Raw genomic sequence first — 72,089 nt, 5'->3', positions numbered from 1 at the left:
GACTTTGGGAATAAGAAAAATATGAGTTTTGTTTATTTCTAAATGCATTGATTTGGGTTGGAATAATTTTTGAATTGTTAAGATAACTTGAGAGCATGTGTTTTCCCAATTATGTTTAAAGATGTTAACTCGGAAGCCATCTTGACCCGGGAATTTACTTGGGTTTTTTTCTTCAGATTTCCTAAAATTTCTTCCTTGGTTGAAATTACATTAATACTATAATTCTTATCTTCTGTTGCACCAGGGGTTGCGTTAGAAAACAAGGCCTCTTGTTGTGGCTGATCTACCGAGTTAGTTGCAAATAATCTAATAAGATATTATGGCTAATTATATTTTGATTATTTATAAAGCATTAAATATTATTCCATTCCTTCTCCTAAGCGTCACTGTGTGAAAATATTTTGTATTTTTCTTTTTTAGTTCTACAATGTTATCTCTAGATTATTGCTTAGGTATTCCTTCTTGTGTATCATACAACAGTTCTGGTTGTTGCAGTTTGTTCTGTAAGTCATTATGGATAGACTCAGGGTTTCTATGTGTTTTAATTTTTTATACTTCTTTTGTAAGTTTGGAAATTTTCTTTGAGGGTAGCCCAAACATATTTTTTCAATCTTAAGAAGTTAACATCCATTTAAGCTAAGAACAAGAGAATTAGACGGGTCTTCATAAATAAAAGGATCCTATGAATATTTTATTGCTTGTACATATGAGTCTCTCTTCTCCCAAGTATCATAAAACTTAAAAGTACATTCAATTCTATAGGGTCAGTGGTTTGAGGATAAAATAATAATACAATGGTCAGAACCGATTGTCATTAGATGAGTTAAAAAAACATTGGGAAATTGCAGGTTCCATTCAGCATTATGAAAATTTCAATCTAATCTTTCCTGGATTTCTTACCTATCCTATGGGTATTTCTAAGTAAATTCATATCTTGAGAAACCTAGTTATATGTACCTCATCTCTCTAATATTCTATGATAGCATTTGCTATTAGTTTTACTATAAGGAAGACACCTAATTTTCTAGTTTGATCAAATATCATATTGAAGTCAGCTAATACTACCCAAGTATTCCTTAAATCACCTAATTGGAAATATATTCCAAGAAATTCCAAGCAACATTCATATTCCTAGGGTATGGACGCTAAAAAAAAGCAAGTTAAAAGCCATTGTTTAGAATAAAAATATTCTTTACTAAGATATTTATCATATTTCATTCTCCATTGAATAATGCCGAAATGAAAGTCATATACTCATGCTGCTACTAATCCACCTTCTAATCCAATTGGATCAACTATGTGGAAATTAGGAAAAGAATAAACTAGAGGTTCAGTAACTGTCTCTGAGATTTAGTTTCTGAAAGAAAATGATCTCAGGTTTTTTTCTTTTTGTTTGAGTTGTTTTAGATGATTTTGGGTAAAATGGTTTCCACAACCTTGTACGTTCCAAGCTATGATTTTTATGTTGAAAGATAACTAAATTAAGAAGAATTACTAACATGAAAATTCATGATGGCATGTATGACAATATTAATCAAAGCTGAAATTTAGACATCAGTTTACTCCTAAAACGTAAACTAAACTTTTCCGTAAAAATATTAGGGATTTAAGAGAAGGGGGTTCATAATAAAAACTTGTAACTCATCGTGTTGTTGTCATGGGTAGGTCAATGAGAAGCATAACGGAAGATACGAACCTATTTTTTCTGTTGTTATGTTGTCGGAAAAACCTTTGTTTGGTGTAATGGAGACTAAATTACCGGGGAAAAAAAGTTTCAGAAATCAGGGACGAAGATTCGAAAATCAGAATCTAAATCTTGCATATGAGAGTCAGAAACTGATAATTCGAAACTAGGTCTTGGAGTTATAACAGGGGAATTTTCAGTTGATAAGGAGAATAAGATGACCTTCTACCTATAATAGGGAAGAGATTCTGGTTCTTGGGGCGTTCTGGTTTTGGAATGTCTTGAAGCAAACTGGGGAAGGAAAATAATATAACTCTTTGATACGGTTTAACTCATTGAGTGGGCTTGAATCAGTGGCTTGAATCAATAAAGGTTGGAAGTTATCATGGATATTGAAAGGAAAGGTTCTCTTACCAAGAATCGACTCAGAAGGTCATCTCTGAATCCGATTCAGATGAGTGGATCTGGATAGGATTGGATACTTGATCTTTACATGATCCCTGCTCTCAAAATTTTATTGGGCTCCAAAGAAGGTCTGATAAGCTTCTTGCACACCAGGTATGCTATGTAAGAGTCTAGAGATTTTGAGTTTTCATGATTGGATACTTGATTAGTTAAAAAAAAGTAACAACTTTATTTGATTGAGATTCATATTTAAGGCAAGAATAAACTCGTATATGAAAATGTTTTTGAAATGACACAAGTTTCATTGAAGGTTTCGTTACTGATATAACGTATTTTATTTATGAAGCAACTTCGTATTTGAGCATTTGTTTTGTCGCAGTTGATAGAAATGACATGGGTTCATTTCCGTGTTGTGACTGAAGCTAATGGATTTCTGTTGGTTATTCAGTTAGTCAATAGAAATAACATGAAGGATTATGTTACTATGATCGTATATAAGAGGTGACAGTCAAAAAAATTTGAAGCTTTTATCTGACACCACAAGGAAATAAGACTCCTTGTAGAATTTTCAAAAACTGTCCAAATTTATTAAAAAGATTGTCTTCTTTGGAACTATCATGTTTGGCAAATGTAGCTCACGAAGTGACAATCAAAAAATGTTAAAATTTTTATCTAGCACTGCAAGGAAATAAGACTCCATTGAAGATTTTCAAAACTTTCTAAATGAATTTGAGATTGTCTTCTTCTTTGATAGGTGTATCTATATTATTATATTATGCAAATGTAGCTCACGAATTCATTACATTCACATGTCAACGATAAGTCTTCGACAAACATCTTCTCAAACCCCATTATGATCTTTTAAAAGTTTTTGTTTGTTTCCATACGAATACACTAAGACCTATCGGAATTTAAAAGTTACATAAGCTATGTAAATACATGAATGTTATATAATTGCTCGATCAAACTCATACGTTTTGATATGTCAAGTTTGTTGTCAATTTTAGTATTTATTTATAGTTTACTAAAGTCAGTATTGGTCTAAGATTAAAGCATCGTAGTTGGGTATCAGAGTTCACCAATCGACCTTGAAGACTAGTTATTTTATTTAATCGAACTTGAAGACTAGTTATTTTATTTAATCGACCTTGAAGACTAGTTAATTAAAGCATGTGAACATACCTTAAGACTAGCAATCCTATTCAATCATATTATCTATCATTCGATCTCCTGAGATAACTCATATGACTCTAGTATAATGATGAACATTTTCAAAGAAGAATGCAAACTAAGGAGTAAGTCAAGTTAGTTCTCAAGTTCACGAATTGTTTTACCAGTTTATAAATTTGAACTTTTAAATATAAAATGAAAAAGACGAGGGTACCCAAATACACCACAATCTTTTAAATATCCACCTACAAGTCCTCTTACTGAAAGTGATCATCTATGGACAAATTCGAGACAATGCAACAGATCGGTATTCACACTTTGTGTGATTGTCTATGGATACGAGATCGAGACAATACGACTACCAAAGGGTGATTACTTTATAATAGGTTCAGACTTAGCCAAACTCTATAGGATCACTATCAAGTAATGCGGAGATAAGTTCGTGTATTTTACTTCTAATTATAATAAACAATTATAATTGGAAATAGAAAAGTAAAAGACACAACAAGATTTTGTTAACGAGGAAACCGCAAATGCAGAAAAACTCCGGGACCAAGTCCAGAATTGAATACTCTCAGAATTAAGCCGCTATATAAAATCTAAACTAGCTTCGTATAGTTGAGACCAAGCAAATACCCGTAGTTCACTTAGTTTCCTCAGTATACCTGTCCTTCTGACTTTGATGAGTGCACGCACTAAAGCAATTCCTTTGGATCGTATTCCAACCAGTAAAGGAACAACAAATCTGTTTGGTAACAACTCAAGTGATTCTTTGCTTCAAAAAAGTCTTAATTCATATGCAAAGGCTCTTCTGTTTAATCTAATAAACTCCTTTGCCTGGTTAGATCAGTCCAATATCTATTACCAAAGTAATAAGATTTGGATTTATAACAATCAAAATAGATCTCAAGAGAACTATTAGGTGTTATCGATCTCATGCAACTATCAAACGAATAAATCTGATTCTAGTTGGATCTCAGCCGATCAAGGTTTGTGCACCAAAGATATGAGAACCAAATAAGAAATCTTATTTGTCTTCAAATCTTCTTTAATCTTCAATAAACACATGCACAACACAACTTGAATCTCTTGTGATCAATCACCCGCAGAATGGAGTCTGTTAACAATGGATTATCACAAGATGTTTTTGGACCTACAAACATTCTAAAGATCCCGTCGATACTTCGATCTAGTTTGAGTGAATCTTACATAAGAATAGAAGATTCTCAAGAATAAACAAACTAGGTGCAATCAAAATTTCAACAACCGTTAGTCAATCAAATCAATCGAAAACTAATAACACTGTAATTATCTAGTTTCCCACCAACAGTCCTCGTGGAGCTTCTTGATCCCATAGACGTCTTTAAACGAGTGGTCGTAAGAGATTTCTCCTAATTAAGGTACTTTACTCTCTGATTAGACGGATCCACCAGAAACAACAAAAAGATGATGTTTGTCTGGCTCTTTGGATGGTTTGCTAGAAAGGCAAACTTAGGTAGTTATAGACCAAGGTTGTTTGGACACCAAAGAATTTCCAAAACCGAAAATATTCTCAAGATATGCAATGAATATCAAAATTCGGTTTTCCTAATTCCCATAAATACTTGTCCACATTTTCCGAAATCCCTCAATAGAAAATCTCCAATTAGTAAGTGCACATTACTAATTTTTATTCTCTAGAGATGCATTTAATTGCTGGTAATCAAAGCATATAAAACCGAAAACCTTAATAAAAAGATTCTCAATTTATTTCGCCACAAGATCTCCTTGAGTACTAAGGAATATCTTTGAACAATAAAAGATAAGAGTTAATGTACATGTTCAAAGTATGTTAACATCTCTTCTTTGTAAATCCTCTTTCATATTTACAATCTTGGAATCGATTATACCACACTTCCAAACAAGTTTACAATTGGTTCATTTTTATTCCAAGATAACTATGTGATTGATCAAATATCAAATCACAAACATGGGTTCAATCAGTTTTACCAATCACTGGGATTGGTTATACCCTATTATGGAAATACTTGTGATCGTTCACACAAGTTATCAGGACCGATCACATAAATTACCAGGATCCGTTAAATCAATTACCAGGACCAGTTACCATATTATTATGGTATTGCTTGTGATCGGTCACACCAGTTACTAGGATCGGTTACACCAATTACCAAGATCGGTTACACTAATTAGTAGGACCGGTTACCCAAATTACAAGGATCGATTACGCAACTCTTTTGTGATCGGTCACACCAATTACTAGGATCGGTCACACCAATTACAAATATCGATCATACCATCTCATGGTGATTACTTAGCATCGGTTACACTAATTGACAAAAACTAGTCATACCAAATCATAATACAAGCACTGTAATTAGTTATACCAAGATACATAACAAAGTTACGATCGGTTCTACCATCTCACGCATATTGGTAATCTAAAGATTTGCAATGAATAGCCGTACCAATAAGCCTAATAATCTCCCTTTAGATTCATAAAACAAGTTCATGAATGTACTTCCTTTAAAAAATTGTAAACTATTATTTCCTATGATGAAATCTTCACCATAACCGATTCACATAATTGTTAGAGCATTGCTCGGTCGAACTCGCATGCGTTGCTATCTCAAGCATGTTTATCAATGTTAGTGATCAGAACTATAAGCCTTGATTTCTAGTCTTTTATAGCTAAGTCTCGGACTAGGATAAAAAGTGTAGTTGAGCTCAAGGACTTCATGGCGATTCATCATACAAGTAGAAGAACTACTCAATGAACCGGCGAAACTTATCGACAAAAAGGTATGTGAAGACTTGAACTTATCTATCACTCAAAGGTCTATCTACTCTATCTCATACTCTTTGAGACAAGAAGTCGTATGCTATATATATAGACTTGGATTATACGCATTTGGTATTTCGAGCCGAGTATACCACCTCGCCTATCTATATCTCGAAATATGTGTTGGTAAGCTTTTCTCTTCGATCAAGTTTATCTTTACCATGTGACGAAAGTCATGATATGTTTCAATCATCTTGAAAATTGCTTTGACGAGAAATGGTGTAATAACTATATAACGTCCTCTAAGAATGTTTCAATAATTGAAATGAGATTTAGATTACATAACCAATGGTGGACATAAGCATTGTTGTGGAAACACATTTATGTATAAGTCCTATTCTTTGAACCAAAGTTTGCGAACTTTGTTGATCAAGAGAACCGGAAGAATGGCGTGAACCAAGTCCGCGAACTGTCGAAGTTCTCAAACCCGAGAATTTCTGCTGGAGTTGACAAACTACTTGCATGAAGCTAAGTCCGCGAACCCAGTCTGCGAAACGGCGAAGTTCTCATACTCGAGAATTTCTGTTGGAGTTTGTAAACTCTGCCCGGTAACTGATGAGTGCCAAATATTACATATTTCTACACCTTTTTATTGGCATTTATCTCATCTTTTGTTCTTTAAATCCTCATATTATCCCGAATTCTTTGTTTTCATTGTTTTCAAGAATAAATATTTTTATTAATTAATTTTGTGTTTTTAGGTACTAAATACAGCTTGGATGAATTGAGAATCCAAAAGAGTAGGAAGTTGGTGTCCAGGGGCGTAAAGGCAATGAGAAATTCCAAAGAAATGTTGCGCAAAGAGCAGCTGCAATCCGCTTGCACTCATTCTGCAAGCCGCTTGCAAGAGATACACTAACAGTGGGCTTGATATATTAGCTTTGAAGAAGATATGGGCTTGGTAGAGAACCGAAAACCCAAACCCGTTTTCCAAACCCATGATATCAAATCTGATACACTCGTTCAACACCCCAAAGCTGCTCAACATCCAACGGCATCTCCACACGTACATCAACATCTGAAGCATCCGCCCAACACTGTAACATCCTCTCTTTCTCCCCAAAATCGACAGAAGCAAATATCTTCTCCATTTCTTCCCTTCTTCTACAGTACCATCACCAGAACCATCAATTTCTCCTCCAAATCCATGTCACCCCGACCATCTCTGCTCACAGCCGCCTCCCTAAACACAATCAATACTTCTAACCTCTATCTCTCTCCATCTTATCTTCTCTCTTATCAATAACAGTAACCCTAGAATCTAGGATTGAGAGAGATAAGATTAGGTTTATCTTCACAGCTGGAAAATTAGGTTTGCAGAGATGGATTGAAGAAGGGAACTGTCAGAATACGCGTTTGGGTGAGTGGTTATTCTGTAATTATCGAATTAAATTGATTGAGGAGAAATTTGTGTATAAATAGAGAAGAATCTGTGATGTAAAAGGCATGCCCGGATTAGTCGGTGCACCAAGCTGTAGTTTATATTTGTTTGCAGTGTTGTTATCATCATGTTCTAATTCAATAACTAGGGTTTAGATGAAACCCATAATCTACTGCTAAGTTTGGTTCATGTTCATGTTGTGTTCTTGTTGTGCTTAAATTGATTTAGGATTGATAGTCAACTAATGGATCAGATTATCCTGTGATCAATTGTAATGTAAGAAGACAGTTGATACTAGGGGTGAGTTAGTGATGTTAGTTTATAAATCATCCATTTGAAACCTAGCTGGAAGAAGATATATGCTAAATTGATTAGGAAGGATAGTTAGCTGATTGACCAAATGAGCATGTGATAGGTTGTACCTTAAGAAGACAGCTTATACTAGGGGTGAGTTAGAGAGATTAACTAATAAATCATCCATTGTAGTTATCTCTGGAAAGGAACAAGAACATAATTTGAATAAATATTGCCTTAGCATAGGATTAGGAGGTGGATTCGACTGCCATAGTGCCCTTTAATCTACATTATTTCTTTCTATTTGGTGTTACTTAACCAAAATCTGGCCGTATCGGCAAACAAAACCCCCATTGTGTCACTCTTGTTTCGAATCAGTTTTAGTTAGACCGTAGCTTCAACCTTACACCCACTTTGTCCCTGAGGATCGACCTGTGCTTGCCCTGTGTTACATTAGGACATTGTGCACTTGCAGTAGTAATTCTAGGTCCTGTTTATTAGCCTACCAGTAACTTAAGTCTGCGAACCTAGTCTGTGAACTTGAGAACATTATATATCTGAAGATGATTTCTAAACTTAAACTTAAAAAGACTAAGGAATGCAGTTTGCAAACCGTGGCTATAAAATTTCATGAACCGATTCAAGTGAATCAAATCATTTTTGCTTCAATTGTGTCTTGTGTAGTACATAAGATTTCCTTGCAATTGAACAACTCTCTAACTAGTTCATTTGAAGTCATTTGAACTAGTTATGGTGAAGAAGAACATGGTTGATATGAAATTCTCATATGGCTAACCTTTTGGTTAACTATTGTTGAACCAACAAGTGCATGTGTTTGGGTACAGTAAACAAACCTAGAATCATGCATTGTCAAGTGTGTGTAACAAGCTAAGTTTTCGATCTAAGAGTTGAGAAATATTAGCTTGAATCTAATTCAGTTTTTCATCTAACGGTGAATATTGAATGCTTTGTTACTAAGCTAACATTGATTGCAAACCCAGATTTGAAAGACTATATAAAGGAGACATCTAGTATTGTGCAAAACTAATCCCCACACCTTACGTGTGATACTAGTTTTCATTCTAGAGTCGATTCTCCTTTAACCTTTGGTTTTCTTCTTTTAAAACCAGGTTAACGACTTAAAGACTTCATTGGGATTGTGAAGCCAGAACGATACTACTTTTATCGTAGTTGTGTGATCTGATCTTGCATCTTATATCGTACGAGTACAATCAGATTGATTGGCTTCAGATTGATATCTCTGATAGGCAAGATATAAAAAGTAATCACAAACATCTTCGTCTCATTGTTTGTGATTCCGCAACATTTTGTTTCTCTACCATATGATTAAGATTGTTGTGAGGTGATTGATAACTCTGGGCTGTTCTTCGGGAATATAAGACCGGATTATCAATTGCTTCCTGTTCACCTTGATTATTATCAAAAGACGGAACAAAACCTTTAGGGTTTATCTGTAGGATACAGATTGATCCTTTGATAGACTTGTCTGTATGAGACAGATTTGTTTATTGTCAAAGCCTGCGATTTTGGGTCGTAGCAACTCTTAGTTGTGGGTGAGATCATCTAAGGGAATCAAGTGTGCAATATCCTGCTGGGATCATAGGCAATGAGCATAACTGTACCTTGGATCAGTGGGAGATTGATTGGGGTTCAACTACAGTCCAGTCCGAAGTTATCTTGGAGTAGGATAGTGTCTGTAGCGGCTTAATACAGTGTGTGTTCAATCTGGACTAGGTCCCTGGGTTTTTCTGCATTTGCGGTTTCCTCGTTAACAAAATTTCTGGTGTCTGTGTTATTTCAATTTCCGCATTATGTTGTTTTATCTTTATAATTGAAATAATACAGGTTGTGCATTAGATCATCAATTAGAGTAATCCAACCTTTGGTTGTTGGTTGTCATTGATTGATCCTTGCATATTGGTCTTTCGTACCATCCAAGGTATTCCTTGCATTTGATTAGAACTCGCAGTTCCTGCTTGAGTAAATCAAATCAAGAGAGAGATATAAACTCGTTGATATACTTTTAATTGATTGAGTCTTGTTGATTCTCTTAAAAGTATATTCGAGTTTGTCCATACAGATTCCTAAGCGAAATATTGGGTGGTGTTGTTAGACCCCCGCCTTTTCAATTGGTATCAGAGATGGCAAACACGTTCAAGACCTTACAAGTCTGTGTTTGTAGCGATCCGACTCTATGCACAGAGGTTCTATCTCTATTAACGTACCACCAGTCTTCGATGACTCTAATTACTTATGGTGGAAAATTGTTATGCGAGCTTTTCTTCGAGCACGTGATTTTCAATCACGGTATATGTTGTTAATGGCTATGATGCTCCCATTGTGGCAGTTGGAGATGCAAACGTTCCCAAGAATATTGGTGAACACAGTCCTTCCGAGATACTTGCTGCAAAGCAAAATTCTGATGGTTTGAATGCAATCATACATGAAATTATCCCAAATCTTCAGCACCATGTGTCAAATTGCACTAGGTCTAAAGATGCTTGGGATATCTTAGAAATCGTATTTGAAGGTAAATCAAGTGAAAAGGAAGATGGACTTAAAAATCTTAATTCCGATTGAGAGAACCTTCGTATGGAAGATGAAGATACATTTAATGATTTCAATCACAGAGTGTCTGGAATTGTTAATGCATCTTTTCCATTAGGTAAGACTATTCCTGAAAAGGACATTGTGATGAAAATTCTCAGATCGCTGCCATCTAGATACGAGTCTAAGAAGCATGCCATCATTGAGGGAAATAACCTTGATAATCTTTTCAGAAAAACATTGGTTGGAAAGCTAAAGATCTTTGATCATGAGCAAACATCCAAAATCGGAAAGGATGTTGCCTTTAAAGCACAAAAGAACACTAAATTACTTGATAAAGGTAAAAGTGTTTATGTCTCTGAGGATGATCGGCCTGAGGATAATTTTCGGATGAAGATCTTGACAAATCAGTCTCCTTGATCACAAGACAGTTTTGGGATCTTCTATTGAAGAGAAGTAAACGGTTTCCAAGAGACAAACCTAAGTCATCAGATAAACCTCACAATCGCGTTCTTCCTAAAAACAGGGATGCTGACGAGGCTGATGACGAGGATCTTCCACAGTTCTTTAAGTGTAAAGGCTTTGTTCATTTTGCAAACAAGTGCCAAAATCGTATAAAATACACTGGGAACAAAGGTCTTGATGTAACACTTGATGAGATGTCTGAGATCTATGATTCTAATGAAGACATGATAAATGTAGCAATACATATATCAACCTTGATAGTTTCGATGAAGAGGAGAATCCAATCAAGCTGGAAGAATCAATTGACCCATCCTTTGGAAACTCTGGTTGTAATGTTTCAGGATCTACTATGTGTCTAGCTGCGTTCACACCACAGATGCCTGAATACTATCCAAGTTTGACGTGCTCGTTTTGTTCTCAGAAGGGTCATGAACTATCAAGATGTTACAAGTACAAACATCAAGTGAGGCACGCCAACAAACTTCAACGAAGAGCAAATCGATCGACAAGGAAGCTTAAACTTTCTCAGAAGACTGCTGAGGTGTGTAGGATTTTATCTTCGTCTAAGAAGTTGGTTTCGAAAGACAAAATAAGACCATTAGAGAAGAAGGTATGGTCAAATCTCTTTGATAGACAGAAGTCTGAGGATTCCTCTCTAGAGGAAAATGGTGGACAAATTGTTGTTCACCACAACGCAAATTCATTGTGTTGTTTGGCAATCATGTGCCTGATCAAAAGAGATAAGATTGTGTACCGCTCAGGCTTTAGGAAAAGTTTTTTTTTCTATGAAATAAACTAAAGGGTTATTATCGACAATTCTACTCTTTATAGGGTTTAGAGTTGGACGTCCACGAACATGTTCATAGGTTGCGAACCCTACATTTCTTTTTTCTCTCTGATATTCTTTATATCTTAAGACTGCTTGATTAGATTATGAATTCCACTCACAAAAACCAGTTGTTTATGATTGTTCTCTAAGAATCATGTCTTTGGATGTAAAAGATGTTAATATGATTGTTAAGCCATCAATCAAGGAAAAAGAGAAATCTCCAGTAACTCCTTCCTTGAAAAGAAAGAGGAGGAATATAAGAAAGCCAAGGGCTGTCCCTTCTAACTCTCAGAAGTTTTCCGATGTTCTTGATGAGTTGAAGGAAGTAATAAAGAAGATTAGTGAAACAAAGACTTGCGTTTTAAGATCTTTGGAAATTAAGAAGGCCCTGGTTCGACATCATCAGCCAAGACGGTTCGGTTGTATTGACTCCTTCCTCCATGAACCTTATATTCCAATGGCTGTTGACGACAAGGAGTTCGGGAATGATAAGGAATTTCTCAAAGACATTGTTGCCTAGTGTGTCTTCTTTTTGGTTTAGTTGGAAGAATAACTAGTGCTTTGAATAGCAATGATTGTGATTACACATAGCTATTATTTTTCATCTTCTTTTTTTAGGTTTATTGGTTTAAATTCTAAAAATATTTGGAGGATGATGTATTGCAATATTTAATCTTTATGATTTGTTATATTGCAATTTTTTATGGGATATTGGTGTTTACGTCCGTGAACTATGTTTGTCCCATACTTTGTCAAAAGTAAAGTCGTTCGTGTTCGGTATTCACGTACTGGTAAAAAAATGAATGGACTTTTGACAAATACAAAAGTTAAGCCTATATTATCAAATCTTTGATGGAAGATAGGTTTAAATCTTTTGTTTTCAAGGATTATGTCTATTAATTGTCATTATGAAAATAATTATTGAAGATATAATGAATCCTTGTGTATTCCGCAGTATTGATCATCCCTGATCCATATTTTATGTATTACTGTGAGGCTCCGTAATGCATCTTATGTTGATCACTATACAACCAAGTTGATTTATTAGCTTAGTTGGTGTTCTGTGAGATATTTTATGTCGAGCATATTGAACTAAATTAATCATCTTGTTTGGTTATTTAGTAATTGCTTCGAAAGTTTTCTTATGTCGAGCAAAACAAATGAAAATTAAATTGACTACTTTGTGATTAGTTTGGTTGTGTATTCCAATTAAATTAATTATGGGTTCTCTTGTAATTAATCTAGTTGAATTTTTTCGTGTCTCCATAAGTTTTCTTATGTTAATTTGATTGAGTTTTTTTGATATAGAAAATTGTTCTCATGGTTTTTGGTGTCCAATAAAATCCTTCTTTTCTTTTGAAATTAAGGTCGCTCTTGTTGTTCTTTCGGGAATGACATCAAATCGGGGAGAGTTCTTTTGAACTTGTGCTTAATGGTCATATCTTGAGGGGTGTGCGGCGGTGGAATTTTAGAGGGGTTATCTTGTATCTTTAAACTCCTCGATGAATGCATTTAGCTTCGGCTTTATGATTGCATCTAAATTAGTTGGTATGTATTTTTTTTTTCTTTTTGTCATGCAATGTCTCTCGAAAATTTCATTATGATCCCGTTCTTGTACCTTTGCCAATTTTATTGACAAAAAGGGGGAGAATTAATATGTAGTTCATACTACAAATACATATGGTTTTCGGATCATTATGTAAGGGGGAGGGGTTTCCATGTGAGATGGAGTAATGACTAAGGGGGAGTGATACATATCACCATAATATTATTGTTGAAGTTGTGATACAATTGAACTTTGACGTTGTGTAATAATACTATGTAATAAGCATGTATATGCTACATTTATACCCATATTTATATTAGCTATGATACAATATTTTAGTTACTAATATTATTTTAGTGCTTTTGTAGAAATTACAAGTGAATTCGATCATCCAGCGAATAAACAACAAAATGTGAGACTTAATGGTGTTTGCGAAGAAAATGGAAAAATGTGGTTGGCCTGGTACTTATATATATCAGCAACCACAATGATGAAATGTGGTTGGCCTGGTATTTCCATGTATCATCAACCACAATGATCAATTATGCTGACCTGGTATTTCTATATATCAACAACACTTATTATCCTGGCCTGGTATTTCCATGTATCAGCAGCCGGGTTGGCCTGGTATTTCCATATATCAGCAACCACAATTATGAAATGGGGTTGGCCTGGTATTTCCATATATCAGCAACCACAATGATGAAATGAGGTTGGCCTGGTATTTCCATATATTAGTTACCACAATGAAAAAAATGACAAAATGTAGGTGGCCTGGTATCTCCATATATATCAGCAGCATAAAATTGTTTCATAGGCGAGGCACAAACGCAGCAAATGAATTTAAATCAAAGTGGGGTTGGCACCTGCAAACTGAAAATGGGAGTATTTTATCTTTCTTACTTTATTACAAATATATTCCACCGAGAAAGATAATTTATTTGCCATGTGAAGAATTAACTGAGGAATATTTACACGTGAGATTATTTTGGAAATAAAGTAACTCTTTCTTCATTTGGGAGATTTTGGAAATAAGGAGAGATTATTATTTCATTGGAAGAACGAGGTGGCAATACTATTTGGGGAAAGATACTGATGACGACATCAACTTGCATGCAAGATATTTTCATAGAATAATTTATTTTGATTCTTTGATTAATGAGATAAAAGAAAGAGAAGGTTATAAGAAGAGGTGTCGACTATTTGAGAGGAGAGCCCGGCCACAGGGCCGTAAGTAGAGAAGGGTTTTGAAGTTTTGTTTTCGATTCTTCATTTTCATTAGCTAGAGTTTGATTTTAATATGTTTATGGCTTTTGAGAAAGCCATGTCTAGCTAGAGTCATGTTAGGGTTTAGGTAGAAACCAATTTAATTGTGTAAACTCTACATTTATATGCTCAATAATGATTTGAATGACTAGTAGTTTTTCTTCATATGGCTTGGTATTTTATTATTCATGTGATTTTCTTGATTATTTATGTCTTTCAATTGATATGGCGTGCTTTGGTTAAGTTCTTTGACGTGATATGGTTTAGGATTGATAGGTAATGCTCTAGAATCGCTATCCATGAAGCGAAGAAAACTATAGCGGAGAAACAATATTTGAAATGCATGGAATTTATTTTTAACGAATAGTAGAATTTGCATAATTAATTGGTGGAAACCGAAAACCCTAATAACCCACACTCATTTTGTTTATCTTTAAATTATTTATCATTTCATTTTGTTCCGAATTTCTAAAAATCCTTAAAAACATCATCTTGTTGATTACTTAATTTTTGGTATTAGTTGGTAGAGTATTTCACATTCCTCGCGGGAACGACCTGTACTTTCCATTGTCTACTAGTTAGACGATGTGCACTTGCAGTGTTTTATTATAGGTTCCCCAACCTACCACTATGACATTGTATAACAATGATTGAGAACTATTTTTTCTCATTGTTATAGCTACGGATCTTCAACAGCGGTGATGCTAAACTTACAACCTTTGGGATCATTGGAGTACTTGGAAGTGACGTAGATTTCGAGGAATGTTGAAGATTAGACATGTGGAATAGGAGCTACTAAAGTTTCTTTATCTTTTTTATATTCCATATGTATTGATAGTTTTGTCACTAAAATTGACAAAGGGGGAGATTGTTAGAGCATTGATCGGTCGAACTCGCATGCGTTGATATCTCAAGCATGTTTGTAAATGTTAGTGATCAAAACTATAAGTCTTGATTTCTAGTCTATTATAACTAAGTCTCGGACTATGATAGAAAGTGTAGTTGAGCTCAAGGACTTCATGGCGATTCATCATACAAGTATAAGAGCTACTCAAGGAACTGGTAGAACTTCTCGACAAAAAGGTATGTGAAGGCTTGAGCTAATCTGTCACTCAAAAATCTATCTACTCTATCTCCTACTCTTTGAGACAAGAAGTCGTATGCTATATATATATATATAGACTTGGATTATACACATTTGGTATTTTCAGCCGAGTATACTTCGCCTATCTATATCTCGAAATATGTGTTGGTAAGATTTTCGCTTAGATCAAGTTTATCTTTACCATGTGAAGAAAGTCATATCATGTTTCAATCATCTTGAAAATTGCTTTAACGAGAAATGGTGTAACAACTATACAACGTCCTCTAAGAATGTTTCAATGATTGGAATGAGAGTTTAGATTACATAACTAATGGTGGACATAAGCATTGTTGTGGAACCACATTTATGTATAAGTCTTATTCTTTGAACCAAAGTTTGCGAACATTGTTGATCAAGAAAACCGGAAGAATAGCGTGAACCAAGTCCACGAACTCAGTCCGCGAACTGCCGAATTTCTCAAACCCGAGAATTTCTGCTAGAGTTGACAAACTACTTGCGTGAACTCAGTCCGTGAACTCAGTCCGTGAACCCAGTCCGCGAACCGGCGAAGTTCTCAAACCCGAGAATTTCTGCCAGAGTTTGTAAAATCTGCCCGGTAACTTAAGTCCGCGAACCTAGTCGGCGAACTTGAGAAGGTTATATATCTAAATATGATTTCTGAACTTAAACTTAAAAAGTCTAAAGAATGCAGTTTGCAAACCGTGGCTATAAAATTTCATTAACCGATTCAAGTGAATCAAATCATCTTTGCTTCAATTGTGTCTTGTGTAGTACATGAGATTTCCTTGCAATTGAACAACTCTCTAACTAGTTCATTTGAAGTCATTTGAACTAGTTATGGTTAAGAAGAACATGGTTGATATGAAATTTGCTAACCTTTTGGTTAACTATTGTTGAACCAACAAGTGAATACGTTTGGGTACGGTTAACAAACCTAGAAGCGTGCATTGTCAAGTGTCTTTAACAAGCTAAATTTTCGATATAACGGTTTAGAAATATTATCTTGAATCTAAATCAGGTTTTCATCTAGCGGTGAATATTGAATGCTTTGTTACTAAGCTAACACTGCTTGTAAACCCTGATTTGAAAGACTATATAAAGGAGACATCTATTATTGTGCAAAACTAATCCCCATACCTTACGTGTGATACTAGTTTGCGTGCTAGAGTCGATTCTCCTTTAACCTTTGGTTTTCTTCTTCTAAAACCAGGTTAACGACTTAAAGACTTCACAGGGATTGTGGAGCCAGACCGATACTACTTTTATCTTAGATGTGTGATCTGATCTTGCATCTTCTATCGTACGAGTAAAATCAGATTGATTGGCTTGAGATTGATATCTCCGATAGGCAAGATATAAAAAGTAATCATAAACATCTTCGTCTCATTGTTTGTGATTCCGCAAAATCTTGTTTCGCTACCATACGATTAAGATTGTTGTGAGGTGATTGATAACTCTAGGATGTTCTTCGGGAATATAAGACCGGATTATCAATTGGTTCCTGTTCACCTTGATTATTATCAAAAGACGGAACAAAACTTTTAGGGTTTATCTGTGGGAGACAGATGGACCCTTTGATAGATTTGTCTGTGGGAGACATATTTGTTTATGTCAAAGCCTGCGATTTTGGGTCGTAGCAACTCTTAGTTGTGGGTGAGATCATCTAAGGGAATGAAGTGCGCAGTATCCTGCTGGGATCAGAGGCGTAGGGAGTACAATTGTACCTTGGATCAGTGGGAGACTGATTGGGGTTCAACTACAGTCCATTCGGAAGTTAGCTTGGAGTAGGCTAATGTCTGTAGCGGCTTAATACAGTGTGTGGTCAATCTGGACTAGGTCCCGGGGTTTTTCTGCATTTGCGGTTTCCTCATTAACAAAATTTCTGGTGTCTATGTTATTTCAATTTCTGCATTATATTATTTTATCTTTATAATTGAAATAATACAGGTTGTGCGTTAGATCATCAATTAGAGTAATCCAACCTTTGGTTGTCGATTGTCATTGATTGAACCTTGGATATTGGTCCTTGGTACCATCCAAGTTATTCCTTGTGTTTGATTAAAGACTCTCTGATTTCTATTAGCTCGAGTAAATCAAAACAAGAGAGAGATATTAACTCCTTGATATACTTTAAGCTAAATTGAGTCTAACTGTCTAGTTGATTCTCTAGCAAAGTATATTGGAGTTAGTCCATATAGATTGCTAAGCGAAATATTGGGTAGTGTTGTTAGACCCTCGCTTTTTCAATTGGTATCAGAGAAGGCAAACACATTCAAGACCTTACAAGTCTGCGTTTGTAGCGATATGACTCTATGGACAGTTGTGCTATCCCAGTAAATGTACCACCAGTCTTCGATGGCTCAAACTACCGATGGTGGAAAAATTTTATGCGTACTTTTCTTCAATCGCGTGATTTCCAATCTTGGGTATATGTTGTCAATGGTTATGAGGTTCCCGTTGTTATAGTTGAAAATGTTACCATGCCTAAAAACATCGGTACATATACTATTGTTGAGTCGCTTACTGCAAAGAAAAACTTTGACGGTTTGAATGCCACCATGCATGCCATTACCCTGAATCTTCGACACCATGTGGATTCATGCTTCACATCTAAAGATGCTTGGGATACTTTAGAAACTGTATTTGAAGGTAACACCAGTGAAAAGGAAGCTAGGCTTCAAAACCTAACTCCGATTGGGAAAACCTTCATATGGCAGAAGAAGAGACATTTGACGAATTTTATCACAAAATGTCTGAAATTGTTAATGCATCTTGTGCATTGGGTAGGACTATTCTTGAAAAGGAAATTGTGATGAAGAATCTCATATCGCTACCATCTAAATAAGAATCTAAAAAACATGTCATCGTTGAGGGAAATAACCTTGATACTCTTTCGCGAAACACGCTTGTTGGGAAACTTAAAATTTTCGATCGCGAACTTAAATCATGAGATAAACATCACTGGTTTAGTGGTCATGTTACTACTCCTGATGGAAAATCTCATTGTCCTAAATTGATTGATAATAAAATTGAGAATTGCTTTGCGTCTACGTTGTCTCGGTTTATACAACAGCTTAAGAAAATTCTTAGACAAAGTAAAAGAAAGTCTAAAAAAGAAGTTCGATCAATCAAAAGGAGGATAAGAGAGTTCAGAAAAACTGTACTAGCGAAACTGGTCTCGTGTGCTGTAAAAGTGTTCATACTTCCAATGGTCCAGATACTGAGGTGAATAAGATAACTAAAGCATGGATGAATACTCTTGATTATTGTCCTGAGGATGAAATCTGTGATTGTTCTATTAATCTCTTTAATGAAAATCACAATCGTGATTCTTATACGACATGTCGAATAACTCCGACTGTGTCTCGTAAGCCGTGTCAGCAAATGTCCCCCGATTATGTCTCACTCTCCAGTCATCTTGACAACAAGGGTGATACTGAAAAACAGAAGATGCTACCAAAACTCTCGGTTTCCTTGTGTAAAAATAAGGATCATCTTAGCACGAATGATCAAAAGCAATCCTGCTCTGCTAAACGCTATATGCAGAAGAAGAAGAAGAAATCTCCTGTAAAATCTTTTTTCCCTCAAAAAGTGATTTCTAAAACGGTGCAGGATTTGCGCAAATCAACAATCAAGTTCTTCAAAACTGTGATTAAAAGGGAAAAGAATGATGTGCATGACTCTTCTTTTCTAAAGAATAAGCAAAAACTTATATTAACATATAATTCCTCCCCTCACAAGACATATCCCAATCCTATATTGGATTGGAAGGATTATGATTTGTAATCTTGTTATTCATGATTCTTTCGTCTATCCCTCTTAGGAAAGAATCATGATTTTCGAGAGGGTTGTGTTGGAATGTGTCTGTTAATTCTCTAGGAGTTTTTGGCTTTTGTTTATTCTCCGTTTGTACCGCTATTGTTCATGTACGGTTTCTGACTCTTTAAAAGACTTTTTCTGCTGATAACCTAACTCTGTTAGGTTTTGGTAAAAGGTCGTTTTAGGAAATTCTTCATCTTCATTCTTTTAAAATAAAGTTTCTCATCTTCTGGATGATCATTTCATTTATCTTCTCTATCATGTCCTCCTCTAGTCTTTCAAGCAAAGAAAGTGATGTATGGACTATTCTGTTTCCCTCTAAGAAGATTCATTTTGATTCTTTCGATAACGAGATGTGTTATGATAAGCATATCTCATCGTCTGATGAGAATCCTTCAGTCTCATAATTTGATAAGCTCTCTTTAACCATGAATCTATTCTTGGATCAAGTACGTGCCCTGAAAAGTGAACTCGAAACTTCCTCCAAAAAACTTGAAGAAAAGGTGGATAATCTTGAATCCAGGATTGACCTAATCGAAGATGAGCTTGATGAATATAGGTAATATGAGAAGAATTTTCAAAGTAAGTGAAATGCATCATAGAAGTTTGTTTGTTGCCTAGTATGTCCTCTTTTTGGTTTAGTTGGAAGAATAACTAGTGCTTTGAATAACAATGATTGTGACTACACATAGCTATTATTTTCATCTTCTGTTTCTTTTTTAGGTTTATTGGATTAAATTCTAAAAACTTTTTGGAGGATGATGTTTTGCAGTATTTAATCTTTATGATTTGTTATATTGCAATTTGTTATGGGATATTGGTGTACGTCCGTGAATTATATTTGTCCTATACTTTGTCAAAAATAAAGTCGTTTGTGGTCGGTATTCACGTACTGGTAAAAGAATGAATGGACTTTTGACAAATACAAAAATTAAGCCTATATTGTCAATTATTTGATGAAAGATAGGTTAAAATCTTTTGTTTTCAAGGATTATGTTTATTATTGTCGTTATGCAAATAATGATTGAAGATAGAATTAATCCTTGTGTATTCTGCAGTATTGATCATCCCTGATCCATAATTTATGTATTACTGTGAGGATCCGCAATGCATCTTATGTTGAGCACTATACAACCAAGTTGATTTATTAGCTTAGTTGGTGTTCCGTGAGATATTTTATGTCGAGCATATTTAACTAAATTAATCATCTTGTTTGGTTATTTAGTAATTGCTCCGAAAGTTTTCTTATGTCGAGCAAAACAAATGACAATTAAATTGATTACTTTTGTGATTAGTTTGGTTGTGTATTCCAATTAGATTAACTATGGGTTCTCTTGTAATTAATCTAGTTGATTTTTTTTGTGTCTCCATAAGTTTTCTTATGTTGAGCATAATCAATTGAATTGATCCCCTCTTTGTTTAATTTGATTGTGTATTCCGATTAAATTAATAATGGGTTTACTTGTGATTAATTTGATTGAGTTTTTTGGATATAGAAAATTGTTCTCATGGTTTTTGGTGTCCAATAAAATCCTTCTTTTCTTTTGAAATTAAGGTCGCTCTTGTTTTTCTTTCGGGAATGACATCAAATAGGGGAGAGTTCTTTTGAACTTGTGCTTAACGGTCATATCTTGAGGGGTGTGCGGCGGTGGAATTTTAAAGGGGTTATCTTGTATCTTTAAACTCCTTGATGAATGCATTTAGCTCCGACTTTATGATTGCATCTAAATTAGTTGGTATGTATTTTTTTTTCTTAAAGACTTCATAGGGATTGTGAAGCCAGACCGATACTACTTTTATCGTATCTGTGTGATCTGATCTTGCATCTTCTATCGTACGAGTAAAATCAGATTGATTGGCTTGATATTGATATCTCCGATAGGCAAGATATAAAAAGTAATCATAAACATCTTCGTCCCATTGTTTGTGATTTCGCAAAATCTTGTTTCGCTACCATACGATTAAGATTGTTGTGAGGTGATTGATAACTCTAGACTGTTCTTCGGGAATATAAGACAGGATTATCAATTGGTTCCTGTTCACCTTGATTATTATCAAAAGAAGGAACAAAACCTTTAGGGTTTATCTGTGGGAGACATATGGATCCTTTGATATACTTGTCTGTGGGAGACATATTTGTTTATGTCAAAGCCTGCGATTTTGGGTCGTAGCAACTCTTAGTTGTGGGTGAGATCAGCTAAGGGAATCAAGTGCGCAATATCCTGCTGGGATCAGAGGAGTAGGGAGTACAATTGTACCTTGGATCAGTGGGAGACTGATTGGGGTTCAACTACAGTCCAGTCCGAAGTTAGCTTGGAGTAGGCTAGTGTCTGTAGCGGCTTAATACAATGTGTGGTCAATCTGGACTAGGTCCCAGGGTTTTTCTGCATTTGTGGTTTCCTTATTAACAAAATTTCTGGTGTCTGTGTTATTTCAATTTCTGCATTATATTATTTTATCTTTATAATTGAAATAATACAGGTTGTGCATTAGATCATCAATTAGAGTAATCCAACCTTTGGTTGTCGATTGTCATTGATTGAACCTTGGATATTGGTCCTTGGTACCATCCAAGTTATTCCTTGTGTTTGATTAAAGACTCGCTGATTTCTATTAGATCGAGTAAATCAAAACAAGAGAGAGATATTAACTCCTTGATATACTTTAAGCTAGATTGAGTCTAACTGTCTAGTTGATTCTCTAGCAAAGTATATTGGAGTTAGTCCATACAGATTGCTAAGCGAAATATTGGGTACTGTTGTTAGACCCTCGCTTTTTCAATTGGTATCAGAGAAGGTAAACACATTCAAGACCTTACAAGTCTGTGTTTGTAGCGATCTGACTCTATGGACAGTTGTGCCATCCCAGTAAACGTACCACCAGTCTTCGATGGCTCAAACTACCTATGGTGGAAAATTGTTATGCGTACTTTTCTTCAATCGCGTGATTTCCAATCTTGGGTATATGGTTTCAATGGTTATGAGGTTCCCGTTGTTATAGTTGAAAATCTTACCATGCCTAAAAACATCGTTACATATACTGTTGCTGAGTCGCTTACTGCAAAGAAAAACTCCGACGGTTTGAATGCCATCATGCATGCCATTACCCCGAATATTCGACACCATGTGGATTCATTCTTCACATCTAAAGATGCTTGGGATACTTTAGAAACTGTATTTGAAGGTAACACCAGTGAAAAGGAAGCTAGGCTTCAAAACCTAACTCCGATTGAGAAAACCTTCATATAGCAGAAGAAGAGTCATTTGACGAATTTTATCACAAAATGTCTGAAATTGTTAATGCATCTTGTGCATTGGGTAGGACTATTCCTGAAAGGGAAAGTGTGATGAAGGATCTCATATCGCTACCATCTAAATACGAATCTAAAAAACATGTCATCGTTGAGGGAAATAACCTTGATACTCTTTCGCGAAACACGCTTATTGGGAAACTTAAAATTTTCGATCGCGAACTTAAATCATGAGATAAACATCACTGGTCTAGTGGTCATGTTACTACTCCTGATGGAAAATCTCATTGTCCTAGATTGATTGATAAGAAAATTGAGATATGTTATGTCCAGCATTTTGAACTAAATTAATCATCTTGTTTGGTTATTTAGTTATTGCTCCCTAAGTATTCTTATGACGAGCAAAACAAATGACAATTAAATTGATTACTTTTGTAATTAGTTTGGTTGTATTTTCCAATTAGATTCATTATGGGTTCTCTTGTAATTAATCTAGTTGAGTATTTTCGTGACTCCATAAGGTTTTCTTGTGTTGAGTATATAAACGTTAAACTAATCATTATCTTATGGTTAACTTAGTCGTAGCTCCGTAAGTTATCTTATGTTGAGCACAATCAATTGAATTGATCATTTTTTATGTTTAATTTGGTTGCGTATTCCGATTAAATTAATCATGGGTTTACTTGTGATTAATTCGATTGAGTTTTTTGGATATAGAAAATCATTCTCATGGTTTTGGTGTCCAATAAAAATCCTTTTTTTCTTTTGAAATTAAGGTCGCTCTTGTTGTTCTTTTGGGAATGACATCAAATGGGGGAGAGTTCTTTTGAACTTGTGCTTAATGGTCATATTTTGAGGGGTGTGCGGCTGTGGAATTTTAGGGGTTGTCTTGTATCTTTGAACTCCTTGATGAATGCATTTAGCTTCGGCTTTATGATTGCATCTAAATTAGTTGGTATGTATTTTTATTTTTTTTATGAAATGTCTCTCTCGGAAATTTCATTATGAACCCGTTTAGTCAAGTAGCCTATGAGTTTTTCATAACGTTTCGTGGTGCTAAAGTTATCTATAATCTTCATTTTATCATCTCCTCCACCAAAACAGGAACATGATGTAAATAACGTTTTAGTAAATCCAAGATGGCCTGGGTAAAACTGAACATTTTTGGGAAGTATGCATTGTTCATCAGCTATACATCCATTTTCTCGTCTCAAACAGTAGGAGATGGAGTAGATAGACTTTTGAGTGATAGATAAGTTCTAAGATGGTGGCATTAATGCAGATTTATACAATTTTTGTATGTTAAACAACGAAACATTCGTATTGATGGTGAAAAATCTGAAGACATAATCTTGTACCTTTGCCAATTTTATTGACAAAAATGGGGAGAATTAATATGTAGTTCACACTTCAAATATATATGGTTTTTGGATCATTGTGTAAGGGGGAGTGGTTTCCATGTGATATGGAGCATTGACTAAGGGGGAGTGATACAATTGACCTTTGACACTGTGTAATAATATTATGACACTGTATAACAATGATCGAGACCGATGCTTTCTCATTGTTATAGCTACGGATCTTCAACATCGATGATGTTAAACTTACAACCTTTGGGATCATTGGAGTACTTGGAAGTGACGAAGATTTCGAGGAATGTTGAAGATTAAACATGTGGAATAGGAGCTACTAAAGTTTCTTTATCTTTTTTTGTATTTCATATGTATTGATAGTTTTGTCACTAAAATTGACAAAGGGGGAGATTGTTAGAGCGTTGCTCGGTCGAACTCGCATGCTTTGCTATCTCAAGCATGTTTGTCAATGTTAGTGATCAAAACTGTAAGTCTTGATTTCTAGTCTATTATAGCTAAGTCTCAGACTATGATAGAAAGTGTAGTTGACCTCAAGGACTTCATGGTGATTCATCATATAAGTAGAAGAACTACTCAAGGAACCGGTGGAACTTCTCGAAAAAAAGGTATGTGAAGACTTGAACTTATCTATCACTCAAAAGTCTATCTACTCCATCTCCTACTCTTTGAGACAAGAAGTCATATGGTATATATATAGACTTGGGTTATACACATTTGGTATTTCGAGCCGAGTATGCCTCGCCTATCTATATCTCGAAATATGTGTTGGTAAGCTTTCGCTTCGATCTAATTTATCTTTACCATGTGACAAAATTCATAATATGTTTCAATCATCTTGAAAATTGATTTGACGAGAAATGGCATAACAACTGTATAACGTCCTCTAAGAATGTTTCAGTGATTGGAATGAGAGTTTATATTACATAACCAATGGTGGACATAAGAATTGTTGTGGAAACACATTTACGTATAAGTCCTATTCCTTGAACCAAAGTTTGCGAACTTTGTTGATCAAGAGAACCGGAAGAATAGCGTGAGCCAATTCCGCGAACTGCCAAAGTTCTCAAACCCGAGAATTTCTGCTGGAGTTAACAAACTACTTGCGTGAAGTTAAGTCCGTGAACTTAGTCCGCGAACCCAGTCCGCGAACCGGCGAAGTTCTCAAACCCGAGAATTTCTGCTGGAGTTTGTAAACTCTGCCCGGTAACTTAAGTCCGCAAACCTAGTCTGTGAACTTGAGAAGGTTATATATCTGAAGATGATTTATGAAATTAAACTTAAAAAGACTAAGGAATGCAGTTGGAAAACTGTGGCTATAAAAGTTCATGAACCGATTCAAGTGAATCAAATCATCTTTGCTTCAATCGTGTCTTGTGTAGTACACGAGATTTCCTTGAATTTGAACAACTTTCTAACTATTTCATTTGAAGTAATTTGAACTAGTTATGGTGAAGAAGAGCGTGGTTGATATGAAATGCTCATATGGCTAACCTTTTGGTTAACTATTGTTGAACCAACAAGTGCATACGTTTGGGTACTGTTAACAAACCTAGAAGCGTGCATTGTCAAGTGTGTGTAACAAGCTAAGTTTTCGATCTAACGGTTGAGAAATACTAGCTTGAATTTAAATCAGGTTTTCATCTGACGGTGAATATTGAATGCTTTGTTACTAAGCTAACATTGATTGCAAACCCTGATTTGAAAGACTATATAAAAGAGACATCTAGTATTGTGCAAAACTAATCCCCACACCTTATGTGTGATACTAGTTTGCGTGCTAGAGTCGATTCTCCTTTAACCTTTGATTTTCTTCTTCTAAAACCAGGTTAACGACTTAAATACTTCATTGGGATTGTGATGCCAGACCGATACTACTTTTATCGTAGTTGTATCTTGCATCTTCTATCGTACGAGTACAATCATATTGATTGGCTTGAGATTGATATCTCTGATAGGAAAGATATAAAAAGTAGTCACAAACATCTTCGTCTCATTATTCGTGATTCCGCGACACCTTGTTTCGCTACCATACGATTAAGATTGTTGTGAGGTGATTGATAACTCTAGGCTGTTCTTCGGGAATATAAGACCGGATTATCAATTGCTTCCTGTTCACCTTGATTATTATAAAAAGACGGAACAAAACCTTTAAGGTTTATCTGTAGGATACAGATTGATCCTTTGATAGACTTGTCTGTGTGAGACAGATTTGTTTATTGTCAAAGCCTGCGATTTTGGGTCGTAGCAACTCTTAGTTGTGGGTGAGATCATCTAAGGGAATCAAGTGTGCAGTATCATGTTGGGATCAGAGGCGTATGAGCATAACTGTACCTTTGATCATTGGGAGATTGATTGGGGTTCAACTACAGTCCAGTCCGAAGTTAGCTTGGAGTAGGCTAGTGTCTGTAGCGGCTTAATACAATGTGTGTTCAATCTGGACTAGGTCCCTGGGTTTTTTCTGCATTTGCGGTTTCCTCGTTAACAAAATTTTTGGTGTCTGTGTTATTTCAATTTCCGTATTATATTGTTTTATCTTTATTATTGAAATAATACAGGTTGTGCATTAGATCATCAATTAGAGTAATCCAACCTTTGGTTGTTGATTGTCATTGATTGATCCTTGGATATTGGTCTTTGGTACCATCCAAGGTATTCCTTGCATTTGATTAGAACTCGCAGTTCCTGCTTGAGTAAATCAAATCAAGAGAGAGATATAAACTCCTTGATATAATTTTAATTGATTGAGTCTTGTTGATTCTCTTAAAAGTATATTCTATTTTGTCCATACAGGTTGCTAAGCGAAATATTGGGTGGTGTTGTTAGACCCCCAATTTTTCAACAATCATAACAAGAATATAAGATTATGTCGATGTCATATCTACAAAGTTCAAAAGATAAGCGTTATACTTCGTAATATAATTCTCTAATACTATGATGATGTCTCACTACTAGAGTAACATATTCATTCACAGCTTCGCATTTATGTTCTTAATAAAGAATGATTTGAAAGATACGTTAAGAATGAAACAGTTCAAGTCAATATTACTAACCTCAAGAGGATGGATGATGTCTTCGTTGTAGTTCTCTTCTTCTTCGCTTTCTTCAGGTCTTCGGAGTAATACTTGTCTTAATATTCTAGACTTTTTAGTATAACCTAAACGAAGTTATCTCTAATAAATAATAAAGCGACTCTTAGATGAGTTTTGACACACCAAGTTATGCTTGATGTAGTTTTTAAAGTGATAAGTAGAAGTTCGTTCAAAGACTTGTAAAGATTTGATTTCAGACTTAATTTTGGTTTCACTTAATGTTACGAGAGACTGGGACTAGGGATTCCACCAATAAATCCATTCATGCGATTCATATAGTTATTCTAGACAATTATAGCTCAAATAGAATATCGACTCTGTTTCTTTCCAAGGTATATTTTTGAAAAGCAACGACTATAAATCTAAAGCATGGGATATCAAAAGACTTAACCTAAGTATAACCCATCAATTGAAATCACAACCGTTCAATAAAAACCATAAAACAATTAATAATCCATGCAAAAAGTCAAGAAAGAATTAAATATAATTACCACACGTATGAAATATGGCTTCCTCCGTCATCCCAGTGTTGGGGTTTAGCTCATGATGTCGTACAAACTCTCAAAAGATAGAAAAATGGCTCAAAGAGTGTTTAAAGATGGAAGTACAAGGAAAATCACCAAAACAGATCAATTGCAACGTTTATATGCGTGGAAGATCGACTGTTACCAACGATATAGAAGATGTAAGACTGTTGGGAACGATACTATGTGTGTCGTGGATAAACCACACTTTTCTGCGACTGACTTGGGTCGTCCAATGTTCTTCAGCTTCGTCTTCTTCCTCCTACTGCTGCAACTTTCTCTGCAGCGTGATTTCTTCGTACCAGAGCCTCCTCTAAACTACGTAAAGGCCCCCAAAAAAACCCCGACTCTCCTACTCGACCTCCCTATTTATACAAACAGGGCCAACAATATCTTCGTGAAATCTCTGGTTTCTCTTTTTATTTTCTTACTCAGAAAGCTACGGTATTTTCCTTGTTTATCTCTTATATTACGTGGATTCTGTAGTAGTCAAACACTTTCCAAATCTTGCAGAATAAATCTAACGACAATCTCTCATTTATCTTGCACGTTACTTCCTTCTAAACCACCAGAAAATCCGAGACTATCCCTCGTTTCCTGTTTAACTGAAATCGCCAAATATAACGAGATTTCTTTCTTCTGTTTATGTGAACTAATACTTTACCAACCTTGATTCGGTATGGTAAGTCCATATAGTCAAGCCCAATGAGAATCTGCGACGAAAAACAGCCCAAATCCGATTCAGGAGTGTATGCAGATGAACATATCTTTTGAACGTGACATTTCCCGCCAAATTTCATTTCTCACGTAAATAAGGTGGAGTCCCCCTAACAGAAATGGGGTGCAAATAGCAAATGGATACACCTTAGCAAATGAGGTGCCCCTTAGCCAAACTGAGAGTCTGAATAGTAATTTTCTCCCACGAGCGCAAATACTGCTTTTTGAGCCAATTTTCCCAGAAAAACTTATTTCTCCAAACACACCTACAAAAACATAAAATAATCAAATAAGTATAAAATGGAGCACTAACAATACACATAATTGAGATCAAAATAGACACATAAATGCGTCTATCAAATACCCCCAAACTTATTATTTGCTAGTCCTCGAGCAAAACTGAAATAAATAAAATCCTAACTCACTGTCGCAGGCATCGTCGATTGCATTTAGCGTATGCAATAAGCCTTTAAACCCCTAGGTGTCCCTAGTGGCGGAGTGTTGTCTCCGGAGGGATTACCAGAGGTATACCCACAAAACCTTTATACTCCAGACCCTAGCTATCTACACAGAACCTTGGAAGGCACTAAAGAATCTCCTTGGTTGGCATACTTATTGACTACAGGAAGAAGTACCCTGATGCGAAATTCCAATTGATGTACACGAGTTCGCACTCAATCATACTAAAATTCATATGAAGTGACAGAGCTCTACTCAGATAGTCTCACCATGGACATCAATATCCGGAGTCAAAACTAATCACATGGATAGATCAAGAAGATGGATATAGGAAAACATAGATGGTTTTGATGTTTACTAGGTGAACGGTGTTTCTCATATCTGTCTGAAGGTCTCCGCCAAAATGAACCTATCCTAATGGACTGAGATACTAGTCTGACTAATATCAACACACTGGCATATACAACGGTACCAGTGGTCGATAATCCTAACTCTAGGTCAACACAACTGACATATACAAGGGTTCCAGTGGTCGACTTTATTGAATTTATTCCAGTTGGTCTCATGGTCTGGTCTCAATTTCTTTTTCTTTTTTTTTTCTGTATCTCAATCTCTCTAATTCACCCTAGCATTGGTAACAACTTGAATCGTGAGCCCCACCTAATCACTTAGAGAAACATAGTTTAAAAACAAAACAAAATAAAAACAGAAGTGAAAAGGACTCAACGAGATATGGTGAAACTATCATGTTATTTCTAACACCTGAGCTATGTGCTTTTATGAATAGACTCTTTAGATGTTGCCATCTAGTCAGATTGGTTCCTCAACTCCTACAACAAAAATTCTTCCATCCACTTAGATTGGTTATTGCCATCCTTAATAGGGATAAATTTCTAGGCTCTGGAGTTTAATTGTGCAACTAAAAAGTTTCTCCTATATCCCCAAACTTAAATCTAACATTGTCATCAATGTTCTAAAGATCAAATTAAAAACATGAACAAGGAGAAATTGTTACCATTTGAATCAAAAGAGATAAGGAAATCTATTATCGTGTTGCATGAGAATGGGTTACCTCCCAAGAAGTGCTAAGTTTAACGTCTTCAGCCAGACTAAGAAAGGATTAGTCACCTCATAGAATCATAAAGTAATAACCGAAATATCCGTGGGTCATCAAAACCAAATAGAGCTATCACAAGTAAAAGGAATCTGCAACATGCCAAGAAAATGAACACATAAAGCACACCCTTTTCTAGTTTCCTGTTTAAGACAACTCCATCTAGATGCGGTTCAGGTTCAGGTTCTATAACTAGGTCCAAATAAAATATTTTCATGGGTTGCGTTTCCTCATAGGTTAGATCCAAATGTTCAGGTTCTAGAGTCTGGAAAAACTCAAATAAAAACTTAGAAGCACATAATAATAACCTGAATAATTGAGGATCCTCTAAATCCATCAGATTTGACATACACAGCTGACCACAATGAGAGTGGTGATCTTCCTCAAACAAGTATGTCGACCCTAATCTCCTAAAGTAATTAGGTTTAGTCTCAAAACTTAATATTCGACACATTTGCAAATCAAACATTCCTACATTTGGAAGAAAAATATTTGGTGGGAAAACAAAGTCAATCTGGGTATTATAGCCTGGGTAAACCACATCAACCAGAGGATGGGTTTATAATAACTGAAATTTCTTGTGGACATCACTAGGTTCAGGAAAACGTGTATGAAGATAATCTTGTAAAATGGTTGAGGCACATATGTCAAGTCCCAAGTGAGGGACCTTTCTAAGAGTTAAATCACATGGAGAATGATAATCACCCCCAAACTTAGAGTTTTCAGTGTCTCTAGAAAGACTAGTCACAACTTCCCTAATTTCAAGGTCATCTAATTCATGAAAATGGTCAATTGATTCTTCAAAGTCGGGTACATCCTCACTCATCTCGACGAGTTCATTTTCTTTTTCTATGTCTATTGTTTCTAAATCGCTAGACTCAAAATATACTCGTTCCTCTAAACCATTATTAGCTTCGTAATCAAAAGGAAAAACTACATCGTCTAAAACGGGGGTATCTCTAGTCAAATCCTCGTCCTTTTGAATAGGTGAATAATTATTAAAATTATTTGGATTTGAACTAGAAATAATATTATTATTAAGCTCAGTTGGAGTAGAAAATTCCTGATCACTATGCCTATTTATTTCAAATTCTTCATCAACACTATCCTCATCATAATCATTATAATAACATGAAAATGGTTGAACCTCATCTAAACAACAAGTAGTGTTACCAATTATATCCTCGTCATCTTGATTATGCAAATAACTATCCTCATTTTCAAGGGTATTATTGGAGACACTGTATTGAAAATTAAGATTATTTCGAGCAATTCTTTCGTTCGTCTCAGCTATCAGCTTGAGGGATTCCTCTATATAAAGTTTTGTTTCGTCATAAACTAAGTTATTCATCTCAGCTATCCTACGTGTCGACTTTTCTAATTTCCTGAGAGACTCTTCTAAAGGAGAAATATAAGAATTTTGCTTATATGACCGGTGCGGATGTGGATAGTAATTGGGCTCACCATGGTATGGACCATAATCTTCAAAAGGATGATGTTCCCAACCATTATTCACACTATGGTCAAAGTAGTAACGTCCATTTTGAAACTCAGTCAGATATTCGTTGTATTGACTATTGTAATACCAGTTCGACATTCTACTGCAGGGGTGTGAGTTGTCACACAAAATAAAACCCACTGACAGGGGATTCGTGGGTGGATAGAGTCTTACCTCCCGTACCAGACGGGCGATGAACCGTTGAAGTCGACTAAGGCCACCGACTCCAATGTCAGTGTACGAACCCGAGGGGCCGAGACAGTATCGTAACTGTCTTCCTTCCCTGCAAACAGTTTATATTTAATTTTTAACCCTTCCTTAGGGTTTCAAAATAATAATAATGTCCAGTCCAAAAATAAAAATGTCCAAAAAGGAAAAGAAAAATTACAAAAATAAAATCCTATTTACAGTTTCTAAAAATAAACAAAATAACTATATACAAAATCTTCTTCTTCACTCCTTTCGGATTCCTCTTTCCTTTCCTTCTTTGGCGATGCTTTCCTTTTATAGTACTTTTTCTTTCCTTGTAGCTTCGCTCCAAATCTGAAAAGAATCGAAAAATTCCAAAACGCGTAAAAAAGAACAAAAATAATAAAAAGAAAAAGAAACCTAAAACAAATCAAAATACAAGTCCCCGGCAGCGGCGCCAAAAATTGATGTAGTTTTTAAAGTGATAAGTAGAAGTTCGTTCAAAGACTTGTAAAGATTTGATTTCATACTTAATTTTGGTTTCACTTAATGTTACGAGAGACTGGGACTCAGGATTCCACCAATAAATCCATTCATGCGATTCATATAGTTATTCTAGACAATTATATCTCAAATATAATATCGACTCTGTTTCTTTGCCAAGGTATATTTTTGAAAAGCAACGACTATAAATCTAAAGCATGGGATATCAAAAGACTTAACCTAAGTATAACCCATCAATTGAAATCACAACCTTTCAATAAAAACCATAAAACAATTACTAATCCACGTAAAAAGTCATGAAGAATTAAAAATAATTACCACACGTATGAAATATGGCTTCCTCCGTCATCCCAGTGTTGGGGTTTAGCTCATGATGTCGTACAAACTCTCAAAAGATAGAAACATGGCTCAAAGAGTGTTTAAAGATGGAAGTACAAGGAAAATCACCAAAACAGATCAATTGCAACGTTTATATGCATGGAAGATCGACTGTTACTAACGATATAGAAGATATAAGACTGCTGGGAATGATACTATGTGTGTCGTGGATAAACCACACTTTTCTGCGACTGACTTGGGTCGTCCAATGTTCTTCAGCTTCGTCTTCTTCCTCCTACTGCTGCAACTTTCTCTGCAGCGTGATTTCTTCGTACCAGAGCCTCCTCTAAACTACGTAAAGGCCCCCATAAAAACCCCGACTCTCCTACTCGACCTCCCTATTTATACAAACAGGGCCAACAATATCTTCGTGAAATCTCTGGTTTCTCTTTTTATTTTCTTACTCAGAATGCTACGATATTTTCCTTGTTTATCTCTTCTATTACGTGGATTTTGTAGTAGTCAAACACTTTCAAATCTTGCAGAATAAATCTAACGACCATCTCTCCTTTATCTTGCACGTTACTTCCTTCTAAACCACCAGAAAATCCGAGACTATCCCTCGTTCCCGGTTTAACTGAAATCGCCAAATATAACGAGATTTCTTTCTTCTGTTTATGCGAACTAATACTTTACCAACCTTGATGCGGTGTGGTAAGACCATATAGTCAAGCCCAATGAGAATCTGCGACGAAAAATAGCCCAAATCCGATTCAGGAGTGTACGCAGATGAACATATCTTTTGAACGTGACATTTCCCGCCAAATTTCATTTCTCACGTAAAGAAGGTGGAGTCCCCCTAACAGAAATGGGGTGCAAATAGAAAATGGATACCCCTTAGCAAATGAGGTGCCCCTTAGCCAAACTGAGAGTCCGAATTGTAATTTTCTCCCACGAGCGCAAATACCGCTTTTTGAGCCAATTTTCCCAGAAAAACTTATTTCTCCAAAAACACCTACAAAAACATAAAATAATCAAATAAGTATAAAATGGAGCACTAACAATACACATAATTGAGATCAAAATAGACACATAAATGCGTCTATCAAATACCCCCAAACTTATTATTTGCTAGTCCTCGAGCAAAACTGAAATAAATAAAATCCTAACTCAATGTCGCAGGCATCGTCGATTGCATTTAGCGTATGCAATAAGCCTTTAAACCCCTAGGTGTCCCTAGTGGCGGAGTGTTGTCTCCGGATGGCTTACCAGAGGTATACCCACAAAACCTTTATACTCCAGACCCTAGCTATCTACACAGAACCTTGGAAGGCACTAAAGAATCTCCTTGGTTGGCATACTTATTGACTACAGGAGGAAGTACCCTGATGCAAAATTCCAATTGATGTACATGAGTTCGGACTCAAGAATACTAAAATTCATATGAAGTGACAGAGCTCTACTCAGATAGTCTCACTATGGACATCAACATCCGGAGTCAAAACTAATCACATGGATAGATCAAGAAGATGGATATAGAAAAACATAGATGGTTTTGATGTTTACTAGGTGAACGATGTTTCTCATATTTGTATGAAGGCCTCCGCCAAAATGAACCTATCCTAATGGACTGAGATACTAGTCTGACTAATATCAACACACTGGCATATACAACGGTACCAGTGGTCGATAATCCTAACTCTAGGTCAACACGACTGGCATATACAAGGGTTCCAGTGGTCGAATTTATTGAATTTATTCCAGTTGGTCTGATGGTCTGGTCTCAATTTCTCTTCTTTTTTTTTTTTTTTTTGTATATCAATCTCTCTAATTCACCCTAGCATTGGTAACAACTTGAATCGTGAGCCCCACCTAATCACTTAGAGAAACATAGTTTAAAAACAAAACAAAATAAAAACAGAAGTGAAAAGGACTCAACGAGATATGGTGAAACTATAATGTTATTTCTAACACCTGAGCTCTGTGCTTTTATGAATAGACTCTTTAGATGTTGCCATCTAGTCAGATTGGTTCCTCAACTCCTACAACCAAGATGCTTCCATCCACTTAGATTGGTTATTGCCATCCTTAATAGGGATAAATTTCTAGGCTCTGGAGTTTAATTGTGCAACTAAAAAGTTTCTCCTATACCCCCAAACTTAAATCTAACATTGTCATCAATGTTCTAAAGATCAAATTAAAAACATGAACAAGGAGAAATTGTTACCATTTGAAGCAAAAGAGATGAGGAAAGATATTACCGTGTTGCATGAGAATGGGTTGCCTCCCAAGAAGTGCTAAGTTTAACGTCTTCAGCCAGACTAAGAAAGGATTAGTCACCTCATAGAATCATAAAGTAATAGCCGAAATATATGTGGGTCGTCAAAACCAAATAGAGCTATCACAAGTAAAACGAATCTGCAACATGCCAAGAGAATGAACACATAAAGCACTCCCTTGTCTAGTTTCCTGTTTAAGACAACTACATCTAGATGCGGTTCAGGTTCAGGTTCTATAACTGGGTCCAAATAAAATATTTTCATGGGTTGAGTTTCCTCATAGGTTAGATCCAAATGTTCAGGTTCTAGAGTCTGGAAAAACTCAAATAAAAACTTAGAAGCACATAATAATAACCTGAATAATTGAGGATCCTCTAAATCCATCAGATTTGACTTACAAAGCTGACCACAATGAGAGTGGTGATCTTCCTCAAACAAGTATGTCGACCCTAATCTTCTAAAGTAATTAGGTTTAGTCTCAAAACTTAATATTCGACACATTTGAAAATCAAACATTCCCACATTTGGAAGAAAAATATTTGGTGGGAAAACAAAGTCAATCTGGGTATTATAGCCTGGGTAAACCACATCAACTAGAGGATGGGTTTCTAATAACTGAAATTTCTTGTGGACATCACTAGGTTCAGGAAAACGTATATGAAGATAATCTTGTAAAATGGTTGAGGCACATATGTCAAGTCCCAAGTGAGGGACCTTTCTAAGAGTTAAATCACATGGAGAATGATAATCACCCCCAAACTTAGAGTTTTCAGTTTCTCTAGAAAGACTAGTCACAACTTCCCTAATTTCAAGGTCATCTAATTCATGAAAATGGTCAATTGATTCTTCAAAGTCGGGTACATCCTCACTCATCTCGGCGAGTTCATTTTCTTTTTCTAAGTCTATTGTTTCTAAATCGCTAGACCCAAAATATACTCGTTCCTCTAAACCATTATTAGCTTCGTAATCAAAAGGAAAAACTACATCGTCTAAAACGGGGGTATCTCTAGTCAAATCCTCGTCCTTTTGAATAGGTGAATAATTATTAAAATTATTTGGATTTGAACTAGAAATAATATTATTATTAAGCTCAGTTGGAGTAGCAAATTCCTGATCACTATGCCTATTTATTTCAAATTCTTCGTCAACACTATCCTCATCATAAGCATTATAATAACATGAAAATGGTTGAACCTCATCTAAACAACAAGTAGTGTTACCAATTATATCCTCGTCATCTTGATTATGCAAATAACTATCCTCATTTTCAAGGGTATTATTGGAGACACTGTATTGAAAATTAAGATTATTTCGAGCAATTCTTTCGTTCGTCTCAGCTATCAGCTTGAGGGATTCCTCTATAGTAAGTTTTCTTTCGTCATAAACTAAGTTATTCATCTCAGCTGTCCTACGTGTCGACTCTTCTAATTTCCTGAGAGACTCTTCTAAAGGACAAATATAGGGCTCACCATGGTATGTATCATAATCTTCAAAAGGTTGATGTTCCCAACCACTATTCACACCATGGTCAAAGTAGTAACGTCCATTTTGAAACTCATTCGGATATTCGTTGTATTGGCTATTGTAATACCAGTTCGACATTCTACTGCAGGGGTGTGAGTTGTCACACAAAATAAAACGCACTGACAGGGGATTCGTGGGTGGATAGAGTCTTACCTCCCGTACCAGACGGGCGATTAACCGTTGAAGTCGACTAAGGCCACCGACTCCAATGTCAGTGTACGAACCCGAGGGGCCGAGACAGTATCGTAACTGTCGTCCTTCCCTGCAAACAGTTTATATTTAATTTTTAACCCTTCCTTAGGGTTTCAAAATAATAATAATGTCCAGTCCAAAAATAAAAATGTCCAAAAAGGAAAAGAAAAGTTACAAAAATAAAATCCTATTTACAGTTTCTAAAAATAAACAAAATAACTATATACAAAATCTTCTTCTTCACTCCTTTCGGATTCCTCTTTCCTTTCCTTCTTTGGCGATGCTTTCCTTTTATAGTACTTTTTCTTTCCTTGTAGCTTCGCTCCAAATCTGAAAAGAATCGAAAAATTCCAAAACGCGTAAAAAAGAACAAAAATAATAAAAAGAAAAAGAAACCTAAAACAAATCAAAATACAAGTCCCCGGCAGCGGCGCCAAAAATTGATGTAGTTTTTAAAGTGATAAGTAGAAGTTCGTTCAAAGACTTGTAAAGATTTGATTTCAGACTTAATTTTGGTTTTACTTAATGTTACGAGAGACTGGGACTCAGGATTCCACCAATAAATCCATTCATGCGATTCATATAGTTATTCTATACAATTATATCTCAAATAGAATATCGACTCTGTTTCTTTGCCAAGGTAGATTTTTGAAAAGCAACGGCTATAAATCTAAAGCATGGGATATCAAAAGACTTAACCTAAGTATAACCCATCAATTGAAATCACAACCTTTCAATAAAAACCATAAAACAATTAATAATCCACGTAAAAGATCATGAAAGAATTAAAAATAATTACCACAGGTATGAAATATGGCTTCCTCCGTCATCCCAGTGCTGGGGTTTAGCTCATGATGTCGTACAAACTCTCAAAAGATAGAAACATGGCTCAAAGAGTGTTTAAAGATGGAAGTACAAGGAAAATCACCAAAACAGATCAATTGCAACGTTTATATGCATGGAAGATCGATTGTTACTAACGATACAGAAGATATAAGACTGCTGGGAACGATACTATGTGTGTCGTGGATAAACCACACTTTTCTTCGACTGACTTGGGTCGTCCAATGTTCTTCAGCTTCGTCTTCTTCCTCATACTGCTGCAACTTTCTCTGCAGCGTGATTTCTTCGTACCAAAGCCTCCTCTAAACTACGTAAAGGCCCCCAAAAAAACCCCGACTCTCCTACTCGACCTCCCTATTTATACAAACAGGTTCAACAATATCTTCGTGAAATCTCTGGTTTCTCTTTTTATTTTCTTACTCAGAATGATACGATATTTTCCTTGTTTATCTCTTCTATTACGTGGATTTTGTAGTAGTCAAACACTTTCAAATCTTGCAGAATAAATCTAACGACCATCTCTCCTTTATCTTGCACGTTACTTCCTTCTAAACCACCAGAAAATCCGAGACTATCCCTCGTTCCCGGTTTAACTGAAATCGCCAAATATAACGAGATTTCTTTCTTCTGTTTATGCGAACTAATACTTTACCAACCTTGATGCGGTGTGGTAAGACCATATAGTCAAGCCCAATGAGAATCTGCGACGAAAAATAGCCCAAATCCGATTCAGGAGTGTACGCAGATGAACATATCTTTTGAACGTGACATTTCCCGCCAAATTTCATTTCTCACGTAAAGAAGGTGGAGTCCCCCTAACAGAAATGGGGTGCAAATAAAAAATGGATACCCCTTAGCAAATGAGGTGCCCCTTAGCCAAACTGAGAGTACGAATAGTAATTTTCTCCCACGAGCGCAAATACCGCTTTTTGAGCCAATTTTCCTAGAAAAACTTATTTCTCCAAAAACACCTACAAAAACATAAAATAATCAAATAAGTATAAAATGGAGCACTAACAATACACATAATTGAGATCAAAATAGACACGTAAGTGCGTCTATTAATGCTCTAACATAAAGGACTTGATATTTTTGTCTCAATCAACTTACGTTCAAGAGCTGAATTGCTCAGTTCGCGAGCTAGTCGATTTTGAGATAATACTAGACAGTATTTAATTCAAAGGTGGACAAACTGATTTGTACAACTCGCGAACTAGGTGATTTTAAATGTTTCTTGTACATCTTTTGTTTCCATATACATAAATTTTTTGACAGTTCGCAAACTTTCCCAATTCAAAAGGTTCCAAAGTTATGAAACGACTTTGAGTTCACAAATTTTTTGACAGTTCATGAACTGATTCAGTCTTGTGATAATTACTCCGCTTATGCTTGACATTTCCATAACCACTTAACCATGGGTCTCTGTGAAACTACTTGGTTCATTACTATTGCACACATCTTCTTTGTGATTCAAAGAAAACTTCTTATATGCTTTCATCCATATTTTATATGGACAAGTTTAGCTTGCTTGAATAAAAAATAATTTTTAAACATGAAAGCTAGTTCATGAACCTGCTTTCTTTAACATTGTACATCAATATAAATATAGGAATTCCTGAACACTAGAAACTCAGTCCTAACACTTTTGTGTCTTAGTTGCAGACTAAAGTCTTCCTCTAAAAACTTAGGTATCCTATGGAGAAACTACATTACGTTACGACTTTGTAATACTTCACTAAGGAATTCGTGAAGCCTTGTCAGATTATCTATTTTCTATAGTTCTTTTTATCCGGATCTTGTTCTTATTGATCTTCTAATTTTTCGAAACTTTAGACCTGAAACTTGATAGATAGAAATCACAAAGTTCTCTTCATCTTAGGCTTTTTGATTCCACTATTCCTCCTAGATATATTAAATTTCTTATGGTTTGATTTGTTTAGGTTGTTCTTGTGAGGTAGAATTGATTAGGAATCTCTATAACTACTGAAGAGCGTAAGTTCAAACTAATCTTGAGTTTGCTTGATATCTTCTTTTCTTGAAGATCTCTCATAAGCATGTAGATTTTTATACCTTGATTGAATATATTTATAAGGAAATCAAATAGGATCTTTGTCAGAGGGAAATTAGTCATAAAAGTCCTCACTTAGGTTGAAGCAACTCCTAGTCATGTAAAGTACATCGGCTAAGGGTTTTCCTGTAAAGAAACTCCTACTTTATATTGGTTTTAACCATGAAATTACATTCTTACCTATTTAACTTAGGCTAACCTATATGGTTGTCCAAATACGATTTCAAGTTGAATGTCCATTGAAATTTAATAACAGGCTAAGTATTATTATTTTCTTTATTCAACTTTCAAGATTCTCCCAATGGTTAGGAATAAAAAGTAAAGATGTTGGATTTGAACTTATAAACCAAAAAAAAAAGTAAAATTTATCTGCGGCCAACTGTTAGGTGATCACAACTTGAATAAAGTAAAATAACGACTTTTGGCAAGTTAAAAGTTTTTTTTCTTTTTTTGAGGAAGATAAGTTCAAAATCCAGAAATCCATGAGTATTTACCGCCTCTTAACCCATGCATAAATATTTGGGTTAACTTTTTCTTTTCTTATGAGAAGAGAGAATTTTATTAGAGATAAAAGAATTTACAAAAGTTTACAGACTCCCAATTTTTTACATTGTAAGAGAAGTTACAATGCACCCTCTTCCCAAAAGCATTAGCCCAAGTTAGAACTAGACTTTTAGCATCATTTGTAAGATCCTTTTCAGTTTTAAAACTGTATTTGTCTTCAAAAGTACGGCAGTTCCTTTCCCTTCATAATACCCAAATCACAACAGCTGAGATTAGGTCCCAAAAAATTTGACCAAAAGCTGACACGGAATGAAGTGGCCAAGAATGAGCACAGGGAAGCATAATCTCGGGGAATACCCAGGACCAATAATTATCAAGGGTGATCGCTGACCAAATGCTTTAAGAAACCTTACAATGAAGTAGAATGTGATCTTGAGATTCAAAATTGTTCCTACAAAGAATGCAAGAACTGTATATGTCAATACCTTTGTTTTTCAGCATATCTAGTGAATTAAGCTTTCCATGTATAACAAACCAAGCTAGAAAATTCATTTTAGGAGGTATTTCAGTCTTCCAAATAAACCTGTGAGGAAATTATTGCATCCCTTCGTTTGAAATCATAAGAGCATACCAAGTTTTGACAGAAAACTAACCGGTAGAGTTATGTTCCCACCTTCTAGTGTCAGGTAATTTATCCCTTGCAAGTGGGTTCGAGCCAATGATGAAAATCATATCAGCAAACTTATTAGTTTTTGCATTAGATAAGATTCTTTTGAAATCAAATCTCCAATATCCATATGAGGTAATGTGATCATCAGAACTACCAAATTGTAGCCTATCTAGCTTGTAAATGGAGATACAGGAAGAGGCCAAACAAGAATTCCTAGTCCACGTATCATGCAAGAAAGATATTTTATTACCAGAACGCGTGCAAAGAGTAGAATTTGCTAAGATAAAAGTACCAGCGTTGGAGTTAGTTCTCACCATAAGGTGTATTTATTTGACCAGGGAGCCAATATGAGAAGTTGCATATTTTTCCACAATAAACTTACACCACATATGAGTTTTTCTATGCCAAACCTCCAACATTATTTGGCAAGAAGTGCTTGATTCATTACCCTCAAGTTAAGCATGTTGGAATTTCAGCTCCATTAACCCTACAATTAAGACCTAAACATTGTGGAAAACAACCTTATGCTGAGAACAGACCTGGAACCCAGGGACGGAGCCAGAATTCTTTTTCAAGGGGGGCTAATTTACAAAAACACGTATTCAGGGGGGGCTCTAAAAGATTTTTCTGTTAATTAGTCAAAAGTTTTAAAGAATCCTTAATGAATTTACAAAAAATAGGGGGGGGGGGGACCCCTAAACTCTACATAGCTCTGTCCCTGCTTGAACCTAGTATTAGCATACTCAACAACACAAGAAACCAGCACCATACATAGTACAAGGAAATATAACACACACAAGATAGTTAACCTTTTCATGACTTATTATCAACTTATATTTCCTCACATTACTTCATGATGGAATGAAAACAGATTTGCTTTTAAAGAAAACTTGTGAGGCTAGAAGAGAGTCCTAGTCATGCTTGCCACATGTCACTCCAACCTTTCCATCATGAGTTGGAGGACACCTCATGCTACATTGGACAGCTCATAGGACAAGATCCCATGTTATGCTAGTTTCAACCTTATCTAGCATTAACCTTAAACAAGACTTAAGTGCATGATTAAACCACAAACATGCTTTAAACAAAACAGAGATTAGCTTATAGGACAACTCATGGCTACATTGGACAGCTCATAGGACAAAAGCCATGTCATGCTAGTTTCAACTTTATCTAGCATTAACCTTAAACAAAGCTTAAGTGCATGATTAAACCACAAACATGCTAAACCTTATCTAGCATTAGCTTAGTGTAAACATATTTTGTTGTGTAAACCATAAAAAGCCTAACAAAGCACACCAAGACCACATTTCTCTTTACTTGCATATAAAGTAGTCCACTTAATCAAATGAAAACAAGTGCTACAGACTTATGATCCCATAAGAAATTTCTCATTTTCTTTTCGAGAATCTTTATAACAGAGATTGGAGCTTTAAAGAGAGAGAAAAGTAATACATTGGTAATGATGTGAGGATGCACTTGAGAAGAGTTGACTCACCTCCTTTAGTGAGTGAGCATTGATTCCATATGGAGAGTCTTGCGTCAAATTTTTCTATAATAGGGACCCAAATAGCTTTAGAATTAGCCCCAAGAGGCATACCCAGCTGGTACAAGAATGGAAGAGAGTTTGTCACACAACTTAACTCAGCAGTTCTTTCACCAATCCGAGGCACATCACAAATTGCAATTAGTCTTGTCTTAGCTGTATTAACTTTCAAACCCGTAATATATTCAAAACAGTGAAGAATAGGAAAGAGATTTGAGAGCTCTTCTTTTTTATTATCAATAAAGAATATATAGTGTTATCTGCATAATGCAAATGATTAACTATAATACCATTCTCAATCATTGAGAAGCCATCAAAAAGATTAAAGTTTGCAGCCCCGTCAATGTATCTTGAAAATTCCATTGCCATATTAAATAACAAAGGTGATAAAGGGCAACCTTACCTAACCCATCTTGAATTGTTGAAGAAATCAAAAACTGAACCATTTATAAGAACAAAAAAAAGTAACTGGATAATAATAATATCTAATCCAGTTACACTATCTCCTGCTAAAACTCATTTTGTGCATCATGAACTCCAAGTAGCTCCAATTGACTCTATCAAATCAATCTTGCATATAACTCCTGTATTCTTAGATTTTAGTCTTATCCACCAACTCATTTGGTATCAGAATACCATTGATGATTTATCTGCCCTCAATGTAGGCACATCGAACATGAGAGATGAGTTTATTCATCAAACAGGAGAGATGATTTATCTTGCACTTTGGCCAAAATCTTGTAGCTCCAATTGACTCTATCAAATGTCTTCTTTAAATCAATCTTGCATATAACATAACTCCTGTATTTTATCCATCAACTCATTTGGTATCAAAAAACCATGGATGATTTATCTGCCCTCAGTGTAGGCACATCGAACATGAGAGATGAGTTTATTCATCGAACAGGAGAGATGACTTATCTTGCACTTTGGCCAAAATCTTTTAAACACTTGTAAGAAGATATATAGGTCTACAGTCCTTGATAGTCTCAACATGATCTTTCTTTGGTACAAGAATTATAAAAGTAGTAAAAAGTAGTATTGTGCCTTAGTATCAAAACTACTTTTATCACAAAATTCATTTACAGTGCCCATGATATCACCCTTGATAAAACTCCAGCATTTCTGAGAAAACATGATAGGAAATCCATCAGGGCTTTGTCTTGCCCTAAATGCTTAGGCTAACATTTGCCAAAAATAAAATTGCAATACTTACAGAATAGAAATAAAACAACACTAAGCATAACGTTGTAATCTCTCTTCCAGAAAATTGAAGAAAGAAAGCAGAAGAAATGAAAGTGCGCAGTTGCTTAAAATGAACACGCTTATTCATCTGAATAAGTAGATAAAATGACCCAATGAAACATGTAAACAAAAAAGTAGATATCTTAAACAATTTGACAGTAATAACTAACAAGTCTATCCGAGTACAGCAAGCTAAATAACGCAGAAATAAAAGCAACAAAAAAGAACCAATATGAGAAAAAAAACTGAACGCACCAAAACTAGAGGTCCATTATCTTGGCTACCTTAACGTCTGTCGGTCTTTCCAACTCCACGCTTCCCAGAAAATAAATGTTTTGGTCTGAGAGTCGGAATTGTCCTATCTGCTTCTCCCCTCTTAGCATCCTTGTTCCTCTTCTTTGATGCTCCATAGGCAAGTTTCAAAGCCTTACTCTTCTGGAGTGCATCTTTGAAACCTTCTCCAGGAACAATTTCACCACGTGGTCGTGAGCTTGACCTTGACCTTGGGCGTGATTGAGACCTCAGTCGCAACTTTTTGTTGGCCCGATCATCATCCATTTCCATAGCATCGGCATCACTGTCTCCCCTGGACCTCTCCCTCTTTCTTCCCCTTTCAATGGATTTACTACGAGCACGGTTAATGGCTTTAGAAGGATCAATACCCAATGCAGATAGCTGCCTACCCATCCTCTGCGTAGTGAACTTCTTGTCCTTGTCATGTTTCCTTGGTACAGTAGGTCTACTCTCTGCTGTGCTCTTCTTAATCCTATGTTGTTGAATGAGCAAACTTTTCTTTTTCCTGATGCTTGCTAAAGCATCTTTTTCTTCCTGGGTCAACTCCTTGCCATCCATCTCAACATCCTCTTCATCCCCTTCCTGTTCTAGACGAAGTCCCTCTTCCCTTTCCAACTCTTCAAGCCTTTCTAAAATATCAGGATCGACGAAATCATAGACGTTATGGCCATCAAGAATCTCAGGCATATTATCTTCTTTCCACTCGTCATGTGCTAAGATATAGTGTTTTTTCAAGCTAGCAGAGTAAACACCAGCTCCACCATTCTCTTCCTCCAAATCTCTTTCAAGCTTCTTCTTTTCCTTCTCGGCAGCTGCCTTAGCTTTTGCCTCCAGAACTTGCTGAGGTATACAAGCTGGCCTTTCTTTCTGATCTCGTGGCTTTGGAACTGCTACGTGAAACCGATTTAAGCAATCATTGATCTTCTTTGACTTCATTTTTAGTTCCACCCTTTGATTTAACAGTCTTTCACACGCTGCATTCTTCACAGATATCACTCCCTCCTCTGTCAAAGTGCTCATAGTCAATAAAACATTTTCATCGTCATTTGGTTCACCTCCAGCACCTATCACAGTCTTTATAGCTTCTGCCTTCATCTCCTTGACCAAATTCATGTCTTCCTCTGAGAGACCATCCAAAGGCTGCAAATCAGTCTTGTTGCACACAATAATCAAAGGCTTGTTCATAAACAGAGATTTGATACTGTGGAAGAGAGCCGCCTGCTGAGCAATGCTGTACCCACACGATCCAGATATATCCAAGAAGAACAACACTGCAGCTCTCAGATGAGCAAGAGCCGTAATACTGCACATCTCAATAATATTCCTGTCTTCAAAGGGGCGATCCAAGATCCCTGGAGTATCAATCACCTGGTACCTCAAGTACTTGTAATCAGTATGTCCAACAAAGAGGGACTTTGTGGTGAAGGCATATGGCTGAACATCAACATCAGCCCTAGTAATTTTGTTGATAAAAGAACTTTTACCGACATTTGGGTACCCACAAATCAAGATAGTACGGGTGTTTGGGTCTATAGATGGGAGCCTTGCCATGTGTTGTCTAATCTGCTCCAAGTAAGCCAAACTAGGGCCTATACGCTTAATGACAGTACACATTCTCCCAAGTGCGGCAACTTTCAGTGACTTGCATCTATAAAGTGAATCCCCATACTTCAAAAGCTTCACATAGTCCTTGGATATTTTACTAATGAGATTTCTCGCAGTATTAATCTGACCAAGGGCAAGCTTGTAATGATCTTTGTTGTATAAAACATGAAGGAGATCTCCATAGAAAGGATGGATATCATCTAGACGAGGAAACTCATCCACAATGGTTGAAAGCTTGTCATGAAAGTTTGTCTGTGTGTATTTCACCTTACGCATATAAAACTGTCTTAATCTGTTGATAGCATATCCCTTGTGAACAACAGTAGGCGTCTGCCGCTGAGTACGAGAGAGTATGATGTCAACAAAGTCCTTCCCAGTGGGAACCACTGTAATCTTCTTAAAATTGTACTGCACCATCTTAACCTCTTAAGTACCCTATACAGCACAAACAATGAACAATATAACTCAGTAAAAAAAATGTAGAAACAATTCCATAAATATATAACGACAATATCAAACTAAAAACTTTATATGCCAAAAACATAAACAAACAGATATCGGAAGGAAACTATTAACATTGATCAGAAATCTAGCAGAAAGAATCACCTATTCAATTAGAACAGAAGTGGTAATAACTACTAACACTATACAGCACAGGAAAAATATAACTCAGTTAAAAAATATACTCCATAAATAAAATACCTCTACCGACAGTGTGGAACTAAAACTTTATACCAAAAACATAAACAAAGAGGCATCGTGCGGAAGCCATTAACATAGATCAGAAATCTAACAGAAAGAACCACCTAAGATTCAATTCAAACAAAAGTGATAATAACTAATAACAACATTATTTTTTGCCAATATTTTCCTGGAGTTACCTCAGAATTCTAAACAAACCATTAAAGAAAAAAATAAGTTTAGTCGCGGTTAAAAATCCAAATCGATAACAGTTTCATAATAACAATATAATAAAAGGTTTCACATCAACATAGCACTACATAGAGATCAATCAAGCAACTACAATTACAACTTCAACATAGAAAAATCAATCAAAATGAAGTTACCCATATAAGCTACTTCTAATAAGCTTGACTAGCATGAGCAAACACTTGAATCAAAACTGGTATTCATTATATAAAACCCTAATAAGCAATTACAAATACTGAATCACACACAAAAAAAATAATAATAATAATAATTATCGGATGAATAGAAAGAGTAACGAACCTTAAGATGATGAATCTGATTGGAACGATTTCGAGATGATAGATTTTATAGAAGAATTAGGGTTTTAGGATCGGCCGCAGTTGGAGAGGAAAATGTGAGGCCCCCAGTGGCGGTGCCTTTGAGAAAGAGAAGGAAGAAAGAAATATCAGGGTTTAAAGTTTTATAGGTCTCTGACTGGTTGGATATTTCGACCCAATTTTACTTGAGCCCCCCTGGAAGAACCTTTTGAGTGAGGATGGGCCTGAAGATTTTGCAGCCTGCTATTATGAGAACCGATTTTGTTTGGGGAAATTAGGGGGAGATCCAAAAAAAAAGAAATATTCTCATTCTCAGGCCCATAATTAATATTGGGTACTGTGATACTCATAATTATTTCCGTGACACCGATAATTATATGAAATTATTAAAAACTTCTGCATGACGGATTATGCATCTGCATGACTAAGTTATGCATCAGGGGTATAATTGGCAACTCAACTTGGACATAACATATCTAAAAATCCGCACCTTAGAAATTTACAAATTTTATATGGTTGGAAATCTTTTAAAGAGAGCTACGCAACGAGTACAAACAACAATATCAAATTTTTGTTTTTCATGAAAAAATCGGAGGTGATCATCGTTTTAGGCAAAATTTTCGAAAACTTGATACATAACCATTATGCAGCCACCAAAAAGGATGCATAACGCATTATGCAGACGCATAACTAATTATGCAACCATTTTCTCGACTGCATAACAAATTATGCATCTATAACAAGTCATGTACCCATTGTTTTCGCACCCTTCTTGAGTATAAAAAATTGATGCATAATGCAGTATATATCCATATTTACGGATGCATATCATGTTATGCATCTATTTTCTCGATGCATAAAAGATTGTGCGACAATTTTCTCGATGCATAATGCATTATGCAGTCATATTTTCGGATGCATAACAGGTTATGCATCCATTTTCATGACTGCATAACATGTTATGTAGATATTATTGTAGGTGCATGACAAGTTATGCAACCTTATTTTTTGTTGGTTTCAATACTAACAAAAATGTTGTTGTATAACGTGTTATGCAATCATTTTTCGGACTGCATAACACGTTATGCAACAAATTTTGTAGATGCATAACAGGTTATGCAACTGTTTTTAGAGTTGCATAACAGATTATTCAACCATTATGAACAACAACAACACCAATACATCTGTAGCTTTCCAACCAACAACACCTATCCCTTTATTTCATCATCTTTACTTATACTACCATCAATACTTCTTTTTCTTCTGGTAATGTTGTGAATTGTATACGTTAAGTTGAAGATCATCGTAATGGAGGAATATTTACTAAGAGCAGCAACTAATTGGTTTGATGGGTCAACAGAAGATGATGTCGAGTTAGTAAGAGAGCTTTACTGCCATATACAAACCCATGATATCTGTGCCATAAACCTCCTTATCCTTGTTCATCTCAGGATTCTAAACCACGCCCTGAGTCCTCAAACACAACCGCAAATCATCCCAGCAGTACACGGCTTAGAATGCCATCATATCTGCCTCCTATTGTTATATCTCCTTCACTGACTCTCTGTAAATATTCATCAGCATCCCTGGAAAACAGCTGCAAAGAACCATAGCAACAATATATATCTTAAGACTGAACTTCAGCTCAACATACAACCAAAATAAGTCTCAGACTTGGTCATTCCAGCCTCATTCCTTGCTTGCCTGAACTGCCCTTTATTCAACAGATCTACTTCCGACGTAGCAGCAACACCAGCTCCTTCTCCTGAGAAAAACTTGACCAAACCCTTACAAACTTGAGCCACACCGCTGTCAACACTAATCCAATTCGAATCCCTGTAAACAGTTCATCATTTAGTTGTATAGAAGCAACATTTTACTGCTGAAATATCAGCTCAAATCGAACCCAGTTCAGCTCCAAACTCGGCTGCAAAACCACCAAAGCACAGGCACATCTCCTTTTTCTTGTTGCAATCGAAGTGCTCTCAAAAACCCATTGCTTCTGCTCATGAACAAATCTCAATTCCACTGACATCTTCACCAAACAGCAACCACCATTTTGATACCCAAATTGACCTGCAAATTGAACTACAACCACCAGAACACAGCTTCTACTCAGGTCCAACTATTGGAGATATTGAGACAGCACTATCGGTTACAAGTCATCACCAGCAGCAACACAATGATGAATCCAGTGACATGAGCATCTTAGTCTATTCTCTTCCTCAACTGCTCAAACACTAAACCCAGTTTCATATTTCTTCACTTAAAACCCCCAGTTCACAACAACAGCAGATTATCTTCTAACCCTTGAAATTCATCTGAACCACCAATTTTTAATTAATCATCTGTTTCTCAAATCGCCGCTTTGAACTAAAATTCACCACCATTTCCATCTGAATCTCAGAAGCAGATTCAGAATCCGAGCTTCAATTTCTGAGCAACTCTTCTTATTTTCTCGATCTGTAGCAGCATCAATTTCAAACCCTAGATGCAGCAACAGAGAAGAGATTAATCACAAACATTAACAACATCACCATCTTCCAGTTCTAACTTGATTTCTTCATCGAAGGCAACGACAACCCCGGCTGTATAATCTGGTGGTAATTTGATCGAAACACTAAAGAACCCATGAAGATAAAGGTCTTGTGAGACAAATCCTGAACCTGCACCAGAGATTTTAACGATTACTTCACAGTTGGAGGAACAAGAAAAAGAACTGAAGAAGAAGTGTAATTCGACCATTAAAACAGACGAAAACATAATTTTTGAAATTGTGGGTTTTAGAATAATTTTCTTCCAGAAAATGGGTGCGCGCCTGTGTTTTTCTGAGCGTGGGTTTCATAGTAGAAAAGTCTGGGAGAATGGATCTCCCTGTAGTTTTCACATTTTGTTTCACCCTCTGAAAGTTATGACCGACATCTCAAATGGTTTATTCATTCAGCGATTGACAAAGATAGCGCTATAGCAGTGTGGAGCTCAGCCGGCATGATATACCGGGATCGGTCCAGCTCGGGGGCAGGCTCAGTGGTTCCAGATCTGTCAGGTTGCAAGTATGGGGCCATATGTATGGCTCTGGCTAGGTGCAAGTTTGTGTTTGAGAACACTTGTTTTGACCCAAATGCCGCCATTAGAAATGTTATGGCTCCTATATGATTCAGAATGACATTAGTAAAGCAGACAAAGCTGGCTAATCTCATTTTCTTTTAGAAGACTACTACAACATGTGCATTGGAATTGTTATTCGCGACACAGCATGGAACTTCATATGCGCCAAAAGTGTCTCAAGTACGGCTTTAGATTCAATGCAGGGGGGAAGCAAAAAAATTTCTACTGACAGCTGCAGAGTTGGCTCAAGAATTGAAGCTGCAAAATGTGTGTTGTATGGGAGACTGCCAGGCAGTTATCAACGCTCTTTATGGTTTTATTACATATTAGATGTTAAATGGTATACTGTCCCCAATTTGTTGCATTGTAAATATGTATGCTCTTACCAAATCTCCTATATATACAAAAACTTCAAAGAATTCACATTAGAGGGGGAAAAAATGAAAAATAATATTAATCTTGTAATTAGGTGAAGGAGTGTGCGGTTAAGTTGATGTAGAAGCAACAGAACAAGTGGGAAGATCATTAGGAACAGTGGGTGCAACATGAAGGATGGGATTGCTGTTAAAGAAATTTGCGGGTTTCAAGGCGAAACTCGATGAAACTGTGGGCATTATTGGATAATCTTCTTGGCAAGGTACATGATGGAAGCCTAGTGTGTACCATACTACAATATCCTGGTTCTCAATTGGGCGATCCCTGAAAGAATCATACAAAACAACAGAAATAATTATTTATCGATTCAAAAGAGAGGCATTGAGTAATGTTAACTACCAATTTGCAGTTATTGATCAGTACCTCTCTGACCAAACGGCGAGTGTATCTTCCCCTTTCCCTGGTACACTAGAAGTCCACCTGCCCATTGCTCGCTCCGGTTGTATGGCGTAACCCAAATCTAAAAACATCAAAAGAAACGGCCTTTAGTTTCAGCATTTTGGCAAAGTCTGATGCTAAATCTGAAATCTGTTGAATTGGGTAAAATGGGTGCATCCCCGATTCATCACGAGGCTTTTCTTTGCAGGTTTTTGTTGATACATTTTTCCATGATTTGTATCCAAAGCGTGGCAAAATTGAGGAATCTGGTGACTGAGCGGCCAAAGGTTCATCCTTAGCCGCCAGATAGCTTTTCTCGTGGAACTTTGCAGTTGCCCATCCACATGGACCACCAAATAAGTTGGTAGTATCCACCTAAGCAATGTAATTACATATTCATGAAGAAACACAGACGTCTTATCTAAGCAAGGATATTGACATTTTCTATGGCACTAATCAATGTCATCAAAAATAGATTGTTAGGTATAAACTTTAGTGGATATATGAATGGTCCTGAAACAATGAATCCTAAAAGTGGCAAATAAAAGGAACACGTTAAGAATGCAACACAAACTTCTTATGGCAACAATTTGAAATCCACAACATCTCATTACAGAATGCTGGCAAAATGCAAATGCACTACTGCATTACGCATTAAAACACGTAGACTTAGCCAAATACGTGTACGGAATATGATCAGTCATACGCAAGTATGCACCGGATTATGAATGCACCATTCATGCATGAACTAAGAAAATAGCTCACGTTTGCTTGCACCCAACAGACATATGGAGCATACCCGTCCAGTTGCAGTAAAATTTGAATTGGTTATAAAATATCGCTTTAAGTGTATACCAAAAAGAAAATGTGAATTACCTGATTGTTCGTGAAGGCGCCACGCTGCTGGGGAGGATCATTTTGATTAAGTAAACTTGCTGCATTGCCAGCAGGTACAATCTTGTATCCTGACGGGTTCCCGATTTTGGACTTCTTGGAAGGATTAATGACATAAAACTCCGACGGATCATAGAGTTTGAATTTGATCTGTGCATCTTTTTCAGATTTCGCAATATGTTTCTTAGTTTTCAAGTAACTTTTTCTAGGCGATTCGCCTGCTGGAGGTTCTTCCTTTACCAAATGCACCTTGACAAATGAATTATCTGGAGCGTCAACATCCATGTCTAGATGAAACGTTATGAAATGGTCGTGCACAACACCCATCAAATGCTCAGATACAAATGAACCACTCATGTTATCTTCTTCCGGTATTTGATTAACATTTTCATAATGAGTTCCCTTCACCATCAACATTCCACTTAAGCCTACCTGTTGTTGAGAGATAGTTCCAGGAATTCAACATAAAAGGGAACAAGAAACTTTTATGAAGTGCTAAGTGTATAAGCAGTACTACCTTCGTTTCTGGAAAATAGATACTGTCACTTTTTCATTTTAGCCAAGAAATAGGCCAAATTGAAAAAGTGATAGTATCTCTTTTCCTGAAACGGAGAGATTATGATCTATTGGTACCTGCACTCGTATAAGTCCATCTGCTTGAAACTCCCAGTCGATAATATAATCGTAATTACCTACTGTTGATGCAGTTCGAACTACTAAACTTACTTTCGGCCTCAATTCTCTTATCTGTTGCGCACAAAATTAAAGACAGGGAATAAACATTAGAAATTCATGTAAAGTTATACTGTTTTGCCAAGATTTTCATATATATGTACCTCTGGTCTCCCACTGCCAGAATCTGCAGTTTGTGAGTGTCTCCATCCAGTTTCACCAGCATAACGTTCAAAAACACAAATCATATTCGACTGCACAAACGGCTTCCCGTCAGATGCAGAGAAAACACCATCTATGTAATGTGCATTATGCGGACAGTCATTTAACGGCACCAGCGACATAGCAGTAAGACCCATCACGTATTCACCAGCATCTATATACGTCTTAAAATACCAACCTTCACTAGGATCCATATATAGTACAAAGAGCTCACACGCGAACCCTTTGTACATAACACTCCTCATCTTACCAGTATCTGGATCACGAACTCTAGCTTGCGAAATTATAACCTCGGCTCGCGGATCAGGATTCAGATGGAACTCCCAATTCGCCCAGCGCACTAAATGGCCGTCAATGCTAAAGCTAGGTCGAAGAGGCTGTTCCATGGAAATGGGGTTGATTGGTATGACGTTTGATGTTAGCTTATTCTGAGCTGAATGCTGGTATTCTGTGTTTATAGCTTGTGCGACCGGAATATCTTTTCCGGTATGAGAAATCTTGACAACTTTGTGTGTACATATTTCATCATCAAACACGTGTATGTAGGAAGACACGTGGAGAGCATGCGGACCAAGTCCTCAAAACATGATGACACACGCCCATAGCCAAGAAGCCCATCCCGTCGACGTCGGATCTTTGCCTGAACAAATCCAAGGGCAGAAGTTATAAGATGTACCAAAAGCACGGTGTACTTCGGAGCACCAAATAACTCCCGAAGAGTTACTTTATCTCATCCCCAAAAGAAGCCAAGATCAACGGTGAAGAGAAGGTTGACTGACATGGACGTGACAGGGGCAGAAGACACTTGCCTGACACGAGCATGCGTCTCAACTACCCGCATTAAACACTCTGAGCAGTGTACGTGTCGATCAACCCGTGGAACGAACGAGGATGACTCTGCGTGATCAAGCAATGAACGAAGACCTCTGCGTGATGGACACAAAGCACAAGAAGATAAGGTTCCAACGGCCCTCAGAAACGGATCCCACACTCTAACCCTATAAATACCCCCTCTCCACCAAGAGAGAGGGGGATCGAAAAAGAGAGAAAAGATTTAGAGAGAAGTTGAGAGAGAAGAATTGTTAGTGTAAGTTTACCTTTTACAATTCGCAGACCAATGTAAACTCCGAAGTCATTCGACTACCTTTGTAATCATCAAATGCATAGTGAACACGACAACCCCGTGGATGTAAGCCTTAGTGCTGAACCACGTAAATCCCAGTCTTATTTACATTTCAGCACTTTACATTCATTTCATAATCCACGAGTTTTACTTTTACACTTCGTTTTCTTTATCTTCCTCTATGTGAACGTCTCTGGTGATAATATTAGATGAGGCTATGATAAACCCGAAGTTTTGAGCCAAGAAATCAATGCAATTGTCTCATCAGTGCGAGCATGTGTATAGAATGCGAACATTGTTTGTGAACATATAGATGCCTTCGTGATTTACGTGTTCACAAACTTCTTTCTTCTCCAGATCAACCGTTACAGTTAAGCCTTCAATGGGTCTCATGAAAAAGTTTGAGGTACCTTGTTTCGAATAACATTGCACCTTAGTGACTCTTTTGCCTTCTTCGTTTGGACCGTACCAACCCGTCGCCAATGCATAACAAACTAAATCCGACAATTTTACACCTCTAGAAACAACAATACTCTGAATTCTTTGTTTGCTTGTGCTACATCTGTCGCAATGGTGGTTTCTTCGCTAGAAATCATCGGGTACCCGGACGTAGGGTCCATACTGTGACTAATTACCTTTTCATCTTCCAAGTCTACTACAAGAACATGAGAATGTGAATTCAAGAATGCAATTACTTGAGCTTGTCTATGGGGGAGGATGTCACCTTTCTTCCACTTCAAAACAGTAGATTTTTCGGGTTCGTGAAGTGATAAAGTGTGGATGGAAGGAAAATTTGGTGAAAGAACTGGTGGGTGAAATGAAAGTATGGATTGAACTTTGTTGATTTCTTGCAAAGTAAGTGGATCTAATGGATGTTTTGGGGTATCAGCAAAGTGAGCATCAATGGGTTTAAGTTCAGTAGTGTTTTTTTCAGTTGTGGAAGAAGAAACATTAAATTTGGATTGAATTCGATTCTTGGAAGTTGTACACCATGAACAGTATTGAGAACAGTCGAGATGAAAATCTGCTCCATGTGAAGGAAACCAAGAACGTAACAAGATAATAAGAAAAAGTGAAGAAAAGAGAAGAATGAAACACCGGAGATATGAAGTTGGTTCCATTGATGATGGTTAGTGAAGAAGTTCTAGACGAATCTAACTATACAACACAATCAAGCAGCGATTGCAAAAATCTTCTGAAGTCGTCTATGCATAAGTACACTACACAAAGTATATTATAATGGGACTGACTGTGATGGTCAGCAAATAGTGCCATCAGAGGACCACTTGGTAAGCTCCGACTGTCTATGTGTAGCTAGCTAGGGCCATAAATGAGTATTGAATATTGATCAAGTGGCTTAATGGACCGACCATGGTTGTCTTTTACATGGTTGTATTCCCAAGGGAAGCAAGTGAATCTGAGTGAATCTACCGTACATGGTTGAACAGTAACATCAAGCAGAGTATTTATTTTCTTTTCCGGTAAAAGAAAATGTATTTGAAAGAATGGATTGCGATGGTTACCAATAACAACACGCCAATCAGCACCACCAAGGGCTGCACATCGGATAGGATGGGTAGGATATGGCCTATTTCGCCACCCTACCCGTTAAATGGCGGGTAAGAAAATTTTTACCCGTCACCCTACCCGCCAATAAACGGGTAAGACCCTACCCGACCCATTATTTAGCGGGTCGGATAGGATAGGGTAGCGGGTATAATCGTTTTTTTTTCCCCTTCTATGTTCTGGTTCCTACTTTCTACTGTGTTTTGGACTTTGTGGTTCATAGTTACTACCTTGACTGTGTATACAAAAAGTGTTTCCCAAAAAGCAAAATAGAAAAAGAATAATCTTGCAACAGCCTATCTAAATATGTACCCAATGGTACTGCCAATCTAACTAGGGAAAAATGAACAGACAAAAACATCCTGCCAGGCACAAATCCATTTGTAGTCTCAAGAAACAAGAGTTCCATTCTTTTCAAAATCGACGATGAATCCCAGCATAATTTCATGTTCTTCACGTAACCTTGTTCTTCATATAGCAGTATCATCACCAAAAGCTCTTCATATGACCTTCTTCTTCAATCATCATCTACGAGGATGGAATACATACTAAGATCACCAAATAAATCTGCATAACAACAGTTGAAACATGAGTGGTTAAGGCTAAGTATTCATAGTTAAGAGAGATTCTAATTTTTTGCATTGTATACACTGCAGCTTATCCAAAGACCATCAACAACAAGAGGATGAAGCAAGGGAAGCATGAAACACAATATGGAAGTGATTAATTGTACAAATTGCAAAAAAGAAATTGAGACAGTAATTTTGACAAGGTAGGTAGACCTGAAAACTTCTCAAGGAGGAACAGGAACTGCAGACTAATGTTTACCAATGTTCTATTTGAAATTATACTATGTGCCTGGTGCCTACTGTACACTAAACTAGCATAGGGGGAAAAGTTTAACTAAATGTATGGGGTAAAGCCCCTGTGACAATTCATTAAAATCCCGAAAAACAACTATTCATTAGATGTATAAAATGAAACCCTTCTGGTGTAAGTTCGCACCCGCGTGCTTCAAGAAGGGTCAAGGACTGTGCACACCCTAGAAAGCCAATACATGTTATATTGTTACAGTGATCAATATTAGGCGAACTCAGTTCATAACAACATTCCAAGTAAACCCATTTGAGTTTTCAATCTGATTTACAATGTGAAACAGATGGTTTGAATGGATGAATTGAGCAGTTGAGAAAAAATGTACGAGTCTACTTGATGCATATTTATCTTTGATAAATCCTGAAACTACCATTTGACAATGAATATGATTGAATGCACTCAAATTCATACATTTATTCATGCAATATACTAACAACAAGTTCCATACCTGACTCTAAGACGTCATCCTCCTTCTCTTCAGCTCCTAGTGTAGATGGATCCATATCAATCGGCGTCCTCAACCAGTTCTGTAGGAGAATCAATGCTTCCACAGTTCGGGGTCTTAAAGAACTGCGGAAATGACCAAGTATTCGCTTTCCAGTACTGAAAGCAGATTCACTTGCAACTGAAGAGACGGGAATAGAAAGTATGTCTCTTGCTATAAGTGACAGAATATCAAACCTTGCAGCATTTCTTTTCCACCAAGTCAATATATCAAACTTTGAACCTTCTTTCTTGTCTTTTGTTGGTGAGTAAATCTGCTCCGATAAGTATCTTTCCACCTCTGATTTGTCAAAATCCTCCATTGTAGACAACTGGGTTTTACGTTCTTCTCTATGGGCCTTATATCTTCTCTTTCTATGTAACGTAGAACTAGAACTAGAGCTCTCTTGACTAGGACTACCACCAGTTTCACCTACAGATTCTGACGAGGCTAACACACTTCCTACACCTGCATATTCTGCCTTATAAGCTGTATATAATTCATTAAAATCCTCTTTCACTTTATCTAACCAATTTTTTACCAATCTTTGTTTCATCCAAGGAATATCATGCATAATCAAGTCTTCTAGTATTACTTGCAGTCCACGTTCTTTTTCTCTTGGATCAAGAAGCACAAAAATAAACAATAAAGGATTCATATTTTTATACTCACCCCAATACTTGTTGTATTTAAGTAACATCTTCTCACCCATATGGCTTAAGTGAGGATCATAATGAGCTTTTTTCCATTCATTTAACTCTCCACGTACATCACAAATTTCCGCCAAAAATGTATGCGAAGTGACATACGTAGAACCAGAAAACTCAACAGTGGCTTCAAAAAATACCTGTAGATACAGTACTAATTGTTATCGACCGTTGCGTCCATAGAGATGGATGTTTTCATAGCAAAACTTGCAATAAATTTGCTCCTGTTGATAATGCATATTAAACCATGTACAGTAATAACACCTTGCAGGGCCTGTACCATTCAAACTATGTTATTCTAACAAGACACAGAATCACAAACACAGACACTTGGAATGAGCAATTTCAATTACAAGGATATGAGCATGCGTCAAATGTGAGTTTCCCAATGATTACACTTCACACTCTGAAGCATATATTCCAGAACATACTAGCATAGATAAATGCAATGTTTGACATTTCAAACATGAACAAACAACAAAATCAGTACATTGCACTTAAAAGTGAACGCAATTTATAATTCATGAACTGCCAAAAATCATACATGGAAAAAGAAGCAAATTGATTAATTCACATTTTAAGCGTCCACAATGTAAACTAATACCAAAAGAGGTCATGGATGGTGTAAAGAGCAACACTACAGTAACTCATATATTGAGATAGGGTTATTCCTAGTGATAAATTCAACCTTAGTGACAAAACTAACTACATTGCAGTAAAGGTAATGAAAGAAATAAACAACAAAAGTCCATTTCTTTTTTACAATGGACCATAGGAATGGACCCAGTGTGATACTAGTTTGAAGATCTTGTATTACTGACAAGTGACAGACGAGGTAAGATTCAACGAGTAATCAACAAAAGTTAAGACTAACCACCTTGACTATCGCAGTCTACAATCCATCTAATGGTTTCAGACTTTGTTTTGTATCATGCAGTCAGTTTTAAGTTTCAGACCTTGTTTTGTTTCATGCAATCAGTTCTAAAATGGTTGATAAAGAAAGATAAAATACCTGTAAAAACTGAACTAGGACTCGAGCATTAGCCCAATCATACTTTTCAGGAGCATGCACACGAGGCTTTTTCTTCTTGGCTTTTCTCCGACCAGCTACGGGTTCTTCAGGAGCATCAGAATCAAATGAAGTAGATTCATATTCATCAGGAACATCTGTACTGTCAATAGCATCAATATTAACACCCATTTCTGGTTCATCGGGAATATCGAAGATAAACCTCTCACGAAATGCTTTATCTGACCGTGCTAGCCTTACAAAGTCTTTTTCATATTTTTCCGCGGAATCGAACATCAAAAAATGGAGTTCCATCTTGTTTTTACATCTAATATTAATCCCTTTTTATACTCAATTCTTTCGTCAAATACAGCTTCAAAGAACTTCTTCATCCTAGCAGGAGAGGTTGTGACGTATTTAACCACTGACCTGATTCTTGCCACTGAAGTATTATACTTCTTCAACCCATCCTTAACAACTGAAGCTAATACGTGGGCAGAACATCTGACATGCAAATTTTTACCTCCAACAATTGATGATCCCCAACTGACAACTCTCTCCTTGACATATTCTATTGCTTTTTTATTTGCAGATGCATTATCGAGAGTGATGGTGAACACTCTCTCAAGCCCCCACTCGATCAAACACTTCTCCAATGTTCTTCAAATATGTTCACCTCCATGACTAGTGATTAAACAAAAACATATGATTCTTTTGTGTAATTTCCAGTGGTCATCGATAAAGTGGGCAGTAACTACCATGTAGTTGTAGTTCTGAATGGACGTACAAGTATCTGTTGTGAGACAAACTCTAACCTTGTTCACCTTGAAATAGTTCACCAACTTGGCCTTTTCAGTCACAAACAACCTGCATATATCACGATAGACGGTCATCCGTGATGGAAGTTTGAACCTCGGCTCAAGATACCTACGAAATGCTATGAACCCTTCACCCTCAACCATTCGGAAAGATTGTTCATTTGTGATTATGAAATTTATCAAGGCTCTCCTACATGCTTCTTGACAAAACGTAGCCCCAACCATACGTTGTTGATCTCCCAGATTGCTAGGTTGTGCAGATTCTACTGTATCCAAATACTTCTGACACTTAGTCAAACGCCAGTTCAAATTAGATGTTCCATAATCCTTACCACCAGCCTTATATTTACCACCTTCACAGTAGTTACACTTCCCCCATGTAATACCAGCTTCATCAACACTTCTTTCGAAATGGTCCCATACCCAAGATGTTCTCTTCCGCTTCATACTTTCTCTGACCTCAGGTTGAAAAGATGGTGGAGGTGGACGTGGCGGAGATGCAACCGCACTGGCCCTTCGTTGCACATATTGATATGCAGCTTGAGACGGAATAGGAGGTCTCGTTGACATCACTTCTGTAATCTCAACCATGTTTCCTCACACTAAGCCTGCACAAACTAAACCATGTTTAGTGAATTTTCCTGATGATCTCAACTAAGTCGGATTTGTTGGACTGCTTTGTCCTCACAACTAAGAGTCATAGTCTAAGACATGAAAATTTAAGGATACACATCTGTGAGCTTATAAAACAGATCCTACGCAAGTAAGGTCACACTCAATATTATGACGAGCTGAAGAACAAGTAAACATATAACTTACTTCTGTAGTTTGAAACCGAATATTAGGACGAGCTTATAGTGTGTGCCTCAAGCTATTTCTGAAAAATAGACATAAATTTTAGTAGGTAGTTCGCATATTAAATGCTAACAAATTCTTAATATTGAGTCTGGAGTCCAATGGTTTACATTGTTTGCTTAATATTTAGAAAACTTCGGGTGGGAGGCCAACTGAAGCTAAGTGGACTGTTACAGCATCATACGCACCAACAATTCTAAACTGGCTTGCAAGAGCTGAAGCACCAGTTTTGGGCATTATGTCTCTGCAAGCAATGGTATGAATGCGTATAGAGTGCAAAAATAATCTGTTGTCCATGTTGCATCATTTTCACCCGATGTTTCTCACAATTAAATCTAAACGAATCAATTTCGTATGAATGCGTATAGAGTGCAAAAATATAGACTCGCTCTCCAATTTAAGCAATGAGTAATGAGTTGTATATAAGCAAGGGAACAAGATCTTAACTAAGGCATAGCAAAACATTTTATGTTCAACTATACATCAATTTTGTTGATTCCTAAAATTCCATCCAAAAATAGTAACACTATTAGAAAAACCAAATGTAAATTAACTATTCAGTAATAACACACATTTTACTTGAAACTGATCAACCACTAATGTCAATTAGTAATCGATGAAAAAACGTTCCACTTAAAAAGCTAAAATAGAGAACAAAGAGAGATGGCATGGATCATGGATTGTGTGCTCACATACTTGTATTAGCTAGTGATGAATTGGACCCCAAGACTACATAAATCAATGGAAGAAGAATTAAGAAAACAGCCGCACTCATCAATACACCAACTCTCCACTGATAATCCTTGTTTAGATTACCCATAGTCAAAACAATTACAAACTATAGACGACTGAAAATCAGATATATGTTAACGATAAATCTTTCCTCATACACCTTATATAAGTTAAGCTCAAAAGTTATTTAGAGAGGAACAATCCAAGCAAATACAAACACACTGACTGATTCCAAATACAAATATGTAAATTTTCTTTCAATCTAAGTAGCTTAACTTCCTAACAACAAAATGAGCAACCCCACATAAAAATTACTTCAACTACACAAAACCCTCCTAGTATTTGGGTAAAAAAATGGAAAAGGAAATCTGGGTTTAATGAATTTTCACCTGAAAATTAGTTTGAATTTCAAATCAGGAATTAATTGAGGAGGAGGAGGAAGAACCACTTATTAAACCCTTCATTAGCTTTGCACACTCAGATTCTTCGTATTCTGCAACAAATTCATATCAAACAATGAACATCAATAATCTCAATTAAGATTAGCTATGATTGGAACTATGTCTAATCAATCATATATTGGAACTGTCCTAATCAATTAAGATTGCCTAATATCGTATCCTGCAACACACATGAAATCGTAAAACCCTATGATTTTTCAATCAATTTAACACAAAAAAAAAAAAATTGAAACAAAATCAACTTTGAAGTTAGATCTTACCTTGAATCAACCGATTAAAGGGTTCTAAAACGAGATCCGTTAACAGCTTTGAATTTGGTATGTAACTTGAGAGGTGTGAGAGGTACTAGTAAATCAGATAAAAAAGGGTTTTATGCTTCTGCGTTATGGCTTCACAAGAATCATCCTAAAACCCTAGCTATTAATCTCAAAGCCATGGCTGATTTCGGGTACTTCAAAAATTTATCTGAGATTCTATTGAAAAGAACAGGGTGGAAGAAATGGTTGAAGGAGAAAACGAGAAATGATAATTTTCTGTTTAGATTTAGATCGACTTGACAAAAGAAATGGAGTTAACATTTTACTCCTTGTTTGTTTTAAAATAACGGTACAATGGACACGAGACAAAATAAAGGATAGAGATTATTTGGTCTTTTAAATATATCAGACGGGTAAGCGGGTAGGGTAGGATAATTTCGGGTTTTATCCGTCACCCTACCCATTTGACGACGGATAAGATAAAGTTTAACCATCACCCTACCCGTCAATTATCGTGTAGATAGGATACGGATAAAAATTGTGACGGGTAGGATAGGGTGGCGAGTAAGGGTAGGATATGTGCACCCCTAGCACCACCACACATTTTCAAAGACACGGCAGTTAAGCACAGCCATTAATCAGTAAGAGACCTAACAGTCTACATTCTACACTTACACGAGGAAAAGATGGTATTTTGATTCTTGAGTGGTGTACCAATTTTCTATGGGACATACTGACATGACCAGTCTAGCAATAATCGACTATTTTGGTCTCGCATTGATTCTTGTACCAAGAGAATCCAAACAGAAGGCAACAATTTATACCTTCTGTTTTGAAATTCGATGCAACTGGAGGCTCGAATGTTGAGAACTTAATGAAGCTAGACGCACATTATGATAGGGGGCAACCATAGTCACAGTTTAAGGTACGAAAAAGTTTAGTTTTCTCCGATAAAAACACAGATGAAAAGGAGGCATTTCAAAATGCCCGAGAACAGCCAGGCCACTACAGAAGCATTCCCTAAGGGCATTTCTCCATCAACAGCATCATAATAACTACAACTGTATTATTATATAAAATCTCTATGTCATAGCCAATTTATCTAGGGGAATAACAATATAATCTATAAGAAAATTGAAAATCTCGGAAACAAGTCAAAACTACCCTGAAGACTTGCTCACTTAACAAAGTTTCTATTTCCTCTAAATGGAAAATTGTTTACAAGAACAGCTTGCAGTAGGAAAGGCAAACGACTAATAACCATCATAAAGATTACCTAAACTAGTGTCTTTGTTTCCTCTAACGCTGACTGGAGTCAGGTGAACCATCCCCGTAAGAAACTAAACCTTTACCAGCAGGAGGGCTAGCAGAAGGTGACCTAGATTTTACGTCTTTGCCTCCACGCTTTGGGGGAGGTGTATCTCCCGATGACCTTGAAACAGATTTGCTCCTGCTCGAACTCCTTGATACAGACCTTCGCTTCTCAGATCTCAAGCCCTCACCACCGCGAGAACTAGGTTTCTCAACAGGTGAACGGCTATGTGTTGGGCTACGGCTGTAGTCTGCTTTTCCACGGCCCTTGTTGCGAGGAGGACTTCGTGATAGGCTCCGGCTCCTTGACCAGCTTCGCCTGCCTCTGTATCTGCACAGATAAAAGGTTCATCCACACTTCTGTTTAGAATATTGAATACTATAATCTGTTACCAAGTAGCTTGTAATAAAAAAAGAATGCCCATGTTTAGAATGGGGAACTCTAATAACAAGTTAAACAAAGATGAGTACCTTGGAGGAGTTCTGCCTCTTAATGGACTCCGGTGACGCCTAGGAGGAGAACGATAGCTTCTGTAGGTTGGATATCTGATCGGAGGAGAAATAGTTAGTTAACACGCTAAAAACTTTAGAATTGAATAAAATCAGCAAAATAATCGAAGGGTGAGCTTCTTTCTAACCTGTCACGATCTCCTCTACCGCCATAGCGGTGTGACCTAATGGGAGAGCGGTCTGGAGACGGGGTACGATATCGCCGTGCATACCAATACTTCTGGCTAAAACCGCGTCCCCTTCTGAGGCGCTTTGGAGACCCATCAGGTGAAGCACTTCTTGACGCACTCCTACCACGATTATGAATAGGAGATCTTCCCCGGTAGCCAGGACTTACAGGAGACTTTGAAAGTCTCCTCCGGTTACTCCTGCCAGCTGGCCTAACTGGACTCCGGCTAATGCTTCTCCGAGGGGGAACCCTGCCTGGACTTCTGCTTGGGCTCTTCCTAGGTGTTCTTCTAATTGGGCTCCTACTTCTGCTTAAGCTCCTCCTAGGTGCTCGTCTGACAGGGCTCCTACTTCTACTTAAGCTCCTTCTCGAGGGCCTCATAGGGCTTCTAGAACTGCTCCTTCGCGAGGACTTTGCAGGAGGCCTTATCAAACTCCTGCTAGTGCTTCTTCGTGGGGGGGATCTTACTGGACTGCGACTTATGCTTCTTCGGGGAAGAGAAGGACTCCTGGTGACGTCTCTTATGGCTCTATTCCTCACTGGACTTGGGCTGACACTTCGAACAGGACTCCTGCTGCTAACACTTCGTCTATCTGGGCTCTGACTGACGCTCCTGCTCTGCCGGGGGACCCCTGCAGGGCTCCTATCAACACTTCTCTGTGAACTCCTGCTCAAACTTCTTCTTTTAGGGCTCACACTAGGGCTCTTGCTCAAACACCTTGGACTGATACTCATACTCTTACTTGGGATCCTTTTAGGACTCGTGCTTCTGCTCCTGCTCATCAACTTTTAGTAAACAAACAGAATCTGGAAGAATTGGTGAGGATAAATAATAACTTGAGGTGTGAAGAAGGAGAAGATGGAGAAACCTAGATTTGCTTGGATGAGCATCAACTAGATCAGGTTGTCTATCAGCATTTCTGGCAGACTTGGTATCTGTCCCATTACTCCTCAGCTTTCCGTTCTCTTGTGGTGATTCACCTCCTCGCTGAAGCGCATTTGTCATCTCACCGTTCTTCTGCACGTGGTTAACTTCCACCTTTTCCTTTAACGAAGGAGATTGATTCTTTGCTGCAGACAGTTATAAACAAAGTATATAACTAGTTAAAACCAATTTTCGAAAGTAAGAATACAGAAGAAACACGATACTCAAAGATACAGAATAAACGTGATACTGAGAGATGTATTACATGGATAAAAGTGTGCCATGAAAAAAAATAATTACCCAAGGTACTCGGTAGGAAATAACAAAACATGGAGTGACTTAACAACACACCTGATAACTTTGAGTTTCTAGACTTTCCTGTCGAACACCCTCGAGCTTCAACTTTTTCATCGTCGGAGATATTTTCACTTGTAGAGTCGCTCTCAGAATCACTGGAACTCTCAGATGTCCTTCATAAAATCAAAAATTATGGCAACATCAGTATAATTTTCAGCAAAAAAAGACACTCGGATCTCAAACTGATGGCAAAATTTTCAACCAACAGCTAGCAACTCTTCATTTACACTTTGCTAAAAGGGAGAAGCAACTCTTCTAGCTTTTCAAATCAACTGACAACAAGAGACCCAAAAAGAGTTAGAATGAAGTAACTCCTTCAAACATTCTGGTGGTTCGCACTTTGTGAGTGAAAACAATTTTCCCACCCACACCATCGAGAATTACAAACCTCCCAGCATCAGCAGGTTCCTCTTAAAGTAAGACTCTAAACTAAAGGTAAAGCTGATATACTAAACATTATCCATTATTACTGATTAGCACAGTATGTATAGATGACTTTCCACACACATTATGATGATTTACCAAGTCAGCTGGTATGGGTAACAGTATGACTGTTTATCCCAACTGTAGAAACTACGGCTGTGGCTAAAAGATGAAGGGTAAGTCTATATAGACTATAGTGTATACCTTCTTGATTTGCGCCTCGCTTTCTTATCACGCCGCCTGCGCCTTTTCTCTCGCCGTTTATCCCTTTTCTTACCACGCCTATGTTTGCCTTTTTTAGAAACCCTCTTCCTCTTCTTATGCCTGTCTTCACTTGACGAACTAATGTCAGATGATGAAGAAGAATCAGAGGCGGAATCTGAATCCGAGTCGCTATCGAATTCAGATGATTCAGTTTCAGAATCCGATGAACTATCGGATTCAGAAGAATAATATCTTCGTCTCTTTTTCCTTCTTCTATCTTTTGAAGTCTTCTTATGCTTTCCCCTCCGCTTCACTTCAAGATCATCAGCATCGATAGAGACCTCATTCGCTTTCAGTTTATTGGCTTTCTTTTTATCTGAGGTCAAAAACGTGTGTGTTACTAGACATGGATAATCAACTCAATTACAAAAATAATAACTTGGTAGACCCTACTTCAATCACATTAAAGTGCATAGCATAAAACAATTGGAAACGTATGGGTTATGGCCTTATAGTCAGATAACAGTTTTAGCATGAAAAAAATTGCTGACAGTTAGACAACAAAAATTGCAGAAATAGGCTGTCAGAAATCAAAGAGAAGTAACAGAATAGAGAAACTCTAGAGCAAAGAGCATTAAGTGAACTTACACAGGCAAGCTGTATCACACAAATCTAGGCCTATTATGTAGTAGAGGATGGAAAAGTCAACAAAATTAAAGTCAAAATTCACAGCAGCAAACAGTTCTAAGCAAATTGATGCGAAGGAATAATATGTTTGTGTAATTCTATGAATCCTTAATTACAGCTTTTCCTAAATTTCTACCTTCAAGATGTTCCCCACAGTTGACAATTTTCACCATACACTCAGGTTTTCCCTTCTCGCTACCACCTATATGCTCAATCTTCTTTAGAGTCTCACGGCCTTGCACAAGCTTACCAAACACAACGTGCTTCCTGTTAACAACAAGCAAATACATAAGTAAAAAGAATAGCTCATCTCCTGCTCGCTAAAGGCATCAAACGATCTGCATCCATGTTCCCAGATCATGAAAGAGATGACCGGGCAGCAAACGATTGAGCAGGCATCTAGATACTTTTTTGAATAATTTGCCAGAGTGTAAAAGCGAGAGTCAACTTCTTCGGCTAAATAATAGAATTCTTAAACATTAAAAACAGAAAAGATGAAAGAACCCACCCATCAAGATGGTGTGCAGCCTTGAAAGTGATTAAGAACTGAGAACCATTTCTATGAGGACCATCATTAGCCATAGATAGAAACCCATATCCATCATGAGTTAGCTTGAAGGATTCATCTGTAAAATGTCAAAATTAAATACCGTTACCTCACTGAACAAGGTTAAAGAGCTTATTTCATATATATATGCCCTAGTTGGTGAAACTCATTTTTTGCACATATGCCATTGTTTAACGCCTTTCAAAGTGAGCAGGGAAAAGTCACATGTGCTACCCATGGGTACAACATCATGGACAAGTTGCGCACATTGGATAAACTCTAGGTACAAAGCTGAGGCCTGAGGGGTGAGGGATAACCCATAATCTGATCTGCATAGGCCGCCTTGATAAATATTATAAGAACCCGGGACAAACTTGTTCAACATAACAGAAAAGGCTACTTCCTGAAAGCATGTGACATTGTGCAAATACAATTTTCAAGGACATAGTGGTGCTTGTTTAACAGGAAGAAACCAATAAACTACATGAGCAAGAGTAACAAGATTACCTTCAAATTTCTCTCCATATATGCTCTCACCACCACTTCCTGCAGATTAGAGAGACGGGACAAAATTCAATGGGTAATTTATTTCTCAGAAAAGATTTCAACAGCAAGATATAAAAGCTTCATATTAAACTGACTAGTTAGCAGTAAGAAGCAGAAAACAATGGTAATATCTTCATGAGGCTTGCTGTAGCAAGGTTCCCAATAAAAAGTACAATAACCAAACTGACATACATATACAGCAGCATAGAAAATCAATCTTCATCAAAAGTTCAAAGTTGGGGATAGAACTTGACAAAAGCAACGTAAAAGACATAATAAATATAATTTCACAGGTTTTGATGAAACACATACCATCTCGCTTCGAAAAATCTCCAGCCTGCAAAATGAAACCTGGAGTTAGTAAATGATAAACACAAAGATGTTTCTACAACGAGAACCAGTAAGGAGAACCTCAAAAGTATGAGGACAGACAACTTCAAAACTACATCACATGAAAAGCAGCATGACCATCAGCTTTGCATCCTACAGCATAAACAAGGGCAACTGCCTATAGGAAAATGACCATCACTCTATCTCATGCTAACCAGAATACACGAACAGGAGATGAGCTATTCTTTTTAGAGAGCAACCAATTCTAAGAAGAAACACATTTACAGGGATACGAGCTATTACAACGTACCTGAGCCATTAATCCTTTGACAATTCGGTGGAAAAAGGATCCTTTGTAGTGTAGAGGCTTTCCAGTTGTAGGCCCAATTCCCTTTTCGCCTACAAAACATCAAGTTATCCGAAGGATTAGAGATATCTTTAGATTCTTCAAGTAACATTTTGATTCATGAATAACAGCAGAAATAATTGAACAAAGTTCTGGAGGCTTCGATGCCCCCAACATAACTAGAACCAATAAGAAGCTAGCAGACATAATGCCAAGAGTTTTCTTAGAAGGATACAAGAGATCTATCTGTCCATTTCCTAGGCACAAATTTGTATTATTTTTCGAAAGCATGCAGATGAAACAGGTTCGAAAGGAAAACTATTCGATGACAGCTGATTATAAAGGATATACATTTTCCAGCACTGAAAAAGACAAGGTGGAAATCGGGATTACATAATCTCCATTGATGTCCCCAAGTACATCATGCAGTCGTACATAGCAAGACCATGGACCACGCAACGGTAGATACAACATCTCCAGGTGCCCAGCAATATGGGCAACAATGCAGCTACTATTAAACAAGGACCCATCGCATAAATAAATGTGATTGCTAACAAGTTTTAGGCAATAAGCTCATTAGTTTAACCAATTGATAAAAGGGTACCTACTGTTTCAATCTCAGAGCTGTCACCGAAACCCTAACTTCAATCTCCCATCTGTTACAACCACCAAAAAGGAAAACTAACTACATGTCACGTCATGGTTTGCACAACTACATGGAAATAAATAGAATTCATCCAAGAGTTACTGAGGTGCACCAATGCTTATCAATATAATTCTAATTCACAATAACCAACACCAGAACACACACACATAGATGACGTAATCACCATTCCATCAGGGTTTTAAAGTATTAATTCCTTTAGGAAACCTTAGATAGAGGAGTTGGAAAGTTCCTATTAGTTTTCTTAAACTAGTTATACACAAATAACAGGAAACACATGGAGTCGTGGATGGTAGTGTTGTATCTGAAATTCGTCGTCAGATTACTAAGATTCGTGTTACCATCTGGTTTAGAACCTAAACTGATTTGTAACTACCTAACATGACTTATGTAAGTAAGCAGACCAGACCAGCATACAGAACAAAGAATCAAAGTTGCGCAGATTAATATCGAACAGCCATGATTAAAAATTTAACAAGTTGAGAAGACTTATTACCTGTACAAAGTGCTCGAAAATTCTCTGCAGTCTTGGGAACAACGTCATGGAAAAGCTGTAGAAAAAATTAAGTAAAAAAAATTAACACAAAAACTAGTTAACCATGTGTGTTCGAACTTGATACCAATCAACTTAGCCAGAATTACATCAGTTAAAACATAACACCACTTATTCTTACTAAAACTAACAAAAACAAAGCATACCTCAAATACCATCCTCTCAGCAGGATCTCCATCAACAGATACATCTAAAAAAACATACGTATTCTTCTTTTTCGACACCATTATCTTAATTCACAGGTGAACCTGACATCCCAGTAGTACGTTAGAATGTACCCAAAAGAAAAAGAAAAAAACAAGACCCTAGCAATATGTTAATGAATCAGGAACTTGTTATAAAGAAACTCATTGAATATGCTCTAAACTAAACCACCATTCTTAAATTCATCCAAGGACGTAAACATTCCTTCATAAACAACTACGCGATCCAAATTCATTGAAAAGTGTTTACGAGATTTACAGATCTCAGACCGTACCAAACACTTCCAAAATTTCACACCGCGCCCACACAAAATTAGCTGACAGGAAACATTACATTACATACAAATAATAACAGGAAGAGACTGAAACACTACCAACACTACACCAGAATTTGATCTACGAGAAAATAATGATGAACGTAGCTGAATCGAAACCATAAACCCTAGATAATTCTTTTCAAAACCCTAAAATTACACTCAGAACAACAAATCACTGAGTAAAAACCGAACAATTTCGCCCAAAAATCTACACGATCAAGAAAATATTGAAGAAATTTTGTGGAATAACCCTAATTACCTGCGATATGCTGTGAAGAATGAGCTCCACAGAAATGTGAAGACGAGTTTAGAAGAGAGGAAAAAACTAAAGTCCTTTAAAACCTTAGCGTCTCTCGACTTGGATTTCAAATTACTGAAATATCCTTTTCTTAAGTCGTATTGTCATCGGTGTACTAATTTTTACAATGTGACGGATAAGCCCCTACTATTCTGACGGAATCGCCGGAATTTGAGCGTATGACTATGAGGTGTGGTAACACTACCGTATGCGATCAACGAGTTGGAGGAGCACGAGACAGTGTCAGAGGTGCTGGGATACATGATGGTGCGAGCATTTGTACATTGGGGTGCACATTCCTCCTCTCATGTCGAAGGCACTGGAAAGATATACGGAACAAGATTTCGATCAACTTTGCTTTCTCTGAAAACGAAAAGTTTTTTTTTTTGTGGATAAAATTAAGCCATCTAATATAAAGAGAGTCGTTCCTCCTAATATTAAATTTATCTACTATTAGTTTTTGTTTAATACAAGCCGGAGGATTGTGATTCTAATCCAATTCTGAATTTAAAGTTTTTGCAAATTTTGTTAAGGAATCTGCAACTACATTTCGGTCCTAAGAACAAAATAAAAATCCAAAAAATTTGGCAAAAGCTTGCTACTTTATCTACTTCCTCCTAAATATTTTTGTTCCACCGAGAAACTTCTGAGGGATCTCCATTAAGATGCTTAAAAAGATTGTCACAATCACCTTCGTTACCGGATTGTTTTATGTTCTTTTCCTTCGCCCGGTATGTTGTTTGTACCTACAGCTTCCGCTTCTCGTGGATCTGTGCTTGATGATGGTCATGTTATTCCTCCTTCAAATTTACATGCATCATCCCTTAAAATTAAAGCAAAACTATGATAAGAAAATTCAAAATTTCAGGTTGCATCTACATTAATCTTAAGGCAATGAGGCTTTGGAGCTGTCCACGGGACTTTACATTCCTTTACACAGCTATTGTTTTTTTTCTTCTGTGAAGCTTTCTCAGACCAATATTGTATGTGTTTCTGAATTTCTAAAGACAACTAAGATGTTGTTTTTGACTTTTCTGCAAATACTCTTTTACACCTTTCTTTCCAAATGAACCACATTTTAATAAAAAATAACTTTTGTTATCACTTGATTTGAATTTTGAAACCAATTTTTATACAAGTCGAGGATGCTAATAGATGTGTCAAACTGAATTCTGCTTAGTTTTGGTTCTTGTTCCCAGAAAGCTTTAGTATACCTAAAATGAAATAATGAATGTTTTATTGTCTATTTCTTCACCACACATTGAACACGAAGGATCCATGTCTTTAACTTTTCCTAATAGTTTAGTATTAGTCGGAAGGGCATTCTTAATGCAATTCCAGAAGAAAAAAAAGTTTTACTCTATGTGATATGTTCAATTTCCATAAAGCTTTCCTGCAAGTTTCAAGGACTGATAAACTAATAATATTTGTTCCTACTTCATTAAGTTTATCACATACATTGATTTAACTATGTATACTCTTGATTTTGTCAAGGTCCATCTGAGCTTATCTTTCGTTTGAGAGTTAGTTTTGTCTAGGAACAAATAGATTCTACAGATTTTAGAAGAAATGTCCACCGGAAAGGAAGCATGAATAATGGAGAAACTCCATTTTTTAGTGATAGGATCAATAAGATCCACCACGAGTGTTATAGAATTGTTAAAAGGGTTACGATGAGAAGCTAGGTTTCCATTAATGCCTGGGACCCAGTTGTTATCTCAAACATTGATACGACGTCATTTTCCTATTTCCCAGATATTGTAATGGTTTATTACAATTCCTTTACATAAACATTTCTAAGTCCAAGATTCTTTATCTGGTGGTTTTGCTCTTAAAGGGTTTTTTCTTTTAAAGTATATTGGTGTCGAAGTTTTTTGCCCATAAAGAGTCTGGTTTTTGAATTACTCTCCAAGATACTTTTTCAATTACTACTAAATTGAATTTGTGAGCATCTCTAAATCCTAAGCCCCATAATATGTATCGGTTTAAAAACGTTAGTCCATGTTTTATGATAAATGCCTTTATTGCCAGTACTTTTACCACACCATAAATCTCTTTGTATGGAATCTATCTTATTTGTAATTTTCTTGGGTAGTATGAAACATCTCATCTGATAAGGTACTGTCTAGAAATGCTTTGTTCGGTACCATTATACTAGATTGAGGTAGGACTTTACCCTTCCAACCTTGAGATTTATTTTCCATTCTTTCCGATTTTGGCTCAAATATTTTATTTTTGATCTATCCATGAAATGAGCAGCAACAAGATAAGGGTCATAAATATTTATGTGTTCTATCTTAAGAAGTTTGGACATCATTCTTTGGTGTTTTGGCTAAACCTTTTTACTAAAGAAAGCTCCAAAATCTTCAAAGTTTATTAGTTGACATGAGACCTTACTAAATAAATCTATTTTTGCTAGAAGATTCCTACATTCTACTAGATTTGCTTTGGCAAACAATAAATAATCGTCTGCAAACGAAATATGAGAGATAGAGCCACTTCTGGTGTAATCTTAACACCATGAAGAAGTTTATTATGTTCTTGAGAAAGTAGGAGCCTAGGGAAAATTTTCATGCATATTATAAATAAGTAAGGAGATAGGGGGTCTCCCTGCCTTAAACCTCTAGTGGGATTAAAAGAATTACCCGGGATTCCGTTTAACAGGACAGCTATTGA

The 72,089-nt window shown here is 36.6% G+C and overlaps 2 protein-coding genes and 1 pseudogene across 5 annotated transcripts; all 3 read right to left on the bottom strand.

Annotated features, from left to right (window-relative positions):
- Nucleotides 1–43,345: 43,345 nt before the first annotated feature.
- Nucleotides 43,346–46,537, bottom strand: LOC113355692 (nucleolar GTP-binding protein 1-like). The gene is made up of 2 exons (XM_026598615.1): nucleotides 46,410–46,537; nucleotides 43,346–45,614 (listed from the first exon to the last, which is right to left on the bottom strand). Exon 2 carries the CDS (start codon nucleotides 45,594–45,596, stop codon nucleotides 43,566–43,568), a length of 2,031 nt encoding a protein of 676 aa, XP_026454400.1. The 5' UTR covers nucleotides 45,597–45,614; nucleotides 46,410–46,537; the 3' UTR covers nucleotides 43,346–43,565.
- A 3,353-nt stretch (nucleotides 46,538–49,890) lies between these two features.
- On the bottom strand, nucleotides 49,891–54,501 carry LOC113361077 (annotated as a pseudogene).
- Nucleotides 54,502–62,072: 7,571 nt separating this feature from the next.
- Nucleotides 62,073–69,449, bottom strand: LOC113355691 (peptidyl-prolyl cis-trans isomerase CYP95-like). 4 transcript variants are annotated; one of them, XM_026598614.1, is made up of 15 exons: nucleotides 68,742–68,804; nucleotides 68,539–68,593; nucleotides 67,987–68,034; nucleotides 67,772–67,889; nucleotides 67,343–67,431; nucleotides 67,015–67,039; nucleotides 66,664–66,702; nucleotides 66,118–66,235; nucleotides 65,746–65,876; nucleotides 64,923–65,298; nucleotides 64,290–64,408; nucleotides 63,883–64,084; nucleotides 62,973–63,788; nucleotides 62,806–62,880; nucleotides 62,073–62,665 (listed from the first exon to the last, which is right to left on the bottom strand). In XM_026598614.1, the coding sequence occupies exons 5-15, from the start codon at nucleotides 67,349–67,351 to the stop codon at nucleotides 62,323–62,325; spliced, it is 2,253 nt and encodes a 750-aa protein (XP_026454399.1). In that variant the 5' UTR covers nucleotides 67,352–67,431; nucleotides 67,772–67,889; nucleotides 67,987–68,034; nucleotides 68,539–68,593; nucleotides 68,742–68,804; the 3' UTR covers nucleotides 62,073–62,322. The 4 variants fall into 4 exon arrangements, with proteins under 4 accessions (XP_026454399.1, XP_026454396.1, XP_026454397.1 ...); XM_026598611.1 differs by lacking the exons at nucleotides 67,772–67,889; nucleotides 67,987–68,034 and adding an exon at nucleotides 69,375–69,449 and having other exon boundaries at nucleotides 68,742–68,843; XM_026598612.1 differs by lacking the exons at nucleotides 67,772–67,889; nucleotides 67,987–68,034 and adding an exon at nucleotides 69,375–69,449 and having other exon boundaries at nucleotides 62,973–63,782; nucleotides 68,742–68,843.
- Between the last annotated feature and the right edge of the window lie 2,640 nt (nucleotides 69,450–72,089).

This window comes from Papaver somniferum, chromosome 3, assembly GCF_003573695.1.
Source record: "Papaver somniferum cultivar HN1 chromosome 3, ASM357369v1, whole genome shotgun sequence".
Taxonomy (NCBI): Eukaryota; Viridiplantae; Streptophyta; class Magnoliopsida; order Ranunculales; family Papaveraceae; genus Papaver; species Papaver somniferum.
This window is presented reverse-complemented; position numbering and strand designations above follow the sequence as displayed.

Excerpts from the sequence above, each read along its gene's own strand:
- LOC113355692 (XM_026598615.1), bottom strand. The coding sequence starts at position 45,596 with ATGGTGCAGTACAATTTTAAGAAGATTACAGTGGTTCCCACTGGGAAG.
- LOC113355691 (XM_026598611.1), bottom strand. The coding sequence starts at position 68,822 with ATGGTGTCGAAAAAGAAGAATACGTATGTTTTTTTAGATGTATCTGTT. Across the intron at positions 66,236-66,663 it reads ATATGGAGAGAAATTTGAAG|ATGAATCCTTCAAGCTAACT; the intron begins GTAATCTTGTTA and ends GACATTTTACAG. Across the intron at positions 65,299-65,745 it reads CTGTGGGGAACATCTTGAAG|ATAAAAAGAAAGCCAATAAA; the intron begins GTAGAAATTTAG and ends TTTTGACCTCAG.